General features: G+C 44.4%; 1 protein-coding gene and 1 pseudogene across 1 annotated transcript; both read left to right on the forward strand.

Annotated features, from left to right (window-relative positions):
- Positions 1-9688: 9688 nt before the first annotated feature.
- Positions 9689-24853, forward strand: LOC119660538 (probable cytochrome P450 28d1). Its single transcript, XM_038069166.1, has 3 exons — positions 9689-9731; positions 9788-10057; positions 24794-24853. The coding sequence occupies exons 2-3, from the start codon at positions 9853-9855 to the stop codon at positions 24808-24810; spliced, it is 222 nt and encodes a 73-aa protein (XP_037925094.1). The 5' UTR covers positions 9689-9731; positions 9788-9852; the 3' UTR covers positions 24811-24853.
- Positions 24854-37259: 12406 nt separating this feature from the next.
- Positions 37260-51758, forward strand: LOC119659067 (annotated as a pseudogene).
- The last annotated feature ends 20331 nt before the right edge of the window (positions 51759-72089 follow it).

Consider the following 72089-nt stretch of genomic DNA (forward strand, 5'->3'; position numbering starts at 1 on the left):
TCTATTCATCGACTTTAAAGCTACCTATGATAGCATAGCCAGGGTAAAACTGTACACGGCCATGAGAGAATTCGGTGTCCCGACGAAATTAATAAGACTGACTAGATTGACCCTGACCAATGTGCGAGGCCAGATAAAAGCAGCAAGATCACTGTCAAGACCATTCCACGTCAACAACGGTCTACGACAAGGGGATACCCTATCATGCGCCCTGTTTAACCTGGCCCTCAAGAAATTGATCCGTGATGCTGAGGTAAATGCAAGAGGTACGATCCTCTTTAAGTCCACCCACCTACTGGCCTACGCTGACGATATCGACATCATGGGAAAAACCACCCGAGACGTACAAACTGCCTTCATCCATATCGAGCAGGCGGCGCGAGAACTTGGGCTGCATATCAATGAAGGCAAGACAAAATATATGGTGGCAACGTCAACACCGGAAACCAACCAACCAACAACATCAAACCGCACTGGTCAAACAGGAAGAATAAGGATAGGGGAATACAACTTTGAGATCGTTGATAATTAGGAGAAATCTAGTGTCGAAGATCACAACCGATAACAGCTACAATGAGGAAATCCGCGCACGGTTGTTGTCAGCCAACAGAGCCAGCTTACAAAGACTGTTCCGCTCGAAACGTCTCACCATAGGGTTAAAGCTCTTACTGTACAAGACTATGATCTTGCCAGTCCTCATGTATTCTTCGGAGACTTGGGTTCTTAGCAAGAAGAATTGCGAACTCTTGGCCGCGTTCGATGGAAGAATCCTCCGAAGAATTTTTGGCCCCCTACATGAAGATGGACGATTCCGTAGCCTACATAACGACGAAATCTATGAGCGATACCATGACCGTCCGATTGTGGATAAAATCTGCCTCAATAGGTTACGGTGGGCGGGTCACTTAATCCGTATGGATGAAGATGATCCCACCCGGAAAATCGATAAGGGCAATATCTATGGTAGAAAAAGAAGACGAGGCAGACCCTGCCTAAGACGGAGCGATGGCATAGGCCAGGACGCCAGACAACTTTTAGGGATATCGAATTGGTGGACTTCGGCGCAAACCGGGATGTCTGGAGTTCCTTATTAAGGCATGCCTTAATACCGGTTGTTGCGCCGTTGATGATGATGATGAATAGGGTTTCCTGAATATATTTACTGGTCACTTCTAGTGGTTAGTGCACGGGTTCACATTTGATCGAAATTACTGAGCCGCCTCTGGCTTCAACAAGGAAATGCATTAGCTAATATGCAGCATTTTTCTTGTGCAGGTTTTGGCTCCCCTTTGCTTCCAAATTTGAGTGCTTGAGTGCTGTATTGTCCCAAATGTACAATTCTGTCGCAACTTGCTACCTTCATCAGTGGGTTACAAAAAGAAAAAGCCAATACGTTGTTGTATTCATACCTGTTCCTAATATATAATATTAAAAGTTACGTAATTATATTATCCAACCAAGTTTATCTTGGGATTGGTTTGAAAAGTGGGAAATGGGCGTTGCCTAGGTCAGTGTTTAAGCGGGTTTTATGCTTTTCTCTTCCCACGAAGAAGCTTTCATACGGGTCTCTTATTATTTCGACCTCGTTCATTACATGTCCTTCTTCAATTATGTGTTTCGCCAAGGATGACTTTATATGCTGCTTATTCTGTCTTTTAGCCAATTCTGCCTCCTCGACCATGAACCAGCCGTTTTGTCTGGCCAGTATATGTTTTGGGCCAGTTATGGCACTTCTCGTTCTTTTCTGTAGTTAACCGGCTTTTGAGTGTGTATTCCCTGCTGGAGTCCACTAGCTCGATGTCATATTTACTCAGATTCGTCCACATCTCATTAAAAAATTCTTTGGAATAGGTGATAGCTACCCTATATGATTTGCTTTTCCTTTTTAGGGTTTTGTTTGCAAAACAAAACATTATTAAAATCGGTCTGTCTGTCTGTCTGTCACACGCACTTTTCTCAGAAACGGCTATACCGATTGACACAAAATTTGGTGAGAAGGTGGGAACTGTAGATGCCCAGACATGCAGTGAGTGATATCCTTCTATGTTGAGATTTAGGGGGGGTCCCCATACATGTAAAAGGGGGGTGTGCAATTTTTTTTCACCAAATATAGCCATGTGGGTTAGCAAATGAAAGGTCTCAATTAGTACTTTTCGAAGCCGGTTTTAGTTTTGCGATTTGTCAAATAGGCCGGGAGTGGGCGGGGTGGAAAGTGATGATTTCTTCAATGGACCCATTCTCAGAAACTACCCAACCGAAAAATCTGAAAAAATTCATGAAGCTGCCTCTATAAGATGCCCAGGCCTCAAAATACTCTCCATATCGATATCCGGTCAAATTAAGTTAAGAATAGTATATTACCATATTTTTGGGGAAATTGGACAGAACCCCCTTAAGTTTATCCCAGATTTATAAAAGTTGGTAGTAATATAAAATATAATATGAAGCACATTACCTCCAAGTTTGATCAAAATCATATTATTACTAACAGAGTTACAGTAGCTGAAAGTACCTTACCCCGTAAATTTACTGCAACTAAATATCAATATCGCAATAAAGTGGGTAGTCAGACATGCTAAATGCATATACATAACGGGCTACGTATAAATGGGATAGTTCTACACTTAAATATACTCACAGAAGAAGCAAACAAAACCTTTCATACCTGAAGCGCCCGGTCTGGTTTCCCGACTTGTTTCTTTTTCATTTGGTCTGTCATCCAAGGGTTGGATTCGTTTTTTGTTGCCCTATCTCCGATGAATATTTTTTCTTTGTTCAATCTTTCCTCGGTTAGAGGTACTCTTAGGAGGCGATGTATCAATCAGTGCGGTCGCCATCTGTTGGTATGAGTGGTTCGATGTGCTTATGATGGTCCTTTGTGTGGAGCTACCTTTCTTAAAGATACCGAATTTCATTTTATTGTTGTTATAAATTACCTTGGGGTCGAGAAATGAGATTTCGCCTCCTTCGCCTGTCGTCATCGTGAATTTAATATTGGGGTGTAGCTGGTTTATGTTCTGTAGGACTATCACCACAAGTATATCGTCCACATACCGTATTCATACCCTAGGAATTAGGTTATTGGTTGCCATTTGCTTCTGAAGGTTGACCATAAATATCTCACCAGTGAATTACCCATGGCTGTACCCTTGGTTATTTTGTACAAGCTGAGGTAATTTTTTGTCATGGATATAGCTGTTAGATTCTTCAGTAACTTGCTCTGTTTTAGCACTTCGTGTGTTGTGTCCAGGAAGACTAACGAATCTTCTAGGTTCGTAATAGCTTCCTTTATCAGGATACTAGCGAATAGTGTCATTATGTCATACGAAACTATTACTTAGTCGTTCTGTAATTCTACATTCTTAAAATTATTTTCATTTTCTATTTCATTATTTTATTTACAAACTTGGATTCAAAGCCTGCGCCGCAAAATTATCAGAACATTGGGCAGCTGAGCCAGGGTGAACCAGCAGGTTAGCTGTGAGGAATTTAGGTACACTACCTGCAGCTGTGTGCGGATAGTTGAGTGGTTAGAGCACAAGGCTGTCGTACGGGAGTTCGCGGTTCAAATTTCACTGGTGGTAGTGGGATTTGTATCGTGATTTGACGTCGAATTCCAGTCGACTTAGCAATGAATGAGTACCTGAGAGAAGGATGAAGGCGAGTCTCCCGCGCCTAAAAACGGGACAAATTGTACCAACTGGTCCTCCAGGTTGGGGGTTGGGTAGGGCTGACAACCCTACACGGAAAACAGCTTGTTACGATTCCACAACAGGAGCCTCGGACAGGACGGTCTTTAAAACGACGGACCCGGCAACGACAACGGATCAACGATTTGCGCATTTTCTCATGGAACGTGCGTTCCCTGTACAGAGATGAAGCTGATGAGCAGCTAGCCGATACCCTGTCCCAATATAGGGCTGATATAACAGCGTTGCAAGAGATGCGATGGACAGGGACCGGTTTCCTGGAGAAGAGCCACTACACCACATACTATAGCGGTCATCCAGTAAACCATGTGCTCGGAGTAGGTTTCCTAGTCAGCCAAAAAATGAAACCTGCTGTTAGCGGCTTTGAAAACATAAGCGAACGGCTATGCACCCGGCACTTGCAAGGCAAGTTTAGAAATATAAGCCTCATAAACGTTCACACCCCTACAGAGGAGACTGCAGAGTCGGAGAAGGATACCTTCTACGAGGCAGTAGAACGAACCCTCGAAGCCTGTCCCAGATAGAATATCAAAATCATACCTGGGGATTTTAACAGCCAAGTAGGGAGCCCGTATTCAGGCGATACATTGGCTCCCATAGCTTACACGAAAAAACAAATGACAACGGACTGCGGATTATTCAATTAGCAGGGACACACGAAATGGTTGTTGGAAGTACCTGGTTTGCGCGAAAAGCGGTCCACAAATATACGTGGACCTCTCCAGACGGGGCCACTTTCAACCAAATTGATCACGTGTTGATCGAACGCCGCCATCTCTCAGCCTTGATGAATGTCAGAACATATAGGGGGGCCAATATAGACTCGGATCACTATCTCGTTGGCATGGTGCTCCGAGCTCGAATAACAATACCACCTAGAATCCCCTCTGACAGTCAGGTGAGAGTGAACACTGAAGTCATCCACAACACAACCCTCCGCGACACCTATAAGAGGGAAATGGATGCCGCAATAATCGCAGTCAACAGAGGACCTGGAGATGATGCATCAACAAATGATCTTCACAATCACCTGAAGAACGTTATCATGGATACGGCCACAAACATACTTGGCTCCAGCCGCAAAAGGAGTCCGAACGGCTGGTTTGACGATGAATGTAAGTTAGCAACGGAACGGAAGAATGCCGCATACCGAATAATGTTGCATTCTCAAAGAACGCGGGCACGCGCAGAGACTTATCACGAACTCCGTCGAGTGGAAAAGCGACTTCACAGACGGAAAAAGGAAGCCTGGGAGAACCAACAAGTCTATGAACTAGAAAAGTACAGGGAGCAACCGCACCAGCCGCGGAAGTCTTACCAACAAGTCAGCAGGATAAAGCCTTATACACCTCGATGCCCATCCTGCCGAGACAAAGAAGGAAATCTGATTTCCGACAGAATGGGCATATTAGAGCGATGGGTTGAGTACTTTGATGAGCTACTAAACAACCAGAACGTCGGCGAGTTGGAGGTCCCGCGAACTGAAGACGACGGACAAATACTGCCACCACCAAGTTTAGGAGAAACAGTCTATGCAATTCATCGGCTAAAAAATCATAAGCCGCCAGGAGCCGATGGAATTACAGCCGAATTAGTTAAATATGGAGGCGACCACTTACACCAAGTGGTTCATCAACTTGTGCTCAAGATATGGGACAGCGAATCAATGCCTGACGATTGTCAACGAGGCATTATCTGTCTCATACATAAAAAGGGAGATATCACACAGTGCAGCAATTATAGAGGTATCATGTTGCTGAGTACTATCTATAAGATATTGTCCGCTATCTTCCTAGGCCGGATAGTCCCATACGCTCAGAACATCATTGGCCCATACCAAGGAGGCTTCACTCCAGGCAAATCAGCAACAGATCAGATTTTCGCTCTGCGGCAAGCGATGGAAAAACTCTTGGAATATGGACAACAGTTGCAGCATCTATTCATCGACTTTAAAGCCGCCTATGGTGGCATAGCCAGGGTAAAACTATACACGGCCATGAGAGAATTCGGTGTCCCGACGAAATTATAATAATAAGACTGAGTAGGCTGACCCTGACCAATGTGCGAGGCCACATAAAAGCAGCAGGATCACTCTCAAGACCATTCAACATCAACAACGGTCTACGACAAGGGGATGCCCTACCATGCGCCCTCTTTAACCTGGCCCTCGAGAAAGTGATCCGTGATGCTGAGGTAAATGCAAGAGGTACGATCCTCTTTAAGTCCACCCAATTACTTGCCTATGCTGACGATATCGACATCATGGGAAGAACCAGCCGAGACGTACAAAGAATCCTCAGAAGAATTTTTGGCCCCCTACATGAGGATGGACGATTCCGTAGCCTACACAATGACGAAATCTATGAGCGACACCATGACCGTCCAGTTGTGGATAAAATCCGGCTCAATAGGTTACGGTGGGCGGGTCACTTAACCCGTATGGATGAGGATGATCCCACCCGGAAAGTCTATAAGGGCAATATCTATGGTAGAAAAAGAAGGCGAGGAAGACCTTGCCTAAGATGGAGCGATGGCGTAGGTCAGGATGCCAGACAGCTTTTAGGGATATCGAATTGGTGGACCTGGGCGCAAAACCGGGATGTTTGGAGTTCCTTATTAAGGCAGGCCTAGACCGGATACCGGTTGTTGCGCCGTTGATGATGATGGCTAGTCTAATCCATATTTTATTGCGAATGTATGCCCTCCAGCATCGTTCAATAGCCATGAATCCCCTCGTCATACAAAATCTATATGCGGATGTAGTGTTGGTAATTTCGTAATTTCGCATGAATGCACCGATAAGATAGTATGCCAAATTTCCGTAACTATCGCCAAAAACCTTCATTAGTTTGGCCCGCAGTGAGTAAATGAATCAAAATGATACAAGTCGGAAACCGGAAGCTCAGCGGTTCAGGTATGAAAAGTTTTGTTGATCTAGGCACACGATGGTACCATTTATGATAAACATAGCTTATAGTGTTTATCCGTTGAAGGTACTCTATATTCAATTCGGTGTGGAACTCTTTACCTGTTAGAAAGTAGTAGTTTGACAAGAAAGAGGCGACTTTGTTAGTAATGGTAGGATTTCCACCAAACTAACAATATTATCAGGAATCTAGAATAAACTGAAGAATGGTTCGCAGTAAATTTTCAAAATATAATAATATACTATCATTAACTTTATTTGAGCTGAGTATTTGGAGGGTATTTTGAGGCTTAGATACCATGTGGACGGATGACCATAATTTTTTTTTTAATTTTTCAGTTGAGCAAGAGGGTCCTTAGAGTAATTGAGTCTTCCAGGCCCTTCACCCCTCCCATTGGTATCTATAACCAATATTTACTTCGAAAAGTACTAATCGAGACCTTTCATTTGATTTTTTGATGGTTATATTCGGTGCAAAAAATTGCGCACGCAACTTAAACTAGTATGAGGACCTCCCTCCCATGGAACAGTATAACTCACCATATGTGGGGCGTTCACAATTTCAACTTTCCACAAAATTTCATGACAGTAGGCGTTCACGTTTCTGAGAAAAGTGTGTTTGACTGACAGACAGTTTTGTTTTAACAAAACCTTAAAAAATGTATGCATCTAAAAGTGTACCTACCGCAGGCTAATGCAAATGACATCAATAATCGTCAGTTGCCACTTCCTCAATTTTTAAGACGAATTCTCACAAATTAAATATATTGAAAGTGGATCTGCCGAAAACTTGTGATTGAAGTGAACTGTCAAATATGTCGTATCGTTAAAGCTCGATTTTCCTAACTTTCCTGCGTGGCGCTTTACGAATCGGACTCATTGTAGATTGCAGATAGGATGTAATGAACATCGTTCGAAAGAATCGGGTGTATAAATTGTTTGAAAACATCTTCCCAAGCTCCCTCTGTACGAAACAGATTTTGACCCTGGAAATGAGAATTTCGCTGCCCGATTTTGCAATATAAATTTCTGTACTCAACAATCAAAATATCGTCGAGTTGGAGGTCACGCCAACTGAAGACCACGGACAAATGCTGCCACCACCAAGCATGGAAGAAACAGTCCATGCAATCCATTGGCTTAAAAACCATAAATTGCTAGGAGCCGATGGAATTAAAGCCGAATTGGAGGCGACCAACTACACCACTATATGAGGATGGACGATTTCGTTGCCTACATAATCCGGATCAACAGGCAACAGGTCACCTAATCCGAATGAGTGATACCGCCCAGAAAGTTTTTGATGGCGGTTCAATGCTCATCGATATTCTCAAGCGGGTTACTCTGTATATATGCCGTCCGATCGACAAGACAGTTCTTACACTTTAGAACGATAGCTGAATCATACAAGCGGCCGATATTAAACTTAGGGAGTCGTAGCTCCCCAATTCTGCAATAAGTCACGGCCGCTGCACGCAAGGGAACGTAAGCGACATCAAATAGTCATCCCTTTCTAGGCCAGTGTCAGTGCCTCTCTTATTACGCACAACCAGAAGAAAAGTCCTAAATCTACTGCTGATCACAAGTGCTGAGAGGAGTTGCCAGATCCCAGCTTGGCATTGAGATTACCCGATCACGATCACAATGTCACCTTTAGAAGCCTCCCCTGAACGGCGTGTAATTGCTTGAAGAAAGCAGCCTTCTGCATTACATCGGGAGTCTCCGTTGGTATGTAATATTGTATAATTGCGGTGCTCCTTAACCTGGACCGGATTCTCGCAGTTAGAAATCTGCCAGAAACCGGCCCCCAGGTCAAGAGAGCATGCCCTGCGGCAGCCGTTAGAAGCAACCGGAAACCGGATTCGCGTCTGCTAATAGTTGATTTTTCAGAGTACAAAAGCATATTGTCATTATTGTGGCAAGAGGGGGCGGAGAACCCCTTAGAGTCCCACCATCTTACTTCGCTTATTCCCGCTCAAGTTGAAAAAAGCGTGCATTCTGGGGACCATCGCTAACATTGTCGAGGAGCGTACGGACATTGTAGGAACCAATCATAATCCGCTTTCGATAAGCAAGGATTCTTCATGGAGTTGTTGATGTTTCGGTAGCAATAAAGTTTCAAAATTTGCAGGTTGTTAGCCCACAAATTTTTATTCCTACTAGTCGTTTATTATGACAAACAGGGAAGACCTTCTTAAGCTCCACCTCAAAGCGCACAGAGGTCCAAGGTTGCATGCTGCCACCGATATTATTCCTTCTTAATATCGGTGATGTTCTTCATGATGCCTTGCCCGGAGGATCTTGAGGATGAGAATGCATGGAAATGCAGTTATCTCAACACCAAGATCAAGTTGGGACCGTTTTTTAGCTAGTGTTCCTTCTATGCTACTATATGGGAGTAGCACATGGGAAGTGGCCTTTACTGTTACTTAAAAGCTTTCTCTATCTCTAACGAAGAATTTGATCGGCGCACAGGCCCGGCCATTTATACGCACTGTTATCGGAAGGCGGAAATGGCGGTGGACAGGTCACATATTAAGTAGGGGCGACAATTGCATTGTGGGCTACACTATGCTGCGGAAGATGGCCGACCAGTGGCGAGGGGAAGAGCGCCGACTCGGGAAGTCCTGAGGGAGCTGAAGGGCACTTCATTTATATGATTAATTGATAACGTTTATTTTTTAAATAAGGATTGACTTTTATATTTCGTTCTTCTTCCCTGTTAAAAGAAATTGATTAATTCTGTAACAACTTCTTTTAAACTTACCTCTCGGGGACTAAAAGCAATAATTGTATAGTTATATGAAGTGCGGTTATTTGTAACTCTGAGGTCGGGCCAAATGCACAGTCCGGTCAAATGCAAAAGATTTTCAAACCGCAATTGATTTGATTTAAGAAGGCTTCATTGTTTCCTTTGTGAATATTATCTTTTAACATAATTGGATAACTGCTACTCAAATATTTTTTCAGCTTGCTCAGAATGAAAGTGCCCAACAGAAGCTTCGAAACGAGATAAATAAGACAATAGAGGAAAACGGTGAAATACCATTTGAACAGCACATTAGAGTTACCCTATCTAGATCAATGCATTAACGGTAATGAAACATATTGATATCAGCTTCTTTCTTCAACCAGTTTCTTTTTATTGTAGAATGTTTGCGATTGCGTTCACCAGGGATTTCGATCAACAAAAGGTGTTCAAACACTTGTGAATTAATGTCTAGTAAAGAAAAACCCATCAAGGTCGAAAAAGGAATTGTAGTTGTCCTACCCTACTATGCATTGCATCATGATCCAGAGTATTACCTAAATCCGGAAGAATTCATCCCGGAACGCTTCAGCCCTGAAAATGGAGGAACCAAAAAATATAAAGAAATGGGTGTGTTTCCTCCGTTTGGTGATGGACCAAGAATGTGCTTAGGTAATTTCTTTCCACAGAACCTACATATGTATCTATATACATCCTATATATCCGAAATCTTTTTAAGGTTTTGTGTAAAACAAAAATCGGTTTACTGTCTGCTTGTGTGTCTGTCGGTCACGCGCATTTTTCTCGGAGACTGTAGCGGCGATTGACACCAAATTTGGTGGAAGGGTGAGAACTGTGAACACTCGCGCATACAGTGAGTTGCATTCTTTTACGTTCAATTTAAGGGGAGGTCGCCATACATGCAAAAGGTGGGTGTACATTTTTTGCCATCAAATATAGTCATGTGAATATCAAATGAAAGGTCTCGATTAGTACTTTCCGAAGCACGGGAGTCCGAAAGGGGTCAATTACTTCAGGGATCCGTTCTCAGAAACTATTCAACCGAAAAATCTGAAAAAAAATATGGTAGTCCGCGCACTAGGCTTTAAAATACTCTCCGTTACGGTATATGCCCGAATAAAGTTAATAATAGTATATTATTTTATTTTGGAAATTTCATCCTAGATCCAAAAAGGTAATAGAAAGCATCATACTTGAAAGATTGGTTTAAATCCTAATGTTATTAATAAAGTTATAGTACTCGTAGGTAGAAATCGCCACTTTGGCGGCAAATTATTACTCCCTAACAGATAAAATCTCACCATCACATCATATGGAATATTGGGTGTATATATAAACAGAACCATCGAACTCCGTCATGCTATTAACATAGTATGCTGGCCTCAAGCCCAGGTAAAGGAGGAGGGTTTGAGGCAACGTACTCTGTATTGTCCTCAGTAAAATAAAAATAAAATGCTGAGATCAGGGCAAGAGATAAATAGAGTATAGTTGGAGTTATTCCACTATGCTCCTGCTACCTGATCTCTCTTGGTGGCAGGTCCCGCGAGAGGCTGAACAAGCAAATGTATACAATGTTTTAGTTTCGGTCACGGCAGAGGTGAGGCAGCGTCTGATGAGTTGCCCCTGCCCTGGACGAAACCTTCAGTTAGCTTTTTCGTTCTTTTTTGTATACAATGTCGTTAGAAATAAGATGCCCGGAACGAGTAATAAGCCTCGGAAAAATGCTAGGGAGTCCACTTCAGCTCACGCGGCGGGACGAGATCCGGTTCTGTCGAGAAATGAGTAAGGGTTTTTGACGCATGGGCGGCGTCAGGACGTAAGTAAATTAGTCCGAACAAATCAAATATATGGCGGCACGCTAAATGTTGGCACTCTAACTGGAAAGGCCGAGGAACTCGCAAGAGTCTTTCGGAAAAGGCGCCCTGATATTTGCGCTCTGCTAGAAATCCGATGGTCTGGTGCCAAAAGCTGCGACGCGGTAAAAATGGCTATAAACTTCATTATTTTGGTAACCCACACACTCAATATGGTGTTGGCATTGCCATCTCAGAGAGTCTTCGTGATATCATTAAAGAAGTCGAACGACCTGATGATCGGCTGATGATGCCTACCATTATATCAGCTGATTGCACTATTCACTCCTTTACCGCGTACACACCACAGACAGGTTGACCTGATGCCGAGAAAGATGCCTTCTGACAACTTCTCGATGAAAAGACTTGTCACGTGCCTGCTGACGACTGGCGATATTATACCTTAATGGTCATGTGGGTGAAAAGGCAGACGGTAACAGGTGCCATGGGCGAAAGGAGTTTGGAGCGCGTAATGAGGGTGGCGAGCGTATAATCGATTTTGCGGACACCCACCACCTTGTACTTATGAATACATGGTTCATCCAACGATTGTCGCATCGTCCTACATTTTATAGTGGGAACAGTAAAACGCAAATCGATTATATTCTCATCAGACGCCGACATTTTACCACCGTCACTGACTGCAAAGTCATTCCCTATGAGACCATCGGGCCTCAACATCGTCCATTCATTGCCGTCCTGCGAATTAAGTCACCGATAAAGCAGCCTGAGGAACGCACTGGCCCGCTGCGCATTAAATGGTGGCGATTTGGTGAGAAGAAAGAAGAAACGATCTCACTCACACGATTACGAATGTGGGAGAATCATGGAACCAAATGAAAGACACGATCCACAAAGCGGCCTCTGCAACCCTCGGGGTCATCAAGCCGGGGAAGCGGTACATCAACCGAAATACTTGGCTTTGGAATGATGATGTTGAAGTGAAGGTCCGTGAAAAGAAACGCCTCTATCACAAATTTCTCGACGATAAAACACCTGCTAATTGGCAAATTTATAAAAATGCCAGCCAGGAAGCAAAGAAAGCAGTCGCTGTCTCCTAGCGAACCATTACAAAAATTTTTATGATAAACTGGACACTCGGGATGGCAAGAGAGATCTATATCGACTTACTAAAAATCCTAACGAACGCACACAGGATATCGAACACTTCTGTTGCGTTAATGACAAGAACGGTATTTTGCTTACCAACCATCGAGCCGCAACGGATAGATGGCGAGAATACTTCGAACAGATTTCAACTGAAGAATTTGCTCATTCTCGAGTTCCACAATCATTGCCGACGTTTGGACCAGTTCCACCTGTCAACGCAACTGGTGTTTAGGGGTGGCGGTGAAGAAGACGGGGCAGCAACCCTGTCGGCCAAACCAAAACCAAGTGGCCGAGGAGAACCTCCATAGTGGTGGCACCGGGAAACTCTGTACTTATTTTGGTTTGCCAGCCGTGATGCAGTAGATGAATGCTCCAAAGACCTAATTAGGGCGATCAGACCCGAGTCTGCACGGGGACTCATCTGAAGTGGGAAATTGGTCACGAAACCTTACCAGGGGTATACTGGCCTCGCATACTTTGGGTAAACTCCCGTTGTATGTGAGTACAGCTCGGTTGTTTCCGATTGGCCCCCCTAGTGGGAGTTTCATGGTGGTTGTGGTTGTGCTCAAGCGAGAAGAGACCTTCGGGCCTCGGCGTGGTGTTGCGTTTCTACCCGGGTGCCGTACTCCTTAGTTCGGTAGAGATTTAGGTAATTTTTGCATCCACCAGTATGAATGCTAAGCCATGCACTTGGTATAGACTGGTACCGTTGTTGTTTGTCTCAGCGGGGCTCTGATTGTGGTCACAAAATCAATCCGTGTCTGAAGAGGACCGTGGGATTAACTCTCCACGACAGGTACCTAAGTTAAACACCATGGGCTTAACTGTCAGCGCAACTGGTGCTCAGAAGTGGCGGGGAGGAAGGCGGGACGGCAAACCTGTCGGCTGAACCAAAACCAAGTGGCCAAGGAGAACCTCCACGTGGTGGCACCGGGAAACGCTGTATCGCATTAGCTTGCCGGCTGTGATGCAGTAGGCGAATGCTCCAAGGCTTAATTAGGGCGATCAGACCCAAGTCTGCACGGGGATTCATCTAACGTGGCTTAGGCCACGAAACCTTACCAGGGTATGCTGGTACCATAGGAACCCAGGTAGCCCCTGGACTCTTATACTTCGTGAGAATTCCTGTCGTATATGAGTACAGCTCGGTTGTTTGCGGTTGGCTCCCTAGTGGGAGTTTCATGGGCGCTGTGGTTGATGCCCAAGCGAGAAGATACGTTCGGGCCTCGGCGTGGTGTTGCGTTTCAACACGGATGCCGTACTTCGTAGTTCGGTAGAGTTTTAGGCAGGTCTTGCATCTACCAGTATGAATGCTAAGCAATGCACTTGGTATGTACTGGTACCGTTGTTGCTTGTCACAGCGGGGCCCTGATTGTGGTCCCAAAATCAATCCGTGTCTTAAGAAGACCATAGGATTAAGTCTCCACGACAGGTACCTACGCAAAACACTCAAGGACTTAACTGTCAGCGCAACTGAAGTCGAGGAGGCAATAAAACGAATAAAATCGGGGAAAGCCACAGGACCTGATGACATTGCATCAGTAAATTCTTTAATCGGGTTATCCAGGAAGGAAGAATACCATCTGACTGGCAAGAAAGTACCACTGTCCCAATATGGAAAAAGAAAGGTAGTCCAGCAGAATGTTCAAATTACCGTCCAATCCGGCTACTTTCCGAAACCATGAAAATTTTTAGATGCATTCTTCACAACCGTTTTCGCCAATTCGTTGAAATAAACGTGAATCAAGCCGGATTTCTCAAAAACTCCGGAGCTATTCACGCAATACACGCTGCGCAGTTACTCATGGAGAAATACCATGAGAAGGAATTACATTGCATTTCTGGATCTAGAGAAAGCGTTTGACCGTGTGCCACACCAACTCATTTGGTATGCTTTACGAAAACACTTAGTGCCAGAAGAAGTCGTGCGCTAGGTTCTCGGGTCAACGCTATCAGCCAATGGAGAACTGCGTTATGAAATTGCTTCACGCGTTAACGCAACCTGGATGAAGTGGCTTTCCACAACTGGTGTTCCTTGTAATCGTCGTATCAACAAACGTCTCAAATCTAAAATTGACCGCAATGTCGTCCGTCCTGTCGCTCTCTATGGTTTTGTTGGCCGACTATAAAATACAATGAACGGCGCCTTGCGGTAATGGAGACGAAGATGTTGCTTTGGACTAGTGGCGTGGCACGTTTTGATCACATCCGAAATGAGGATATCCGCGATCGTTATGAGGTTGCACCGATCGTGGAAAGATTGCGAGAGAGGCGTCTTCGATGGTATGGTCACGCAATTCGTGTTAACGAGAATTCACTTCCCAAGATTGATCTGAACATCGAAGTCGATGGCAAACGACCAACAGGCCGTCCGAAAAAACGGTGGCTGGATACAGTGGACGGGGATTTAAAAGCCTCAAGATTGCACCCAGATCAGGCATTCTATAGAACCAAATAGCGAAACCGGTCACGACGAGCCGACCCCACTTGTGAACGGGACAAAGGCTGAAGAAAAAGAAGATATAAAAATTGATCGTACAAATATTTTCGATTTAATTCGTGCACAAAAGCGTAAATATGTACATATAAAGTACGTATATTGAATACCGCAATTCTTAGGTACTAGCACTGAAGAAGGAGGCACGTGGTCTCCGAAACGATTGTATGCGGGGAAAAAATAAAAATATTTACAGGATAAGGAAAAAAACCTAGTTCTCATTTTTCAACGTACATATGTCTTTCTCGAGTAATTAATATTGATATATAAACGATTAAAAAACTAAAACGAAATATTTCCCTGCGACCCCCATTCACATGAGCTCACTTTGTTGTGGAATTGACGAGTTGATATGTTATGATGATCTTGTACACGTTTTAGAATGAACGAAATTCATATAAAATGTAAAAGTTTCACCTTTTGTAACTTTGTGAATGATGTTGGATTTCCTTCAAATTTCCAAGAGTTATGTCTTATGTTATCCCTTGTACCACTGCATTTTGTAGTTCTAGCATGAATTTAAGGAACGTTTCCAGCTAAATATGCTAATATGCAATTACTTGTGCAGGTATCGGAACGGGATGTATCTTCAGGCCTAGATTTCGATTTTGCAATTGGATAGGTTCTGAGAACGAGACCTGTTACACTTTTTGAGGGTCATATTTTGAGGACCAGTTTCGAAAAGTACTAATTGAGCCCTTTCATTTGATATCCCACTTGGCCATATTCTCTGAAAAAAATGTTGCGCCCTCCTTTCGAATGTAAGCGGTTTCGCCATTTGGCTCTATAGAATGCCTCGAGGCTTTTAATTCCCCATCAATCAGGAATATCAACTCCTAACAAAATACTAGATTTGTTGTTGAAATGCATGACAACCTCCTATAATTTCGATAATAATACCAAAATTTCAATCAAACTTTCCAGTATTATCTCTTATGTTATCACCAATACCCGTGCCACTGTATTCCTAGGATGAACTCTAGGAGGGTTTCCTTATAAATTTCTCAACTACGGCATTGTGAAAAAATTAACTTTATTTGAATAGATATTGCAATAAGATATATTTTGAGACCTAGATGCAACAGATGCATCAATTTCTTTCAAATTTTTAGTTGGATTCGATCTAAGAATCAAACTCCTTCACTTTCTGAGACGCACATTTTGAATAGTAATTCTCTTATGTTCCAAACGATGTTGAAGGTTATACCAATTTAAAAGGTATTAATTTAGCCATCTGATACTACAGATAGCCATATTATGAGGAAGGCAATTTTGCATCCCTCTTTGAATTTATGGTGAGCAGCTCTTTAACTCAACGGCCAATGACGCCACCCGCTATATCTAGAACATTTCATAGACATATTCTATTAAATTTCATTATATGTATTAGCTTAGTGGTTTTCGAGTAGATTGGATGATAGAGACACAAACGTTCATTCAATCAGTTTGAAAAATGTGCATTTGTGTGCCTTAGCATCCATTACGGTTTATGTCAAAATTTTGTTTTCCTAGAATAACGACAACCTACGTTATTAACTTTGAGTTTTTACCAGAAACGGATATATTTTAGGGGATAGATTGGATGCAGCAAGGATCATAGTGATTTTTTCCACGAGTTTGACATTCTGAGAATAAGATCTCTTGCACTTTACAACTGATATCAAAAGTCAATCTAGTTGGAGAATGCAGTAATGGAGCATAAATTAAACCCCCACATCCGTCAAAACAATTTCGTGACTTAAATAAAAACTACAAAACAATGTATTCATGCTCATTTCACAACTTTTAATTTAAAAAATTAAAATTATCTCATATATTCACTTGTAAATTACTAGTCGCTCTGAATTAAGAATATCATTCATTCAGAATATGCCAGTCATTCTGGGTTGCGGAAAGTGAGATTTGGAAATCATTATATTGATAAGACACAGTAGCAGACACAGTATTTGTATATTTGCTTCTATTTTGTCTGGAAGAACAACATAATTATAATTTCATTGAACTTTGATGAATACATTGAATGAAAAACAAAGGGTCATGGCTCCAACGACGATTTCAAATGATACTTCCTACGTCAACGAAGTAAGTACATCGTAGAATCGATCAAAGGGCGAACCCTTCTAAGGTATGGTTTATCTAAAAAGCAAGTTTGTCTACAAAAAATTACTTCTTACGATGACTTTACTGAATAGACATCGGTTGCGTCAGAGGTTCCACTTCCTTAAATTATAATCCTGTTAATAGCCAGAATATCTTGCAAAGGTAATTGGCAAATTTAACAAGACTCTCTTTATTTTGTAATGTCCATGTCGATTGGCATGGCAACAGTTATTAGCCTTCTCACTCTCCCGCAATGTTATTCACAATTTAGACCCATATTTTTGAGCTCCACAGGTTGTGAAATCACATTGTCAAGTAAAAACGGGGAAAACCTTACAGAACAGGCAACTTCATTTCGAAAGCAATTCTATAAGGACATTGTTTAAGGTTCCTGAATGGATCCAGTGCAGAGGACAAGAAACGGATGCAAGTAACTGCTTTGGTGGCTTCGTTACTCAACATCCAGGGATGTGGAAATGAGGAGCTAGCTCAGGAACAGGGACTTATCATTTGATACTCTACATGCCCATATTTGGAGAAAAACACTTTGTACCCACTTTTGCGCGTATGGAGAATCTCCTTCCTTAAAATCAACGTAAAACGATGTCATTCATTCCGTGCGTCAAACTTGACAGCATTTTGTGTCAGTAGGTTTAACCGTTTTTAAGAAAAGGGTAAGTAGTAGGTAGATATTATACATACCAATGGAGAAATGCCTGCAAAGTTGGCGGGATTCAAAGATCATTCATTTCCCCAAATTACATTGAGAAGGCGTCTTTAGAAGTTTTAGGCGCGGTAGTAATACCGGCAGAAACGACGAAAGAAGTGCTGGAGATTTGCAGTAGGCGGGGAAATAACAAAACACCGAGCCTACACGGTATACCAAAGAAAGCCCTTAAACTGGCTGCTAAGTCGAGGGTGGACTTTTGAGATAAGAGGACACCAGAGGTTGTTGTTGTTATCCAAAATTGGTAAATCTCTTGGTGAACTATCACCACATTGACTCAAACACCTATTAGACACTACGGGGCAAACGCTGTAGCGAGTAATATACAAAGGATTGATTCTTGTTGTTGAAAGTCTGAAAGACATATCAGACCAACAATTCGACTTCCTTAAAGCCATCGACGCGATCAAACTGGTTACTGGCTAAGCGGAGAATACAATATACGACAACGGTAGTACTGGAAAGTATGTCTGCGTGTTTAACCTATCTGAATCTAAAGTGGATGCCGCTGGTTACCGTTGGTGTCTAATAGAAAAAAGGCTTTGGTACGACATAGACGATGAAACCAATGTGCATACTGTCTCCGCGCCCATTGCATTTGATTCCGCCGTCTGACGGAATATCCCGGATTCGTTTATATATCGCAGGATTTCTGTTACTGGATGTGATGGTACCCGTTACAGCAGGTGCAAATCAGCACCAACAATCTGGTGTTTGATGTGCCCACAAGCGAGGTACTCACATAGAAAATGTTCCGTGCTTTCCGCTTCCTCATTACAGGATATCATCTTGGAGAATCCCTATTCTGAACATATGACCAATTAGTGAATTATGGCTAGTCTGAATGCAGGTTTCCCTGCTTTTCGAGAAGATAAAGTTCGCAGTTCTGACCGGAAGAGTGCGGTGTGTCTGGCAGTATTAGGGCTCTACCACCTGCTATTATGGAAAACTTCAGGTTTTGATAGCAGAATAAGCCAATAGTGCTGATGCTCCAATTGCTGGTTAAAGTCGCGGTAAGGAGAAAATGAACCGTCTTTTGTTAAGGCATCCCTCTACACCGCAATGATTAGACACCCAGAGTAGTTCCACCATATTGAATCTAGAAACAGACTACAATCTACATTCCAGAATGATTTTTGAAGTGATCAAAGGGCTGTTCAATGAAGCTTGACGATCACTACAGATTGTGATCCGACTGCGCTCCAATCGCTCATCAATCGCTCAGGTTGTTGCTCTTAGAATCGCACACACTTCAGACTGAAAAACCGTTGCATACTGTCCCAGAGAAAAAGCCCACCTCTCACTTTTATTCAAAAGGTAGACTTCTGTTTTTGAGCCTCGATATAGAAGACTTCCACATATCCTCCCACGCATTCCTCTGAAACTTCTCAGTTTTCTTTATGTTTCAGGATAACTTCATATCTTCTACCAAAGAGACGTCTAGGGGCCTGAGGATCAGAAGGCGTTCTAAGAAGTGGATTCAGTTCTCCCTATAACTCTTCCAATGTTCTGTGACCCTCATTTCCGTTGTATCCCCATAGATCTAATCGAATCGATCTAAGCGAGCATCGGCCCAATGATGGCAACATACGAATATATCCGCATTAGTACCTGACGCCTAAGTCCCTATGTCGAGGTAAAGGTCCGCCTACACAGCTCATAAGCTATAAGAGTTCGTTTCAACTTTACCTCTGCATGTCTGCTTCAGAGAAGCTTCTTGTCTTGTCTGTTCCCAAATATTTCACTTCTTCAGAGAGTTGAAGGGTCGAACCCCTCAAGACTCGCAAAGACCATCCAAGACCAGTTTTCTCTTTTTGTAAATAATACCATTTTGGATTTATTTGGGTTTACTGAAAGTCCATTCCTGAAGCACCAACTGCCAATCAAATAAACGGTGTCTTCCTGGTTCCTCCCACTGGTGTCGTCTTTTCTCCCGGATGGTGCACTTCCAAGAGGGTCTGTATTGATTCCAATCTGGAGTTCGTGAAAGTTCCACTGTAGTCTTCGCAGTCTTCTTAAAGAGTCCAACTTAGCTTATTCATCCCTTTTAAGGACTCTGCACAGTCTTGAAGTTTCTTTTTGGCCTTCCAGTTCCTCGTAATATACTCTAAACGAGTCTCGCTTCGAACTCCACTTTCTCTTGGTCCCACGAACGTGTACCCTTCGCGATTTTCAGACCAGTTGAATTGATAAAATCAAACAGTTTCTCTTCTCCCGGATTGCATTTGCTATTTCCCCGGCAACGGACATAATCGTAGGCTAAGTAAGCAGAGGCAATCATGACGTTCCTTAATATTTCACTCCGAATGGGCGCTCTGATATGTGTGATTTTAAGATAATGAAAAATTCATCCGGGTCCCTATGTACTTTACTCAATAGCCCTTGGTGGCCACATCTTATCAAACGCTTGGGCGACATCGAGAAAAATGGCTGAGCCCACCAGCCTTTTTTCTATCGGATTCTTGATCCTATGCGCTTGTTGTATTGTGGAATGCTTTTCGCGGAGAGCAAATTGGTTAGGTGGTATTCGGTTTCAATCCACAATCTCTCAACATCTCTTAAGTCTTGCAAATACCTTGGCTATAGTAATGAGTAGTATTATTGGTCGAGACGATTCGACTCTACTTGGCTCCTTCCATGATTTGGGGACCATTATAACTTCCATTGTTTCCATTGTCGAGCGACGTAGTTTAATCGGAAAGCCGCATTAATTATTTGTAATAATTTGACTAGACCCTTTTCTAGCAATGCTTCTAGTATTCTCTATTCTCTTTAGTATTCTCTTTAGCCAGGAGTTTTGTTAGGAGACACTTTAGTTTTAATTTCTGTCCTCAGCTCATTTAGTTTTGCACGGCGTATTGGTTAATGGTCCACTTTTCTAGAGGCAGCAATTTACTTTCTAGATGCCTCGCGAAGAGATCTACCTCATCCTGTACAGAATGAGCTCATTTCCAGTTTTCCTGTTTGATAGATGGGAATTGTTTTCTAGGTCTTTCCAGATCTTTCGCGGCCTTCTACAGTGAATAGTCTGTGTCTTTTTGTGCTGTCAGATTTCAGACATATCTGTTGAGGGACTCGTTTTTAAGGTTTTGTGTAAAAGAAAGTCTTAATAAAATCAGTTTACTGTCCGTCTGCGTGTCACACGGATTTTTCTCGGAAACGAGCCAATCGCTATTGTTACCAAATTCGGTGGAAAGATGGGAACTGTGAACGCTCACGCATACAGTGAGTTACATCATTCTACGTCGAATTTGAGGGGGAATCCCCATACATGCAAAAGGGGAGTATACATTTTTTTCACCAAATATAGTCATGTATGGTATCAAATGAAAGGTCTCGGTCACTACGAACCTGGTCTTAGTTTTGACATTTGTTGGAAAAATTAGGAGTGCGGGGAGTCAAAAGTGATAATTTCCCATCCATTCTCAGAAACTAGCCAACCCAAAAATCGGAAAAAAAAACCGAGAGGCTGACAATGTATGGTGTCTAGGCTCCGAAATAACTTCCATATCTGTTCAAATAAAGTAAATAATAGCATATTACTATAATTTGTGGTAATTGACTGCGAAACCCCCTTGAGTTCATCCTAAAATCTCGTAGGCTATAACATAAAGCATGATTCTATCAAGTTTGGTGCGAATTGCACTATTACTAGCAAAGTTATAACAGGTCAAAGTTGTCACTTCTGTGTGAATTCAAGCCTTTGAATGTCGGTATCATACGAAAGGGGATATTCTCACCTAATATATGCGTATATTACTTGCTACGTACTAAGAAATACACAAAGCCTTTCATACCCAAAGCGTCCAACTTACGGTTTTCCGACTTGTTATATTTGCTAATTAAGGCCTTTAGCTTGTTTGCAAGAAAGTTTAGGGTTTTTATCCTTTCCGTTGTGCGGTTTATTTGCTTTAGTTTTAATTCGGTCCATGATAAGCTTCTTGCATCTTCATCGTCAGCAGATCCATCTATCCGTCGAATTGATAAGAAGTATTGATTTGATCGTTTATGTAAACGTCTTCTTGGATGTACTTTTTGAATACTGCCCACTTCGTTTACCTATTAGTTAGTATGGGAGGATAGTCCTTTCTCCTCATGTTTTCGCTACCCAGCGCCATAACAGGCGAGCGATCGAACATTATATTTTCATTGCTAATAATATGTCTGAAATCCTATTAGTTATGAAGATATCAATGACATCGGGTGTATTTGTTACGACAGTGGGTCAGTATGTAGGGGATGTATGAAACCAACACTTTTGTAGTAAGGCGACTTCTTGTTCCTGAACTAGCCTAGAGTAAATTGGGTGTATAATACGCTGCATTCCCCAGGTACAGCTCGACAGTAGATACCTGAGGGGGCAGCCATCGATGCACTTAACGTGTTCGTACTCTTATGTTATAACGGCCTTTTGAGGCGTGGTCTCCAATTTGATAATTTGATTGATGGCAAGGTGAAAAAAGTCGTTTCCAAACTAACGACACCTCTAAATCGTGGCTGGCGGTGAGGAAGGCGGAGCAGCAGCCCTGTCGGCCAAACCAACTGGCCGAGGAGAACCTCCATAGCAGAGGCTGATATTTGTTGAATATTTACGGGTGCTACGCGTTGTCTACTTTACTCCTAATTAATGGCTGTTTTATTTTCTTTGCATAAACTTTCGAAAACCTACCCGGGCACCGCTGAACGTGTTCCTTTTTGAATGATTGTTCATTTTCTATATATTTAAATAATATGTGCACTAGCTGCCCCTTTTTGCACCTTTAATTTATTCACGCCTGCAACGAATAGGTATCACAGCCCAAATCGGACCTTTACTTAAATTTGCCCTTTTCTTGTGTGTTTTGTATTAAACAAAACCTTATTAAAATCGATTTACTCAGTCTGCCACGCCTTTTTTCTCAGAAACGATTACAACTATCGATACGGAATTTGGTAGAAAGGTGGGACCCGTGAATCCTATTGCATGCAGTAAGTAACATGCGTGTGTGTTTGAAGTGGAGGAAAGGCAAAGCCTCTGAGCACTCAAACAATAGTGGTCAATTGTATCCGATTCCCCTGTCTCACGAAATATCCCCGATTTGTTTATATATCGCAGGATTTTCGTTAATGGATGTGATAGTACTCGCTGCAGTTGTAGCACATCAGCACCAAAAATCTGATGTCTGATGCGTCCATAGTCGGGCATTCACATAGAAAGTGTTTCGTATCATCTTGGAGAATTCCCACTCTGAACATATGCCCAGCTAGTGATTTATGGGCAGTCAGAATGCATACAATATTTTTGCAATGCTAAACTTCTATCATCGTTTCCTACCCAAGGCCGCCCAACACCAGTCCGTTTTGAACGCGCACTTGTCTGGTCCCAAAACCAAGGACACACGAGAGATTGTGTGGCCTGAAGAGGCTGTCCGCGCGTTCGATAAATCCCGACAGCAACTGGCTGATGCTACACTCTTGGCATTTCCTCTGCAAGATGCACCCCTAGCCGTTTTTGTTGATGCCTCTGACATCGCAGTAGGTGCTGCCCTTCACCAAAAGGTGGATCACGTCTGGCAAACAGTTAAACCCCGCTCGACGGAACTACAGCACTTACAATCGAGAGCTGCTCGCCGCGTACTTGAGCATTAAGTATTTTCGCTTTTCGCTTGAAGGCAGGCCGTTCACAGTGTTCACGGACCATAAGCCTCTCACATATGCTTTGAAACAGAAGCCCGACAAAGCGTCCTCTCGTCAGCTTTGACATCTGAGTTTTATAAGCCAGTTTACGTCAGACATCCAGCACATGTCCGGTAAGGACAACATAGTTGCTGACGCTTTGTCACGTGTCTCCGAGGTTAACATCACCGCCGCACTCGACTTCTCGGCTATTGCCAAGGCGCAGGAGGATGACGCAGTACTTCAGAGCCTCAAATCCAACCCCAGATACGAATTTCGGGAGGAAAGAAGTGGGCTCATTCCCCCGCAATACCAAGCGGTTCCACACCGTACACCTCAACATAGTAGGACCTTTGCGAAACTCGCACGGTTACAAGTATTACCTCACAATCATCGACAGGTTTACGCGGTGGCCTGATGTAATACCTCTGAAGGACATTACGGCGCAATCTTGCGCCGAAGCCCTCTGTCGAGAGTGGATCCCTTGCCTTGGCGTCCCTGCAATAGTCATCACTGACCAGGGAATGCAATTTGAGCCCACCATTTTCTCTGAGTTAGGCAAACTCCTGGGTATCAAATGCCAGCGAACTACAGCATACCACCCGGAACCCAATGGCATGCTAGAACGTTAGCACCGGACGCTGAAAGCCGCCATTATGGCCCACGACGATCCGTCCTGAACTCAAGTCTTGCCTCCCGTCTTACTCGGCCTGCGAACAACCCGCCGAGAGGAATTTGCTGGCGGCCCCGCGAACCTGGTATACGGGGAGAACCCAAGACTCCCAAGTGATCCGGTCTTCGACAAGAGATCGGGTTTAACAGATTCGGGATTGCTGCACCTGCTGAAAGACAACGACACATGAAAGCCACACCTCCCACACGACACTCGTCCGCACCTGCCTGCGCGTCCAGGGAGCTGGACACGTGCACGCACGTCCTGGTCAGGATGAATCCCGTCCGGAAGCCGCTACAGCCTCCATACGAAGGCCCGTACAGTGTTCTCGAGCGTGTTCTCGATTGACAGTGGCCACCATCGGTGTTCTCCGTGGCGGAGCAGGCTATGATTAATTAATTTTTGAATTGAAAAATATGAATATTGATAAGTTGAAAAATGTGCGTTTAAGAAAATAAAAACAAGATTATGTCCCGTCTCCATGTAATGAGTGTATTTTTGCCTTCAGTTAACATGTCTGAAGTTAGTGAAAAGGAAGTGTTTTCACCAGACGAAAAATTTTCTGGTATTTTAACATCACCACTCACTGAAGCACAATGTCTAGTTCTGTCCGGTATTCCGAATAAAGACGCTCAAAGTGATGTGTGGCTTTACCAAATAAGGTAGAACTACAGTATTTTTAGTTATATAGTTCACTTTTTGCATGTATGTACATTTTAAGGTACTTCCTTATTGTGCTACCTTTTAATTAGTATTTATTGTTTATTTTTAGTGTCAACAGACTATTAACTATGACCCTACCGCCAAAGGAGCTGAACCACCGTGCAAAGGCCAATAGGGCGATCAGACCCGACTCTGCTCAGGGATTCATTTGAAGTGGCAGTACCTCATGAATCCTTACCAGGGGTACAGCGGTACCATAGGAACCGGAACAGCCTCAGAATTCACATTTGTCAGGAAACGCGGTAAAAATGGCCATGAATTTCTCTATTTAGGTAACCCACGATCGTAAGCGGTACATCAACCGAGATGCTTGGTTTTGGAATGGCGTTGTTGAAATGGAGGTCCGTGAAAAGAACCACCTCTTCCACAAGTTTCTCGACGATAAAGTGCAAGCCAATTGGCGAATTTATAAGAATGCCAACCGGGAAGCAAAGGAAACGATCGCTATCACCCGAGCAGTTAATTACAAAAATCTTTACGATAACCTGAACACTCGGGATATCGAGAAAGATCTGTATCGACTTGCTAAAAGCCGGGACGAACGCACACACAATATCGAATACTTCTGTTGCGTTAATGACAAGAACAGTACTTTGGTTACTAACCGACGAGCCGCGACGGATAGATGGCGAGAATACTTCGAGCAGATTTCAACCGGTGAATTTGCTCATCCGCCATTTCCACAATCATTGCCGGCATTTGTCCTGTCAGCGCAACTGAAGTCGAGGAGGTAATAAAACGAATGCAATCGGGGAAAGCAACAGGACCTGACGACATCACATCTGAGCTCTGGAAAGCGAAGAGCTGGGACCCAACACTGTTGCTCAGTGAATTCTTTAATCGGGTTATTCATTTGACTGGCAAGAAAGTTTCCCTGTTAATGTTCAAATGACCGTGCGATCCGGTTACTTTCCCATACCATTAAGATTTTTGAACACATTCGCGAAATCGTTGAAATAACCGTGAATCAAGCCGGATTTGTCAAGAACCGCTGAAATACTGACGCAATACACGCTGCACGGTTACTCATGGAGAAACACCGTGAGAAGCATCGCCCTCTTTATATTGCACTTCTGGATTTGGACAAAGCATTTGACCGTGTGCCACATGAACTCATCTGGTATGCTCTACGACAACACTTAGTGCCAGAAGAACTCGTGCACTGGGTTCAGTTTCTTTACCACGATCCGGAAATTAAAGTTCGAAGTGTGGTGGGTGTATCAAAATCCCTTCGTATCTATGTTGGTGTTCACCAAGGAAGCGTCTTCTCACTACTTCCCTTTGTTCTTGTTATTGACACTGATCCGATGATGTTTTTCCAGCATCTAATAGCAAAAATTATCTCAAGCAACTTGTCCAAAAATGGAACGATCGCCTGATCAAACACGGGCTCAAATTGAATCTGATTAAAACTGAGTTTTCCACGACTGATCTCTATGAAACAGGCACAGTCGCTGTCAACCGCAGTGACCTGGCCAGAACTGAGCGATTTGAATATCTCGGGTCAATGCTATCAACCAATGGAGAACTGCGTTATGAAATTGCTTCACGCATTAGTGCAACCTGGTTGAAGTGGCGTTCCTCAATTGGTGTTCTTATTATTATTATTCTGTTAAGGGAAAGTCGCACCGCGTCCTTGAAGAACTATTGTGCCTCTTTTACTGGTTATAGTGTACTTATTGATCATAGTATTTCAAGCAGGCCTAAAACCGTTAGCAACTTTAGTATGTTCCCTACTTCCAGATGTTTCAGCTTTGCATCTGGTATTAAGTGTTCTCCCAGATGTCTCGACCTACTTTGCACAAGTGCCAGACACTGTCCCAGGACGTGTATAGAGGTTTATTCCTCCTCCTCACAAAACCTGCAGGTAGTGTCCGTAGATATCCCTAGCTTCCCTAGGTGATAGTTCCGCCGACAAAGACCAGTGAGAATTCCCACTATGATTCGGAGGTTCTTTTTCATCATCATCAACGGCGCAACAACCGGTATCCGGTCTAGGCCTGCCTTACTAAGGAACCCCAGACATTCCGGTTTTGCGCCGAGGTCCACCAATTCGATATCCCTAAAAGCTGTCTGGCGCCCTGACCTACGCCATCGCTCCATCTTAGGCAGGGTCTGCCTCGTCTTCTTTTTCTACCATAGATATTGCCCTTATAGATTTTCCGGGTGGGATTATCCTCATCCATACGGATTTAGTGACCCGCCCACCGTAACCTATTGAGTCCGATTTTATCCACAACCGGACGGTCATGGTATCGCTCATAGATTTCGTCATTGTGTAGGTTACGGAATGGTCCATCCTCATGTAGGGGGCCAAAAATTCTTCGGAGGATTCTTCTCTCGAACGCGGCTAAGAGTTCGCAATTTTTCTTGCTAAGAACCCAAGTTTCCGAGGAATACATGAGGACTGGCAAGATCATACTCAGTCACTCAATCGTCAGGCATTGATTCGCTGTCCCATACCTTGAGCACAAGTTAATGAACCACTTGGTGTAACTGGTCGCCTCCATATTTAACCAATTCGACTGTAATTCCATCGGCTCCTGGCGACTTATGATTTTGTAGCCGATGAATTGCACGGACTGTTTCTCCTAAACTTGGTGGTGGTAGTATTTGTCCGTCGTCTTCAGTTGGCGGGACCTCCAACTCGTCGATGTTCTGGTTGTTCAGTAGCTCATCAAAGTACTCAACCCATCGCTCTAATATGCCCATTCTGTCGGAAATCAGATTTCCCTCTTTGTCTCGGCAGGATGAGCATCGAGGTGTATAAGGCTTCATCCTGCTGACTTGTTGCTCCCTGTACTTTTCTAGTTCACAGACTTGTTGGTTCTCCCAGGCTTCCTTTTTCCGTCTGTGAAGTCGCTTCTCCGCTCGACGGAGTTCGTGATAAGTCTCTGCGCGTGCCCGCGTTCTTTGAGAACGAGGTCCTCTGTTGACTGCAGTTGATTGTCAGAAGGGATTCTAGGTGGTATTGTTATTCAAGCTCGGAGCACCATGCCAACGGAATGGTGATTCGAGTCTATATTGGTCCCCCAATATGTTCTGACATTCATCAAGGCTGAGAGGTGGCGGCGTTCGATCAACACGTGCTCAATTTGGTTGAAAGTGGCCCCGTCTGGAGAGGTCCATGTATGTTTGTGGACACTGCTAATTGAATAATCCGCAGTCCATTATCATTTGTTGCTGCGTGTAAGCCATGGGAGTCAACGTATCGCCTGAATACGGGCTCCTTCCCTACTTGGCTGTTAAAATCCCCAAGTATGATTTTGATATCATATCTGGGACAGGCTTCGAGGGTTCGTTCTACTGCCTCGTAGAAGGTATCCTTCTCCGACTCTGCAGTCTCCTCTGTAGGGGCGTGAACGTTAATGAGGCTTATATTTCTAAACATGCCTCGCGAGCGCCGAGTGCATAGCCGTTCGCTTATGTTTTCAAAGCCGATAACAGCAGGTTTCATTTTTTGGCTGACTAAGAAACCTACTCCGAGCACGTGGTTTACTGGATGACCGCTATAATATATGGTGTAGCGGCTCTTCTCCAGGAAACCGGTCTCTGTCCATCGCATCTCTTGTAACGCTGTTATATCAGCCCTATATTGGGACAGGGTATCGGCTAACTGCTCATCAGCTTCATCTCTGTACAGGGTGCGCACGTTCCATGAGCAAATGCGCAAATCGTTGATCCGTTATCGTTGCCGGGATCGTCGTTTTAAAGTCCATTCTGTCCGAGGCTCCGTAACTTCGTTTTTCCATGTAGGGTTGTCAGCTTTACCCAACCCCCAACCTGGAGGACCAGTTGGTACAGTTTATCCCGTTTTTAGGCGTGGGAGACTCGCCTTCATCCTTCTCCGTCTGCAGCTTTTCGGTACGAAAGAGCTCCCAGCGGTCACCACGTGGAGGTGGAGATAGGGTTTGGTAGTAGAGCTGTTGGTGTTGGTTTAGCAGGCATTTCCCAGGTTTTATGCTCCATCGTGGGTACCAATCCACGTTTCGTCCTTTGACCCTTTGACCTATACTTCACTTTGAGGTTCTTTTTGGTGAGGTTAAAGTAATGCTTTGTGCGTATGGGTTCGTATTCCCCAATAAGCACCCTGGACTGCTCCATCCCTGGTAGGCCCGCCCAGGGCCTCTTCATTTCTTAGATTCGTAGCCATGAAACCGTTTCCGATTCCACTAAAGGGTTCTGGGCCGTCCAAAGGCGTCCCTGCTCCCTTCTTCGCTAGTTCGTCCGCTGCCTCGTTGCCTTCCAACCCAGCATGGCCTGGAACCCAAAGTATCCAGACTTTTTTAGACGAGCCGAGTGTATTCAGTCTCTCAAGGCATTCCCATACCAGTTTAGAGTTCACCTGGTTGGACCTAAGTGCCTTGATCGCTGCTTGGCTATCGATGAGAATAGCTATTTTCTGCCACTATAGTTCCTTTGCAGATTAAAGGAGGCACATTTGTCTATAGCGTATATTTTCGGAATATGCTGGTGTATCTGCCTATTGGCTCAAAGTACATTTTCCTTAGACCAATGACATCGGCACCCGCTCCCTCTGATGTGAGGGATCCGTCAGTGTATCAAGTAATCAGTTGCTGGTTCAAGCCGTATGTCGCAGCCACGCTCACCCAGTTTACCTTGTTACTCCAATTTGTTTCAAACTTCTTATCGAAGTGAAACATCGTTGTCCTGTTATCCTTTCTTATCAGTGATTCACTCATACTACTGGCCATGCTGAATGTTGCCCTCCTTGCCTGCATCCAGAAGGACCTCCAGGGATACCGTTGGACATGTCCTCATTGCCCCACTGATTCGGATTCGCAGTCGCACCTTCCTGCACCAGGCACTAGTGACCCTTAGTTCAGTTTGGATTCTATCACATTGAGTATCTTCATATTTGCCCCTACAGATTAAATCAACATCGTCCGCGTAATCCTGGCGGCGATAGTACTCCACCCTGTAGCCTTGAGTGGTGTTCATGATAATGGAATTTGTACCTGTCGGTACCTGCCCGCTTTCTAGCATCTTGCCCATCCAGAATGACAGGGTGTTTCCCACTCCTTTGCGGCTCAGGGCATCTTGTATCTCTGTGTGCGATGTGTTGTCGAATGCTCCTTCGATATCCAAAAACGCACACAATGCGATTTGATTTGTTTCTATGGTATCCCGTAGTACCTCTGTCAGCTGATTCATAGCAGTTTCAGTTGACCGTCCCGCCCGGCAAGTGTGCTGATAGTGATGTAGGCGATTACGCTTTAGAACGTTAGTTCCAATATAAACTCCGCCATGCTATTAACATAGTATGCTGGTCCCAAGCCCAGGTAAACGAGGAGGGTTTGAGGCAACGTACTCTGTACTATCCTCAGTAAAACAAAAATAAAATGCTGAGATCAGGGAAAGAGATAAATAGAGTATAGTTGGAATTATTGTACTATGCTAAATCCTACCTGATCTCTCTTGGTGACAGGCCCCGCGACAGGTCGACCAAGAAAATGCATACAATGTCGTTACAAACATGATGATCGGATTGAGTCACAAGCCTCGGAGAAATGCTAGGGCGTCCACCTCAGTCGACGCGGCAGGACGGGCCCCGGTCGCATGGACGGCGTCAGGACGTAAGCAAGTTAGTCCGCACACAACGAACAAAACAAATACGTGTCTGCACGCTAAATGTTGGTACCCTAACTGGAAAGACGGAGGAACTCGCAAGAGCCCTTCGGAAAAGGTGCATTGACATCTACGCTCTGCAAGAAACCCGATGGTCTGGTGCCAAAAGCTGCGACATTGAACGCGAACGCGGTAAAAATGGCTACAAACTTCTCTATTTTGGTAACCCACACACTCAATATGGTGTTGGCATTGCCATCTCAGAGGGTTTCCATGATGCCATTAAAGAAGTCGAACGATTTGATGATCGGCTGATGAAGCTCACCATTATATCAGCTGATCGCACTATTCACTTCTTCACCGCGTATGCACCACAAACAGGTCGACCTGATGCCGAGAAAGATGCCTTCTGGCAACTTCCCGATGAAAAGACTTGTCACGTGCCTGCTGACGATTACATAATCATTGCCGGCGACCTTAATGGTCATGTGGGTGAAAAGGCAGACGGTAACAGGTGCCATGGGGGAAAGGGGTTCGGAGCGCGCAATGAAGGTGGCGAGCGTATAATCGATTTTGCGGACACCCATGACCTTGTACTTATGAATACATGGTTCATCAAACGATTGTCTCACCTTCCCACATTTTATAGTGGGAACAATAAAACGCAAATCGACTATATTCTCATAAAACGCCAACATTTTACCACTGTCACTGATTGCAAAGTCGTTCCCTATGAGACCATCGCACCTCAACATCGGCCGTTGATTGCCGTCCTGCGAATTAAGCCACCAATAAAACAGCGTGAGGAACGCACTGGCCCGCCGCGCATTAAATGGTGGCGATTTGGTGAGGAGAAAGAAGAAACAGTCTCACTCATACGATTGCCGACCATTACGAATGTGGAAGAATCATGGAACCAAATGAAAGACACGATCCACAAAGCGGCCTCTGCAACCCTCGGGGTCACTAAGCCCGGTAAGCGGTACATCAACCGAGATACTTGGCTTTGGAATGATGATGTTGAAATGAAGGTCCGTGAAAAGAAACGCCTCTACCACAAATTTCTCGACGATAAAACCCCTGCTAATTGGCAAATTTATAAGAATGCCAACCGGGAAGCAAAGAAAGCGGTCGCTGTCACCCGAGCGAACCATTTCAAAAATCTTTACGATAAACTGGACACTCGGGATGGCGAGAGAGATCTGTATCGACTTGCTAAAGGCCGTGATGAACGCACACAGGATATCGAACACTTCTGTTGTGTTAATGACAAGAACGGTACTTTGCTTACCAACCGTCGAGCCGCAACGGATAGATGGCGAAAATACTTCGAGCAGATTTCAACTGAAGAATTTGCTCATCCTCCACTTCGACAATCATTGCCGACATTCGGAGCAGTTCCACCAGTCAGCGCAACTGAAGTCGAGGAAGCAATAAAACAAATGAAATCGGGAAAAGCAACAGGACCTGACGACATCGCATCTGAGCTCTGGAAAGCGAAGAGCTGGGACCCAACACTGTGGCTCAGTGAATTCTTTAACCGGGTTATTCAGGAAGGAAGAACACCATCTGACTGGCAAGAAAGTACCACTGTTCCAATATGGAAAAAGAAAGGTAGCCCAGCAGAATGTTCAAATTACCGTCCGATCCGGTTACTTTCCCATACCATGAAGATTTTTGAACGCATTCTTGACAACCGTATTCGCGAAATCGTTGAAATAACCGTGAATCAAGCCGGATTTGTCAAGACTGCGGAACTACTGACGCAATACACGCTGCGCGGTTACTCATGGAGAAACACCGTGAGAAGCATCGCCCTCTTTACATTGCATTTCTGGATCTAGAGAAAGCGTTTGACCGTGTACCACACGAACTCATCTGGTATGCTTTACGACAACACTTCGTGCCAGAAGAACTCGTGCGCTGGGTTCAATTGCTCTACCACGATCCGAAAAGTAAAGTTCGAAGTATGGCGGGTGTATCAAAACCGCTTCGTGTCTCTGCTGGTGTTTACAAAGGAAACGCCCTCTCACCACTTCTCTTTGCTCTTGTTATGGACACCGTCACACGAGATATCCAACGTTCAGCGCCCTACACACTGCTTTATGCAGATGATGTTATCCTAGCATCTGATAGCAAAAATGATCTCGAGCAACTTGTTCAAAAATGGAATGATCGCCTCATACAACACGGTCTCAGATTGAATTTAAACAAAACTGAATTTTTGACGACCGATCCCCATGAAACAGGCACAATCACTGTCAGCGACAGTGACCAGCCCAGAACTGAGCGATTTAAATATCTCAAGTCAATGCTATCAGCTAATGGAGAGCTGCGTTATGAAATTGCTTCACGCATTAACGCAACCTGGATGAAGTGGCGTTCCACAACTGGTGTCCTTTGTGATCGACGTATCAACGAACGTTTCAAATCTAAAATTTACCGCAATGTCGTCCGTCCAGTCGCTCTCTATGGTTCTGAGTGTTGGCCGACCATAAAAGACAATAAACGACGTCTTGCGGTAATGGAGATGAAGATGCTACGTTGGACTAGTAGCGTCACACGTTTAGATCACATCCGAAATGAGGATATCCGCGATCGTTATGGGGTTGCACCGATCGTGGAAAAGTTGCGAGAGAGGCGTCTTCGATGGTATGGTCACGCAATTCGTGCAAACGAGAATTCACTTGCCAAGATTGGTCTGAACATGGAAGTCGATGGTAAACGACCAAAAGGCAGACCTAGGCAACGGTGGCTTGATACGCTGGATGGGGATTTGAAAGCCTCGAGATTGCGCCCAGATCAGGCATTCGATAGAGCCAAATGGCGAAGCCGATCACGACGAGGCCAACCCCGCTTGTGAACGGGACAAAGGCTGAAGAAAAAGAAGAACGTTAGTTCCAATATAGTTGTCTATGACCTTCTCGACCGTTTTGAGTACGAACGATGTTAGGCAAATTGGTCTGAATGATTTAGGGTAAATATGATCCTTTTTACCCGCTTTTGGAGTAAAGACCACTTTTGCCTGTCTGCATGCCCTTGGTATGAAATCCCTGAAGCTGTTCCGTTTCGCTTCCCTTATCGCGTTGCTGTACGAAGTCAGTGCATTTTTATACCTCTGCCAGTCCCCGGTTTGTTTTGCCCGGTTGAAGAGTTTTCGTGCCTCTGTTCTCATTCTGGCCAGGTTCTTTGATCAACCATGGTACATCCCTTGATGACTTCACTATCTTTGCCGGATAGCTGGCCTCATATGCGTCAATGACGATTGTGTTGAGGTTTTCCACCACCGTTTCTAATTCCAGTTGGCTCCTGATGTCACCGCTCCCTTGGTGGGCAATGTTGTTGCCCAAGTGCGTTGCGTAGGATTCCCAATCGGTTTTCCTGGGATTCCTTATTATTCTTTCTATTTCGGAGTTACCCTCAATATTGAATCTGATTATCCTGTGATCAGACAAAGAGGGTTCATCAGGCACCCTCCAATTCCTGACCATGCCCTTCATTAGGGTATTTCCTAGAGTTACATCTAGTACTCCTGCCTGGTGCTGGTCACAAATGTTGGAGTGTTCCCTACGTTGTATATTTCTAACTTATTGCTAAAAATAAATTTAAGAAGGTACTCACCTCTACGATTGGTGTCGCTGCTTCCCCAGACTTCGTGGTGGGCGTTGGCATCGCAGCCGAGAAGAAGTGGTAACGCCCTCTCTTCGCAATACTTCGTCAGTTTTGCGACTTGTTCCGGTGGGGCCCGGCTTTCGTCTGCTGGGAAGTATTCCGATGCCACAACTGCCTCTCGAGTGCTCTTCCCGGCTTCCAATAAGACTTGGGTAGCCACAAGGTCCCCGGTTAAGAACTCTGGAAGACATATGTATTTTAAATTACGTTTAAGAATTATGCAAGCCCTTTTCACATGAGGAATCCCAAATTACCTGCATGCTTCCTCTTTGCAGACCGCGAATCAGCCCCCGGTACACTCAGGGCTCCTGAGCCAGCACTATTCCAATGTTCTCCTTGGAACTTGCCCTTGCCATCACTGCAGATGCAGCTCTCGTATGGAGGAGGTTTATCTAGGTTATCTTAGTGCTGGCCATTGGCTCCGTTATTGTTTGGAGCTCTTTTCCACTGTCGGAGTGTCACCCTCCTCCTCCGACATGGCGCTTTCCTGCGCATTGCTGTCCACCCTAAGCCCTAGGAGTCCTAGGTCTAGGTCGTCCAGCTTCTGCTCTTCACTGGGCAGCAGGTCTATTTCACTGGTTGATCCAGTCCTTTCCGCCTCTATGGCTTTCGAAACTTCTTCAGGAACCTCGGTATGTTTTCCACCCGGTGTCTCCTCCGAGGTATCTTTCCTCGGCTTTTCCCTGTGCACATGCATGGGTATGTTGCCAAATCGGTAGTTGATATGGCAACTCCGACGTTTAATCGCCTCCAGGGATCGGTCATCTACCCCGATCGTGAGGAGTTTACCCTTGCCCTCCATCTTGCTTCTGAAGACTCTCTATAGTCGGGTATGGAGATCTTCATTCTGAGCGGTTAGGAGGCTCATAAGGCCTTCTCTTTGTATTGCCGCGGCTTGAGGCAGAAAAACTGTCACCATGTGGGCTCCTGGTATATCATCCATAGCACATGTTGACAGTTCCACCCCTTCCCAGCCTGGCAATCTAGGAACTACGATTCTAACCCATTCTGCCTTGTCTTCCGTCGCGCAGTCCACCAGTATAAGGCCTGGTCGAAAGCGTATCCCGGTGAACATCAGTTTCAAAGTCCAACCCTTGATCATCTGCCTGACGACAAGGTCCTCAATGATATCCTGCTCTTCACGAATGAGTACTTGCTCGGGAAACCTTTTTAGCAGTATGGCCAGTCGAATGCCCTTGACCGCATTAGCATAGCAAATGCCGGGCTTCCTGGGTCCTGCCTTCACTCCTGACCTGCCCGGGATTTCTCCCCCTTTGGGTTCAAGTTTGGATTTTTTGGGAGCACTTTTTTCATGCGGGCCCATCTCTGCTGCTGTCCGCTTTCTTTGCTCCGGTAGAGATGGCTTAGGTTTGTCCTGAGCCTTCTTAAGGGCCTCTTCTGGCTTCAGGCCTTCCTTCAGATAGCGCAGGTACCATTTAACACTGGCACCACTGAGACCTGTCTCTTTCCTGACGTCTGTTATATTTATCTTAGACGTGCTTTTGCTGGTCCCTGCTCTTTGAGCAATGGTGTTCGTTGGCTGTCGTCCACACAGTATATCAATGTTAACCTTGGATCCACTGCTTGACGTCCCAACTTCTCCCTTCTTGGGTGTAATCACCTGACTCTCAGTAATTCGGAGATGTCCCTCCGCCTGATTAACCAGTTTTGGTGCGGTACGGGGCTCCGCTTGTTTGGTTTTCGTTTTCTTTTCTTTTTTTGTACTAATTTGATTCCCACGAGTATGGGGGTTAAGAGGCCCGCCGTGCCATAGCCCCTCGTAGCACGGAAGGGTCTAACTTACTCACTGAGGCGACCGGGTATCAGTGAGGCTCCGTCCGAATACAGTCAGTTACCCCCGACTGCAAACTATCCAATGGGCACGGTTCACATAACACCCTGGATTGGGGGAGGTGTTTTTCGACTCCTCAGTCTAGATCCGTAGCGTTTTGTTAATAGTAGGGTCACCTTGTATAGGGTGTGGCTATCACCACTCACTCACGGTCTTGGTAGACGAGAGGCTTGGCCCTTGAAAAGCTACGCACCATCCCAGAGGAGAGACAGCTCATCCTCAGAGAGAGATGGGTTGGCCTCAGGGAGCTATGTTCCGCGTCAATCTATCCTGCAGTGCACTGCTTGACTCCATTGGTGTTCTTTGTGCTCAACGTACTAACGAACGTTTCAAATCGAAAATTTACCGGAATGTTGTCCGTCCTGTCTATGTCTATGGTTCTGAGTGTTGGTCAATTATAAAAGACAATGAACGGCGTCTAGCGGTAATGGAGACGAAGATGTTACGTTGGACTAGTGGCGTAACACGTTTTGATCACATCCGAAATGAGGATATCCGCGATCGTTATGGGGTTGCACCGATCGTGAAAAAATTGCGAGAGAGGCGTCGTCGACGGTATGGTCACGTATTTGGTGCTGACGAGAATTCACTTGCCAAGATTGGTCTGAACATCGAAGTCGATGGTAAACGACCAAAAGGCAGACCTAAGCAACGGTGGCCTGATACACTAGATGGAGATTTAAAAGCCACGCGATTGCTGTCCAAATCGTGATCAAGAGGATGCAAGGGGCATGCTATGTTCGGCCCGAGAAAATTTAAGAACCGTAAGGAAAAGTTCGAAATGAACTTGCTAAAAGTGGATTAAGATGGACTATCAAGAAAGAAGCAAACAAAACAAGTTTGAAGTGCGTTCACATATAATTTGGTTATCATGAATATGTAGTTAGTGTTTTTCAATCAGATCCAAACGGCCAAGTGCGTCTGTCCCTAAGTTAGCTCAATCGGATTTCAGCTCAAGGGACCAGTATTACATAAAAACTTCAAATTCCATCAACAATATGCCTACATACAAATGTATGTGCTATAAAATCGTAATGGGTTAACAAGTAAGGCTAGTGAAAACCATATTTTCCATTCTAAATGTGGGGATAATCAATAGAACGGGGATGGAAATTTTTTGCTCACGCTCGTGTAGGCCATCAATTTACTTGATCTACATCCCACAATTGATTTTATTAGCGGTAACTTGCTGCCGGTCGCCCCCATAGTACAATTCGAGGGCAATGTCAAGTGTATGTACAGATAGTAAAGCCCCTTCCGATCGTACATATACCAAAATATATTTATATATTTAATAATAGTAATTTATACAAAGAGGGCTATTTTCGTTTATTTATGTTCCCTTTTGATTTTTTCCACTGAGTTGTATTTAAGTGCTTTACACCCGCTCAGTATATTAACGAGGCGCTGCTCCAAATCAACTGCATTCAATTATGTTGATCCCAACAGTTGACGTTGAGTTGTTGCGTTATAATCAAAGAAATTGCGCAAAGAAGTTGTTTCAAGTGATTTCCTTAATCAGTTCATCGCTAGCATTTGATACATCCAGTCGCGGCCGTCCCATGGCTTTCCTGCTACTAACATTGTCTTTATTTGGAGTAACTGGAGCACTCCTTTGTCTTTTCTTAGTAGGTAATTTCAACTACTGGAAAAAGCGTGGAGTGTTAGGTCCGAAGCCGCGACCATTGCTTGGTAATATACCCAATGTGGTATTACGGAAACGAAGCTTCCAATATGATATTATCGACATCTACCGGTGAGAATGATTTGGCATATCCATTAGTGAAATGGTGAACATTTGCGTTTTTCAGTGAATATAAAGGAAAAGACAGATTCGTTGGGATTTTCAATGTTCGGAACCCGCAGCTACTCATTATTGATCCTAAGGTGGTGCAGGATGTGCTTATAACAAACTTCAGACATTTTAGTGAAAATGAGTTTTCCCAGTGGGTAAGTAAAACAAATTAGAATAGGTCGAAAACCGGAAGCTCGGGACTTCAAGTTCTTTTCTTTTGAAGGTTTTGTCTAAAACAAAACCTTGTTAAAATCGATTTAGTGACAGTCACACGCACTTTTCTCCAAAACAGCTACATCGATTCAAACGAAATTTGGTGGACATATGGGAACTATGAAATACCAGGCATACAGTGAGTGACATAAATTTATTTAGCACTATTTAATGCTTACCATTCACGCAAACGGATGATGTAAACATTTTGTTTTTGTTTCTTCCACCTTTCTGTGCTTTGGGCACCCTTAGTCTAATAGTGAACTATTACAGGCAACCCCATCACGACATGACGGTGTCCGAGGCAAAAATAAATAAACTATGTAATGTCAAGTTAGCTGGGAGTGTCAGAAAAATCGCGCATTGCAAAGCCTTTGCCCTCATGATACTTGTTGCCGTTTGCAGTTTTGCTGATATGCTCATTAGAATCACCAACAATGTCGATATAGTCATTGGCAAACTCGTTACAGGTGTTGAGTAATTGTCAGAAGGCGTGTTTCTCAGCATCATTCAGTTAAGATATTAGCTTCATCAACAGGTCACTCTCAAACGTGACACCGCCGACACTATACTGAGTATTTGAATCACAGATAGATACTAGACAGCTACTACACTCCCCCTTGCCCCTCAAGAAGGGAAATCAGTGCGAACACGCACGATTTCAAATTGCCCTGCCCTTTAGCATGAGCGAGATATAACGAAAACCGGATCAGCTATGTTCGACATGCCGCTCGGACTAGCCAATGCGTAGGTGAGATTGGCACCGTTTTGTCTATGTCAAAGTGAATACGTGAAACTACTTTTGGCTAGATGGGTGAGCACGCATTAGTGTCATGGCTGACATATTCTTTTCATCTCTCTCTTACCAATACGATTTGACGAAGGTTATGGTTTGCCCTTCTTTAGTGCCGATCATGTGTACGGATAAGTTTCCGCAACACATTTGCAAGTCGAGCATTTTAGTATGGGTACTGCCTATCAGTACAATATATCTACTATGATTTGAACCACCAAAGTAGAAAAGTCTAAAGCCATTTTTACAATATCGTAGCTCTTGGCACCATTGAGTTTTTTGCAGAACGTAAATGTCGATGCATTTTCTGCAAAGGATTCCTGCAAGGTCCTCCATCTTGCCAGTGAGGGAAGCAATGTTTAACAGGCAGACACAGATTTATGTGGGCCGGACTAATATGGTTTCATCCTGACATCGTCCATCCATCAAGAACTCTTGCTTCTCGACAAGATCGCGGCTCGTCCTGCCGCAACCACTGAAGTGGACGGCTTATCACTATTCCGAGGCTTATTAAATGCCATGAATATTTTGGTAGTTATATTGAATAATTTGTCTTTGTCCGCCTGTTGCAGGACCTGCCAGCAAAAGAGTGCAGATAAGGCATGGCGTAGTGGAATAAGCACGATAAGCAGACACCATTCGCAAAGCTATTAGCCCGCTCAAGGCCAAGTCTCCAGCTGCAGCCCCGCCCACTATAGCTTTGATTTGCTCCAAGATGCTCACCTTCGAGATAAGCATTAAACCAAGGTATTTAACAGCTAGCTTTGATTCTGTGGTCAACTCGCCGATCGATATGGGGCGCAGAGTCAGGATTCTCTTTCTGCTTAAGATGACTACTTCGGTTTTTTTCCAGCACAAAGCTGAAACCGCGAGCAGTCATCCATTCGCTTACTCGTCTCATCAATATGCTAAGTCTGCTTTGCGCCTATACAACAATGCGTCCAGCAACAAGTACCGCGACGTCATCTGCATAACCTACCAGGCGCGATCCTTCTGATATATCGCGTCATTGGAGACTATCGTAGGAAGCATTCCAGAGGTCCGGTCCTAGGTATCTGATAGAGCAGGGAGCGGTCTTGCAGCTAATCCCTTAGTATCCGCAAGAGGTACCTTGGCACGTGGAATGAGGTTTCTAATATACCTAACATATTTGTCCATCTTAAGGAATTTGAAATTATTTCTGACACCTAACGTTTGGTGAGGAGCAGCTGTGTGCCTCGGCTCGATGAACCGCATCCACGGCCTCCATAGCAGCATTCACCGTTGATCCCCCTGTTCTGAACCCAAACTGCCTTGGGGATAAGTCCTCAGAAGCGCGGATTGTTTCAGCGAGTTTACCTTCGAACCACACGCAGAGGTCGGTATGTAAATGGCAGCTCCCGGTTTCCTTTGCTGATTAGCGCGATTCTTGACGCCTTCTAAAGACAAGGAAAATTATTTTCATCTTGAGAAATGCTTCTTTAAGCTCTTCTATTGCGAAAAGGGGGCAGTCCTCGTATCTTTTTTCGCTGTTCACATCAACTTGTACGGGATGTCTGGGGAATAATGCCCGCACAGTGCGGTCAATCTGGTCAGTACCTAGTACGCAAGGTTTCGACAGAGCCATAATATTCTGGGTGATAGCTTTATAATCAAGTGCTCACGGGTCGTTTTTAAGGTTTTGTTTGCAAAACTGTCTGTCTGTCTGTCCGTCCGTCTTTTTTTTTTTTGAGGAGGTGCAAATCTTCAAAAGACTCTGGCCCGGGCACGCCAGAGTGTGGGATTTTTACCCACTAAAACCATCCCCGACTCCCCCCCCCCCTTACCACGTGGAACCACTTTAGGTATTACATCACGGGGCGGAGTTAGCTTACTTTAGCTAGGTCTCCTTTCGTCTACCCGCGGGGTTCGTAACCGCGTCTTCCTCACTTCTTCTGCTTTTCGCAGTTTTTCCTGGATTACAGCGATCATGGAACCTTTGACAATTTCTCCTATCTAGGGTCGAAAGTCACAACCGATAACAACTACGATGATGAAATCCGCGCACGGTTGTTGTCAGCCAACAGAGCCTATTTCAGCTTACAAAGACTGTTCCGCTCGAAACGTCTCACCATAGGGTCAAAGCTCTTACTGTACAAGACTATGATCTTGCCAGTCCTCATGTATTCCTCGGAAACTTGGGTTCTTAGCAAGAAAAATTGCGAATTCTTGGCCGCGTTCGAGAGAAGAATCCTCCGAAGAATTTTTGGCCCCCTACATGAGGATGGACGATTCCGTAGCCTACATAATGACGAAATCTATGAGCGATACCATGCCCGTCCGGTTGTGGATAAAATCCGGCTCAATAGGTTACGGTGGGCGGGTCACTTAATCCGTATGGATAAAGATGATCCCACCCAGAAAGTCTATAAGGGCAATATCTATGGTAGGAAAAGAAGACGAGGCAGACCCTGCCTAAGATGGAGCGATGGCGTGGGCCAGGACGCCAGACAGCTTTTAGGGATATCGAATTGGTGGACCTCGGCGCAAAACCGGGATGTCTGGAGTTCCTTATTAAGGCAGGCCTAGACCGGATACCGGTTGTTGCGCCGTTGATGATGATGATGGAATTGATCCCATACCAGTCTTCCTGACAGGCTACTATTCTCCGGACAAAATTTTCCGGTGATAGCACTTCACCTAGAGTTTCCTCTAGGTTCCTCCTTTCTTCCACGAACCTAGGACACTGGAAGAAAACGTGCGCTGGGTCCTCTGGGACCCCGCAGTTTGGACAATTAGGCGAGGTGTCCAATTTAAACCTGTACAGGTATTGACGGTACCCTCCATGGCCGGTGAAAAACTGGGTGAGATTATAATTGATCTCCCCATGCTTTCTCTCCAGCCACTCCCCGATGGAAGGGATCAACCTGTAAGTCCAACGACCCTTTTCTGACTGGTCCCATCACTGTTGCCATCTGTTTATAGATCTCTCCCTTTCGGCTTTTTTCACCTGCAATAAGGGAGAGATGGACCTGGTGTTATAAATGTTCATCATTTCGGTTGCCACGATGTCAATCGGCATCATTCCCGAGATGACGAACGCTGTATCGTCTGAGACGGTCCTGAAGGCAGAACACACCCTTAGGGATTTTCTTTTGTAAACCGTACTCAATTTATGTGTATTGCCTAAAACCTGCAGTGCTTTTCCCCAAACTCGGACTGCATACAGCATGATAGAGCTCACCACCCTGGCTATGAGCAGCCTGCAAGTGTGCCGCGGGCCTCCTACATTCGGCATCATCCTTGCCAGAGAAATACTCGTGGTGGATGCTCTTTTACAAGTATGCTCTATGTGCTGCTTAAAATTAAGTCCCCTGTCTATCATCACCCCCAAGTATTTGATGGCCGGCTTGGAAGTGATGATCCGATTCCCGATTCTGAGGCAGGCACAATTTCTTTTGCGGCGCTTAGTGATGAGGACCGTTTCCGTCTTTTCCTCCGCGAGTGCCAGTCCAGCACTCCCTAACCAAGCCTTAACAACACTGATTGCTTCGCTTTGGTACAACTCAGCATCCTCGAGATGCTTTGCGACCACAACCAGTGCTATATCATCGGCGTAACTCACCACCCGTCTGTCTGTCTGTCTGTCACAAGCACTTTTCTCAGAAATGGCTACACCGATTAACACCAAATTTGGTGAGATGGTGGGAACTGTGAACGCCCAGACATGCAGTGAGTGATATCTTTCTACGTTAAGATTTATGTGGGGGGGGGGGGGTCCTCATACATGTAAAAGGGGGGTGTACACATTTATTTCACCGAATATAACCCACATATCAAATGAAAGGTCTCGATTAGTACTTTTTGAAGGCGCTCTTAGTTTTGAAATTTGTTAGAAAGGCGGGGAGTGAGAGGGGTGGAAAGTGATGATTTCTTGAACGAACCCACCCAACCGAAAAATCGGAAAAAATCATGAAGCTGCCTCTATAAGGTGCCCACGCCTCAAAATACTCTACTGCAACCTCCTCGCGGGCCTGTAAACTTTCTGCCACACGGCAGAATTTATGACACTTCTTCCGTAGGTCGGCAATTCCTCCTGTCCACTACCACATAGAAGGCTTGTTACGGCTTGGCCCTTTCCGGGGCATAAAAGCTTCACACGCTGTCGTTATCAGATACCTCGCTGAATTTACGACAGTGTTGCAACCCATGAAGCGCCCTGCCGCGAATCTGCTTCTTCTAAGTACTTTGAAGAATTTCCCGGCGTTCACCCTCGCGACGTTCCACACGCATGGGGAGCGCCGTGCTGGGGCACACCGACAAGTAACGTCAACCACTTTGAATGGTGGTCACCTGTCGAGAAGTTTTCTAGGGCTCGACACCCGTCCACCGACATGCCAGAGATACCGAAGCAACAGTTAGGACGACGATGTTTCCTTCGCAGCATGGGCGCCGAAACCTTGGCGTGGATCCGGTGGTCTTAACTACGAGGATGATTTTCGTCGCTATTTCCAAAATCCGTTTTCCTCTGGAGTCTGGCTGGAACATGTCCCATTCAAAAGTCCTAGTAGTAAAGTCATCTTATACCAGGATTCGCCCCTCCGTGCCTGAAACAGCGTTCTCCAGAGCATCAAGCCGGCGAAAGTCCGGCATCGTCTCATTCGAGGTCTCGAATCTAGATGGCAGCGGTACCTAACAAGTGGGCATTCCATCAAGCCGGATCCATATTCCGGTATTGCTCGTTGATTAGCACTATAATAATAATAATAATAAAGCCGGTCCCAAGCCCGGTTGTAAAAGGAGGAGGGGTGGATAGCTTCAGTCTGAATGGCTGTACGCCACCGCAGCGTCTCAGGGGGTAGGTGAGGAAAGTGCAGGAACTTTGCAGTCTTGCAGATTACTCACTAAGGAAGCTATTTACACACCTGGCAGCTAGGGATAAAATGCACCACCAAAAATGAGAAGAAGGAGAAATTTAAGGTCCGGTACGGATAACCGGCGGGAGTCGTCTGACTTGGTGACTGGGTCGGGCTCTCGTAATGGACAGCACGGCGTCGAAACCGCTAGTCGTGGGGCGGTTCGACGTCTAGGCGCCACGACGACCAGGAGCACAGCTCCGCCTGCTGCAGCTGTTTCGCCACAACCTGAGGCGACCACTTCAGCAGGTTCGCGTAGGAAGCGGATGAAATGGACTGAAGAAATGAACCTCTTCATCATCCGCTCCTACTACGAAATAACGGCGGGGGCGGGTACAACATCTTACCGCCCCTTGTTGCACCAGAGATTCGTCGAGCGTTTCCCGCAATTCGCGCACGTGACTGTGCAGCGAGTCGCAGACCAGTACCGCTTTATTACTCGCAGCGACACAATCCCGGCCACCATCAGGGAACGTGTTCGACTTGAAGTCATCGGGGAAACTGGTGACCGAGAGTCGATGGGGGCAGAGGCGGCGGCATCAACAACACCACGCCGCACTGCTGGCAACAGGTTCAGTACTCGCCGAAGCACTCTTCTCCACCGTCCAGCTGAGGTTTCCGCTGAGGTTCGGGACGAATTCCAAAGAGCGTGTATAGAATTCTCGGATATGGATCCTTTGCATAGACCAGGCATTCCCAGGCTCTATGCATCTCCAGCAACTCCGGGAATTCTATCTCAAATCAATGATGAGATTGCATCTCGACTGTGTGCTGATATGTCGCTGCTGCAACTACAATCACTCGTGTATTGTGGTGCAGTTGCGGCTATCAGATAGCACGGTCAGAAGATTCGCTTTCGTGTTATTGGTTTGAGCGACCGAAGAGATCCAACATGGAAAATTCGTCTGGAACGTCTGCGTGACTCACTTAGGCAGGACTGATTCAGATCAGCACTGGCAATGCCAGCCGACGGGTGAGAAACAAAGTGCAGAGGGTTTACCGGAACTATGCCATCCCCTGTGAGACACCCGTTGTTGAAATTCTCGACACACTAAAACAGAAACTTTCTGTCATATGCAGTCGGTTACGACGGTATGGCGAAAGTTATTCCAGACGTGTCCAGAATGCAACATACGCGAGGAACCAGCGGAGCTTTTTCAGATCTCTCAACGAATCCCAACAGAGCGCCCAGACAATACAGTTCTCGGTGACGGAAGCGAAAGAGCATTGGGGTGGACTTTGGGGGTTACCTGCCCAGCATGCTGAGCATGCTGAGTGGATCACCGCCGAAGGCACCCGCCATGTCAATACACCTGGCATGAATTTCGCGGATGTTACCGAAGAGGAAGTTCGACGAGCCATAAACATCTCGAAGAACTGGAGGGGCCCAGGTCTGGATCGGATGCAGAATTTCTGGTATAAGAAATTTACCAGCGTACACAGTCGGTTGGCACGCAGTATAAATGAGGTCATGAGTCGCCCGGAGGAATTTCCACCTTTCCTCACTGCGGGGATTACCTACCTTATCCCTAAGAAGGACACGGTGCAGGACCCCGCAGACACAAGACCGATCACTTGCTTACCAACCCTCTACAAATTCATCACGTCCATTATTAGTGGAAGGATCAATGCGCACCTCGAGACCAACAACATTCTGTCCGAGGAGCAGAAAGGCTGCCGAGTTGGGTCAAGGGGTTGCAAAGAGCAACTCATTATCGACTCGGTAGTTGTAGGACAAGCAACTAGAGGCCAAAGAAACCTCTTCAGTTGCTATATCAATTATGCCAAGGTTTTTGATAGCGTTCCGCATACCTGGCTAATCGACATCCTACATCTGTATCGCATTGATCCGAAACTAATAAAGTTTCTGGCGACAGTCATGGAAGGGTGGCATACCACCTTATCAGTCCGTACATCTGAGGGTGCTAATACTTCAGAGGCCATCCGTATTCGGAGGGGCATCTTCCAGGGGGATTCATTGAGTCCTCTTTGGTTTTGTATGGCACTGAACCCCCTTTCATGGCTACTGAATGATGCTAGAGGGCATGGTTTTGCAATAAAATATTGCCTACGTGCTAAGTGCGAACTGACACACTTGATGTACCTAGACGACATCAAGCTGTATGCTGGTACTGACAACCATCTTAGAAGTCTGTTGCGAATAATAGACATGTTCAGCCGTGATATTCGGATGGAGTTTGGATTAGACAAATGTCGAATCCAAGCCATTCGCAAAGGTCATCACGAGCCGCATGCCGGACATAGTATTGGTGACCTCCACATCGAAGCTATGACCGAGACAGACTTCTACAAGTACCTAGGAATTCTGCAAGAAACCCATGCTCGAGTTGGTGATCTGAAGGAAGGTCTGCTGTCCGAATTCCTGCGACGTGTAAAGCTGGTGCTGAAATCGTATCGTATCGAAGAATAAAATAAGCGCGTTGAATGTATTCGCTATCCTTTCACTGGCTTATGCATTCGGAATATTTCCGTGGACGAAGACCGATCTGGAAAACGTCCAGCGGCGGATACGGACAACTATGTCCAAATTCCGAATGCATCACCCAAAGTCTGCCGTGGAGCGGATGAACCTGCCTCGTGACATCGGAGGTAGGGGCGTGGTTGACGTGGCGGCGCAACATCATCGCCAAGTCGACTCGCTGCGCGCTTATTTTTACAGTAAAGAGCAAGCGAGTCCCTTGCATGCGGCTGTCTGTAAGGCAGACTGTGGACTGACTCCACTTAACTTGAAGGATCGATCTTTCAATCCTCTGAGTGGGGTGAAGTCGGACCAGGAGCGGATCGAGGAATGGAAGTCGAAGGCAATGCACGGTAAACACGAGAATTGTCTTTGGCAGCCATTTGTCGATTTGTATCTGTCGAACAGGTGGCTGTGTGCTGGGGAGCTCTTTGCTGAGACGGAGGGGTTCATGTGTGCCATTCAGGATGGCGTGGTCGCCACCCGAGCTTATAAAAAGCTCATCATGAAAGAACGGGTGGAGAACGACCAGTGCAGAATGTGTGGTTCGGCGTTAGAGACGTTTGACCATCTCATTTCTGGCTGTACTGTTATGGCACCGGTGCAGTACATCACCAGGCATAATGCTGTATGTAAGGTTATCCATCAAAACCTTGCATATAAGCATGGGCTGATCACGGGGACATGTCCGGTTTACCGATATGAGCCGCAAGCAGTACTTGACAGTTCTGCTTACAGCATGTATTGGGACCGGCAAGTTCTGACTGATCGCCATACCGCACACAACAAGCCTGACGTACTGCTAGTTGACAAGACAGGTCGCTCCGCGTATATTATTGATGTTGCTATCCCCCATAATAGCAACATTGAACGGAAATACATGGAGAAGAAGGTGAACTATGAGCCATTGGCTCGTGAAATCAAAGAAATTTGGCGTCTCGAGCGGGTGGTTGTAGTTCCCATAATATTGTCAGCTACAGGTATTGTACCTAAATCCCTGACGGCTTCCCTTGATGTCCTGGGACTTTCGCACAGTCTGGTTCAAACCATGCAGAAGTACACCATTCTGCATACGTGCTCGATGTTGCGGGGAGTACTCGACGGATTCTCCCACTGACCTACCACCGGCCACCACCACCAGTGCCTCTTTAGTTTTTAAGTAGGTAGGGTCGTCCGAGCCTAAATGCTTGGCACTTAGTGCTAGTATTAGGTAAAATCCGGCATCTGCCGAGATTGTGATAACTCGGAAATAATAATAATAATCGTTGGCGCAACATTCCATATTGGATCAGGGCCTTGAAGTGTGTTAGGGCACTTCATTCAAGACCGTAACGGTACTCTAAGGTACACTGTAGAAGGCAATGTGGTCAGCATTGCGCTCGCCCGAGATTATTACCCTGATTTGACTCAGTTCACAGCTGAGTCGACTGGTATCCGACGCCAAGTCACGATACAAATCCCACTGCCACCAGTGAGATTTGAACCGCGGCCTTCCGTATGACAACCCAGTGCTCTAACCATTGAGCTATTCGAACACGCATTAGTACTAGATCAACCTTTACCTCCGCAGCAAACTGCACTAGTAACTTGTGACCGGTTGCACTCCGGTGCATGTTAATTTGTAGAATGTGGATCATGTTATTTGCGTCCTAGCGGTTTTTAGTTTCATTCTAAAGATATGGAGAATGCCTCAAAACCGTAGTCTGTGCGCCGCTTCCACCAGCCGCGCCGGGATCCGCAATTGTCGCTTTCATTGCAGGTCTTCGCTTTTGACTCACTTCACTGCATCTGCGGCACACTGTACTCCTATCGGGTCCCTTGCAAGTTGCTGACGTGTCTCCATAGTCCAAACACCTGTAGCACTTGGCGGGGATTATCCCCATTCGTGCCCTGCATTTTACCCCTTTAATTTTGAGTTTCGAGGACTTCCACCGTGGCGAGTTTTCAAGCTCGAGCATTCACAAAAGTGATATTTATGGGGTGTGTGTAAAACCAAATCTGTCTATCTGTCGCTCACATGCACTTTTCTCTAAAACGGCTACACCGATCCTAACAAAATTTGGTGAATAGATGGGAACTATGACATCCCGCGCATATAATGAGTGACATAAATTTAGGTGGAGTTTAAAGAGAGGCTCCCCATACATGCAAAGGGCAGATTTAAAATTTTTTTTCACCGGATACAAGCATGTTGGGTATCAAACGAAAGGTTAGTACTTTCTGAAACTGATATTAGTTTCGGCGTAAATTGCAAAGTGCGTGAGTAAACAGTTAAAATGTACGCACTTAAAGTGAGACAGGACTCATTTTCGGGAATTACCCAACCCAAAAAACCCAACAAAATCAAGGTGATGCGTTTAAATGAAATCTAGGCCTCAAAATATGTCCCATTCCAATGTCTACTTACAGAAACTTACTAAGAGGATATTACCAACTTCTAGAAATTGACTAAAGAAAACCCCCCTCAAATTCATCCTAGGACTTTCAAATTTCGCACCATAGTAGCATAGAAGAGCACGTTTTGCATACACGTGCCAAATTTCATGGTAATCTGGCCATTAACGCCAAAGTTATAGTAATTCAAAGTTAGCAATTTCGCGCGAATTTACTGCTTGAAAAGCCATGCAAATAAGATGCTGACGCCATAATTAGCGAGTATAATTGACATTCGCGTGAAATAGTAAAGTCGCATTTATGAAGAATCTCTGATCAAAACGTGTCACGCGACTAGTCCAACGCAACATCTTCGTCTCCATTACAGCAAGAGACCGTTCATTGTTCATTGGGCAAACGGACGACATTGTGGTAAATTTTAGATTTGAGGCGTTCGCTGATACGTGGATCCGAACACCAGTTGTGGAATGCCTTTCACCCAGGTTGCATTAATGCGTGAAACAATTGGCTGATAGCATTGACCCGGGGTAGCTATAATAAATAGATCAATTCTGGGCAGGTTGCTGCCATTGACAGAACTGAGCGATTTAAATAGCTCGAGTCAACACCATCAGCCAATGGAGAACTGCGTTATACTCCTCAAATAGAGAAACACAAAACCTTTTATACCTGAAGCCCCAAGCGTCCGGTTCCCGATTTGTTTTGTGTTGGTTTTAAGGGGACTCCCCATATATGTGAAAAGGGATGGTCAGTCATCTTGGGTGTCAAATGAAAGGACTTGATTACCACTTTCCCAAAATGATTTTGTTTCTGATATTAGTTGAACTGTAGAGGAATGAGGACTCAAAATAAGTGACTCGAAAAGTGGAACAAGTCTCGTCCTCAGAAACTAGTCAGCCAAACAATTTGAAAAAATCACAGTGATGGATCTATACAAAATCTAGGTCTCAAAATACAGTAGCAGTAGGAACTCAAATTAGTGCGCCATCTAATGGTGGGCTCAGTTACATTAGCTGAGACCAGTCTAAGTACAAATCTGGCGTCTTCGATATGTATATTTCTGAAAATGAATTTGTAAAAGAAAACCGCGCATAGGAAGTTCCTCACATAAGATGAACACAAAGCCTTTATACCCGGAACGCCAGCTTCCGGTATTCCGACTTGTTTGACTTATTACAGGAAAATTATAAGAAAGATTAACCAGACAGGAACAGATTTGCTTCTTGATCACGAAAAAATAACATAATTCTCTAACATTGCTCCAGTTAAACAAAAAACAATGTCATTTTTAATTCATAGCGGTATGTTTTCACCTTTTTACAGGCAGATAAAGAAATGGATCCTTTATTAGGACGAAATCCCTTTTTTTTTGACAGGAAATGAATGGAAAGGAAATAGAGCCGAAGTGACGCCTGCCCTGACGAATAATAGGGTAAAAAATGAATTTAGCTATGAAAATATTAATAATTACTTGCCTTAATTAATAAATATAGATAAAAGCTAGCTATCCGATAATGTTATCTGTTTGTGGAAAAATGACCAAATATCTCGAAAGGGAAACCACGAAATATCTTCCAGATGGAATTGAAACCCAAGAGGTGAACGCTTCGTCGTTTCTAAATGACTTTTAAACCATTGCGAATTACTTATATGCATAATTACAGTTAGCAGCTAGGTACACGACCGAAGTCGTTAGTAACTGCGTCTATGGAATTGAAGCTGGAGCATTCGAAGAGGGGCCTTGCGAAATTCGCGAAAAGGGAGCTGCTGTTTTGGACCAATCCTTCTCAGCGATAGTACTCGTATATTTGACGTTGATGCCTGCGCTGCCGAATTGTCTTAAAGGCCTCTTCAAGCGACCACTTATTTCATAAAGCTGATGAAGGAAGCCATCAAAATTCGACAGAGCACGAAATGCGATCGCGTTGATTTCTTGAATTATCTACTGGAGCTAAGGGAGAAGAAGAATTTGTCTGAAATAGAGGTGGCTGCGCACACGATAACTTTTTTCGTCGACGGTTTCGAAACATCGAGTATACTGATTTCCAACTGTATAAGATGCGTAAGTTAAATATACCTGTTTCGAATAAAAGAAAGGTTTCATGTCTAAACGCCGCATACTTATCTAAAATGTACTCAATACTCCAAATACCAATGTTTGTTCGCACATTTATACGTGTACAATTCACATACTATATATAGTCACTTATTAGTTACTAATATGTATAACTAAATAACTAATGTGTGCTTCCCTCAGCTTGCCCAACATGAAAGCGCCCAACAGAAACTCCGTGACGAGATAAATAAGACAATTGAAGAAAATGGGGAAGTGTCATTTGAAACCCTACAGGAGCTACCCTACCTAGACCAATGCATCAATGGTAAACAGACATATCATTATTAGATTCATATTGTGCATAGCAGCGAACTTCTTTTAGAATGCTTGCGATTATATCCACCGGTGATTGCGGCCAATAAAATATGTTCAAATACATGTGAATTGATGTCTAGTAAAGAGAAACCCATTAAAATTGAGAAAGGAACTCCAATTCTTCTACCCTTTTACGCACTGCATCACGATCCGGAATATTATCCAAACCCGGAAGCATTTATACCAGAACGCTTTAGCCCTGAAAATGGTGGCTCCAAAAAGTACAAAGAAATGGGCGTGTTTCTTCCATTTAGCGATGGACCAAGAATTTGCTTAGGTATTTTCTTTCAGCTTTCTGAAGATTTTCCGTAGTAATCGTTTTATTTTACAAATTCTATTTCAGGTATGAGATTCGCGTTATGCCAATCTAAGGCAGCCGTTGTGGAAATAATTCGAAATTGGAGAGTTAAGTTGAACCCAAGGACAAACCCAAATTTCATCATTGATAGCCATCACTTTCTTTGTGTTCCTGAAGGGGGGAGCTGGGTAGACTTTGAGCAAATTATTAACTGATATACTTCCCATGCTGTCTTAACGAAATGAATTTGAATGTCCATCACTTTGAAAAATTAACTGCTTCTGACCTGAGTTGCTGGAAAAATTTTTGTTTGATAAATTTTGTTTCTTAGGGCCTAATCTACTTTTTAGTTTAAATTTTTTCCGAATAGGTGTCGTTTTTGAAAACTGGCATGTGCATAATTATGTACAAAACTGCTCAAGCATTGTAAAAGTCAAAAGAACAAAAAAATGTCCAATAACATAGATTTGACAAAATTAAGCTTTATTCATTGTTTAAAATTATTTTGAATATTAAAATAACAGAAAAATATAGGTTCTATTTTGTTTATTATTATTTTCTTTTTGAGTAAAGAAGTACAAAACAATTTCTATCTTTCTTTATGCATAAATGCACATTCCATTTATTGCAATAAAAGTGAGTCTTTCTATGGCAGCTCTTGCATTGTTTCACTACTTTGTTTCCATCTAGACATGGGAGGTGGCCTAATGCATTATAAAGTATTTCAAGTATTGGTCCCCTTTCCTCTTCATCAGTTGCATTGCTGGGACGCCCTTTTTAAGGTTTTGTGTTAAACAAAACCTCATTAAGATCAGTTTACTGTCTGTCTGTCCGCTGCACGCATTTTTTCGGAGACTGTAGCAGCGATTGACACCAAATTTGGTGGAAAGGTGGGTTACATCCTTTTACGTTGAATTTAAGGTGAAGTCCCCATACATGCAGAAGGGGTGTACATTTTTTTTCACCAAATATAGTCATGTGGGGTATCAAATGATGATCAATCAGTGCTTTCCGAAACCGGTCTTAGTTTTGATATTTGTTAGAAAGGCGGGGAGTGGGGGGGGGGTTGAAAGTGATTATCTTTTATTCTTAGAAACTACTCAACCGAAAAATGTGAAAAAGTCAAGATTACGATTCACGATCGCAGTGATGTAGGCTATAACATAGAGCATGATCCTACAGGTTTGGTGAAAATCGCACTATTACTAACAAAGTTATAATAGGTCAAAGTTGTCGCTTCTTTGAAAATTCAAGACTATGAATGTCAATGTCACCCGAAAGTGGATACTCTCACATAATATATGCATATATTACGTGTTAAGTACTAATGGGACAAATGCACACCCAAATCTCTTTATACAAGAAATACACAAAAACTTTCATACCTAAAACGTCCTGCTTCCGGTTTCCCGACTTGTTTCCTGCTGCTTTTCAACTTTACAAAGCCAGCCTGTTATATATTGATGGAAGTCCAAAAAATCTAACTGGTTATTTTTCAGGATTGACAGTTTATCGCCATCTCGTCACTATTCCAACCAAGAATTGACCAATGCGAGATCTACTGCACGGAAAATCATAGGTAATGTCCATTTACTAGAGAAGAAGATCGACATCACCAATAGAATATTTAAACAAACGGTTACTTTCCGCACGCTTGGTAGTGACACAGTTTCCTTCTTTTTTGTCCCACCTGGAAACTTCATCTTCATCACCGCAACCAACAAAGTGTAATGGCAAAGATACTGATCTTTTGTTCAGCCACTTCACAAAATGATATCTCCTTTTTCACTAACCAACTCATCACTTGTTCCTCGGTCCATTTTTTTCATGTCCTTGTCGGAAATTAATGGAGGGTATTTTCACTGCCCACGGTTACAAAACAATACTTTGCTTACTTGTTTTCAAAATGAAACTTATATTTTTCTTGTTATAATATACTTGTAACATTTTTATTCGTTTCACTGCCCCCTCAGGGGTCGTTAGCGACTTTTAACGGGTCGCTTACGATACGGGGTGTGACGTCCCCGAGGTGTCCGAGTAAGTAGTTCTGCCCCCTAGCTGGCAGCATACCTGCGTCCTAGGTAGTAGCCTCGAGAAAGCATCTCGGTGAAGAGCGAACCGCGAATGACCGGTACACGTCGGGACACACTGGGAGTCTCCGGAGCCGTCGACAACTCTCTGTCGGCGTCGACGGGGTGATGTGAGCGTAGCTCTGCCAAGGTGGTAGTTGCGACGTATATCAGGAGCCAGCCCCTTCGGGACCCTGGTCGGGAAGTGTGCATTGAACCGGTGTTAGTAGACCGCGTCACCCCGAGCGAGCGCTGATCCGTCCGTGAATTCCGGGATCAGCTAAGCGTAGGTCAGACCTCAGGGAATTGGGGTAGGGGCTGTGTCCCCGAGGGTATACCCGTTCTTGACTATTGCGGCCCGCTCCCTTGCACACGATGCGCTGGTACCTTTTTCATGGAGAATATTCAGAAAATTATAAAAAGAAAACGACGAAACAACAGACAAGGAAGAAGAGCTGGGTGCGTTTGGGCGGAGCACAAAAATGCGTCGTTCACCGCAGCGATCAGTGCAAGAGGCAACGAGGGCTGATATACCCGATGTGACACCGGGGCGCCCAAATAAAGAGGAAGCCTCATCAAGTGGCGCGACTGATCGTGCGGAGATTACCTTACAGTGCCCCTGTTCTGGAAGTAAGCTCAGTGAGAAACGCTAGTCTTGAGCAAATGGATTTGGACACAAATCAAGTGGAAGTCCATTCGACCGTCCTCGCTAGAGCCGAAGAGGAAAGGCTCATCAGAAAGTGCGCAGCAGTGGTGAAACGTATGCGGACGGCAACGTTCCTTCAGAGGAACGTCAGCAAAGGCGTCAAAAACGGGTTGATGGAACTGGAGGAACTACTGGACCGCATTTCCTTTTATAGACGAACGTGGAGAGCAGCGGAAGACGATTGTAGAGCAGAAACAGTCGTACTCCCCGCTGAGAATGCTGCTTGCGTCAAACGGACCGCAGATAGCAAAGTGAACTGGGGAAAAAGTGGAAAGAGGACGACGTGCCTGAAGGAGACTTCATCGAAGTAGTCTCCAGGGCCCAAAAAAAGAAGGCGAAAAAGGAGAAAAAGAAACAACGGACTCCGTCGCCAGAGACACGTCTGTCCAAAAACAAGGAGGCTGCCAACCAAAAGCCAGTAGCGGAAAGAACGAGGAAACGAAGAAGGACTAGACCGTCGGCTCTGCTCATTAAGCCGACGGAAGGCAAGACTTTTGCGAAAGTCCTTAGTGAAATCCGCTACAGGATGAAACCCGAGGAGAACGGAGCAGAGGTGTCTTCGATACGGAAAACGACCAACAAGAGCACGTTCTGCGGCTCTTGTTTCCAGCCTAGAACCCATGTGCTCTCTAGAAAAACGGGATCTTGACTGCCTCACACAAAAGGTCGAAGTAGAGGAGGCGCTAACGCGTGAATGTCCAGAGGTAACCAATGTCCGGGTAGGTATTACCTCTATAAATGCTCGAGGCCAAAAACTCGTCGTGGTGGAAGTCCCCGAGCAATATGCGAGGAAACTCCTTAACAGCGGGAGAATCAAAATCGGATAGGTAGTATGCAGGGTACGAATGCGGATAGTTCCCACCAAGTGCTACAGCTGTCTCGACTATGGACACACGTCAGCAGCTTGCAACGGTCCGGACAGGAGGACAGCATGCCGGAGATGCGGCCAAGTGGGTCATCAAGCGAAGACTTGCAAGGAAAGCGAGAGTTGTGTTCTCTGCAGGGATCGTGGCGCGTCTGGTGAAAGCGTCGCACACACTGCGGGGTCGGGAAGGTGTCCGATCTTCAGGGCGGAATTGGAGAGGGCTAGGGTGCGAACGCCATGATCCCCATTTTGCAAATTAACATGCACCGGAGTGCAACCGCTCACCAGTTGCTAGCACAGTTCGCTGCGGAAGTAAATGCTGATCTAGTGCTGATTAGCGAGCAATACCGAAACAAGGACCCGTCCTCATGGTATCTCGACTTATCGGGCACCGCTGCCATCTGGTTTCGGGACAACGTTCGACTTCGTGTTCTTGCCGAAGGCCGGGGGGACGGGTTTGTCTGGATCCGGTGTTTAGGGATAACGTTTTTTAGCGTTTACCTGACGCCGAATGAGACGATGCCGGACTTTCGGCGCCGGCTTGGTGCTCTGGAGGACGCAGTTTCGAGCACGGAGGGACGAATCCTGGTTGGCGGTGACTTTAACGTCAGGACTCCTGAATGGGGCAAGCCTCAGTCAGACTCCAGAGGGAAACAGATTCTGGAAATGGCGGCGAGAACCGGGCTCGTAGTTTTAAACATTGGATCCACGCCAACGTTTCGGCGCCCAGGTTGTGAAAGAAGCATTCCCGACATCACTTTTGCGTCGGAATCTCTGGCATCATCGGTGGACGGGTGGCGAGTCCTAGAAGACTTCTAGGCAAGTGATCATCAGTACATTGCGTTCGAAATGTTTGACACTACTTGCCGGCGAGCACCAACACGACGTTCCCCCTGCGTGTGGAATGTCGCGAGGGTGAACATCGGAAAGTTCGTCGAAGCTCTTGTAGCAGGTAGGGTCGCAGCTGACACCGCCGAAAATTCAGTGATGAATCTGATAACGACAGCGTGTGAGGCTTCCATGCCACGGAGAGGCCCCAGGCGCGACAAGCCTTCTATGTACTGGTTGACGGCAGAAATTGCCGACCTACGGAAGGAGTGTCATAAGCTCCGCCGGTTGGCACAACGTTTGTACGCCAACGAGGAGGCATGTGCCATAAAGGCACAATATAGATCAGCAAAAAGGAGACTCCGCAGCGTTATAAATAAAAGCAAAGCTCGCGGCTGGCAAAATCTTGTTAATGAGGTGAATGATGACCCGTGCGGACATGGCTATAAGCTTGTCACTCGGAAAATCGGGGCTCTGCGGAAGCACTGCATACTGAGCACCGACCAGATGGACCGCATTTTGCGGGCATTGTTCCCCAGACACCTTGTACGGGTTGATATAAATAGCGCGGAAAGCGTCGTGGATTGCCCCCTTTTCACAATGAGAGAGCTCGAAGAAGCGGTTCTCACTATGAAAAAGAGGAAGGCGCCAAGTCCTGATGGCATCCCGGCGGAAGTTTACAAACCGATGTTCCGCCAACGGCCAGAATTGCTGCTTGAAGTGCTCAACGCGTGCTTGAAGGAGGGCATTTTTCCCTGTCGCTGGAAAGTGGCCAGACTCGCGTTGATCAGTAAGGGTAAAGGAGACCCGGAGCTCTCGTTTGCATACCGACCGCTGTGTGTGCTTGACACGGAAAAGTGCTCGAGAAGCTCATCAGGGGTAGACTCGCTGAAGCGATCCGTGCTGCCGGGGACTTATCCGCAAGGCAGTTCGGGTTTAGAACAGGGAAATCTACAGTGGATGCTGTTATGGAGGTCGTAAATGCGTTTAATCGAGCCGGGGCACACAGCCACCGATCTCGACGGATAGTGCTCCTCATAACGCTTGATGTCAGAAATGCCTTCAATTCCGTAAGATGGACAGATATGCTAGGCACACTAGAGAACTTCTTTCACGTGCCAAGCTTGCGGATATTGAGGGATTATCTGAAAGACCGCTCCCTGCTCTATGAGACGCTAGAGGGCCAAAGGATAATGGAAATTACGTCGGGAGTAGCACAGGGATCCATCCTAGGGCCGGACCTCTGGAGCGTTTCCTACGATAGCCTGCAGAGACTCAATATGCCCGAGAAGTTGCGCCTGGTCGGTTATGCAGACGACGTTGCCGGCACTTGTTGCCGGACGCACTGTTGAACAGGCGCAAAGCAGACTTGGCATATTGATGCGACGGGTAAGCGGATGGATGACTGCTCACGGTTTCAACCTTGCGCTGGAAAAAACAGAAGTAGTCATCCTGACCAGAAGGAGAATCCCGACCTTGCGTCCCATATCGATCGGTGAGTTGACTATAGAGTCAAAACCAGCGATTAAATACCTTGGTTTAATGCTCGACTCGAAGATGAGCTTTTTCGAGCAAATCAAAGCAGCAGCGGACAGGGCTGCAGCTGAGTGATCCCCGTTGCCCTCCTTGCCAAGGAGCGCAAAGCTATTTATCGCCGTAAGGGTGAAAACTTAAGAGAAGTGGTTGCCCGTGAAGAACGTCAACGCACCTTTAACGAGTGGCAAGTTTCTTGGCAAAATGAGCCAAGGGGCAAGTGGACTGCGCGGCTCATCGACAAATTAGACCCATGTTTGAACAGAAAGCACGGTGAGATTGATTACTTCTTTACTCAACTTCTAAGTGGGCATGGAGGTTTTCAGTCTTACCTGCACAGGATTGGGAAGGCACGATCTTCTGATTGTGTGTTCTGCAATAGAGTGGCGGATGACGCTGAACACACCTTTTTCTCTTGCGAGAGGTGGGACGGCCTCCGCCAGCAGCTTTATGCAGACACAGGGGAGCTTTCTCCAGACAACATTGTGCGAGAGGTGCTGAAGAGCGCTGGTAGCTGGAATCGTATTGCGCATTATGTTCGGGCTGTTCTTACTACGAAGAAGATTGAACTCGACCGGCAGAGGGATCGGATGGTAAGGGGTTCCCTGAACTAACAACAACTCCCTTCCTCCCCTCCCCTCTCGTTGGTGAAAGGAATTCCCTGATTTGAAGGCTCCCAAATCCGGGAGAGCGGGAGGGCTAGCCCGAAGTAATGTGTCAAACGGTTCTAGGCTAGTTCTCTGATGACAGGGAGGTGTTTAGTTGGTAGTCCGCCAGCGTGCTGTTGCGGGAGTCCAACACTCTGTGCGTAAACGCATTCACCTACCCTACTCCAAAAAAAACTGCCCTTAAGTAATTGGCTCAGATCAATCAAAAATTTGCCAGAAAAGTCATGCATGAACACAGAAACAAAAGAACAACAAGTCGGGAAACCGGAAGCTGGACGCTTCAGGTACGAAAGGTTTTGTGTATTTCTTAGTACGTAGCACGCAATATATGCACATATTATGTGAGAGTACCCACTTTCGGGTGATATTGACATTCATAGTCTTCAATTTTCAAAGAAGCATCAACTTTCACGTATTATAACTTTGTTAGTAATAGTGCGATTTCCACCAAAAGTGGTAAGATCATGTTCTACATTATAGCCTACATCACTGTGGTGCTGGGCTGAATTTAAGGGGGGTTTCCAGCCAATTACAAAAAATTATAGTAATATACTATTATTACCTTTATTTGAACAGATATCGGTATGGAAGGTATTTCGGAGTCTAGGCACCATATAGTGGCAGTCTTCTGATTTTTTCCAGATTTTTCGGTTGAGTTGTTTCTGAGAATCATCATCATCATCATCAACGGCGCAACAACCGGTATCCGATCTAGGCCTGCATTAATAAGTCCAGACATCCCGGTTTCGCGCCGAGGTCCACCAATTCGTTTCTGAGAATAACCCCCTTAAAGAAATGATCACTTTCAACCCGCCGCACTCCCCACTTTTTCAACAAATGTCAAAATTAAGACCGGCTTCGAAAGGTACTAGTCGAGACCTTTAATTTGATACCCCACGTGACTATATTCGATGAACAAAAATTTTACACCCTTTTGCATATATGGGGACCCCCCCTTAAATTCAACGTAAAAGGATGTAACTCACTGTCTGTGTGAGTGTTCACAGTTTCCACCTTTTACCAAATTTGGTGTTTACACAAAACCTTAAAAATGTAGATGTGCGTATACTTCCACCAAGCTTCCTATAGAGGCATTTTGAAGCATCATTCGTGAAACGTGTTGTGTCACATACGGGCAAGCAAGTTGTTAAGTAAGTTGTTGATTGCAGGGAGATTGAAGATTGAATTGAAGGTTTGGAATTTGCACCAAATGGTTGGACGCTTCGGGTATAAAGGTTTTGTGTTCATCTTGTGTAAGAACTTCTAGGATGAACTTGTAGGGGATCTTCGGGAAAATTTTTAAAATACGGTAATGTGTTTACTAATATAAACTTTATTTGAGCGGACATCGGGGCTAGATTTATTAAGGATCCACCATTCTGAATTTTTGCAGATTTTTCGGGGCACACATTTTGAGCCCACATTCCCCTCTGTTTCAGGCAGTATCAAAAATAGATCAGTTCCAAAAAGTACTAATCGATACCCCACATGATCATATTCTGCGACAAAAATTTTACCATCCCCCTTTCGCAATATATAGAAAGGCCGCCCTTAAACTCAGTACAAAAAGGAGCCACCCATTGTACGTAAAGGGATTCATGGACCACACGTTGTCACCGAATTTCGTGACAATCGATTAAGCCATTTCCAAGTAAATTGGGTGTGACAGACAGGCAGACAGACACACAGCCAGACGGACAAACAGACAATGAATCGATTCTAATAAGGTTTTGTGTGAAACAAACAAACTATCTATTAACATTGCATCAACGAACAGGCCAATTATTAATCCTTTCTTCCTAAATAGACGTATCCTTAGATGCTTTAGACCCCCAATAGCTATGTGTAACCCAAATAACGCTTTGATTTCCGATACACTGGTCGGCTCGAAGCCAGCATCTCTCAAAATAACTAAGTGGACTATGGAATTTCAAACGTTTGGATTCGTCTGCATATTGAATATCATCCCAACTCCCACTGAATCCTTCTTCGCTACTTGTTCTCGATCGTGTTCAGCAAAGGTAAGTCGATCTCCGTATCGGAATCACTATCTACATTTGGTTTAATTATTTCCTGATCCAGTCGTCTAACCTTATCAGCACCAACTCGTACTTTTCCTGCTAGCTCAACCATATCTTCTTTATAATCAATGTGTGTTCGCGGTGTTTATAGCAAACAGTGACTATTTATTCGACATATATCGATATTCCAACTTGTTCCTTTCTTCAGTGCCGGGTGTATACATCCGATATATCAGGAACAAGGGGGGTGTATACACCCGGCACTGAAGAAGTGACAAGTTGAACCCGAGGTATCGATATATGTCTAATAAACAATCACTACCAGCGACGGAGACGGTGTTGAATTTTAATTCTCATACCTCCTTCCTCGTCACCACTGAGTTCAGTGTCCGAATTCACCACTAAATTCAGTGCTTCTGCCAAATATCGAGTTGATGTCAGATTATACTGCTTTTCTGCTTGTAATAAAAGGATTCCAAATACTCCAACAACAATTTAGGAAACCGGAAGCTAAACGCTTCAGTAAGTAAGTATGTAAGTATATTTGAGTGCAGAACTATCTCATTTGTCCATAGCCCGCAAGGTATATGTATACCACTTTAATGTGGGATTAGTATCTAGTAGTTTCGGTTCAGGTCAAATTAAACGAAAGGACAACATTTGAGGTACTGTAACCTTAGTAGTAATAGAACGGTTTTGATCAAACTATTATACTTCATACTATAGTCTATATTATTGAAAATTATTGTAGCTCTAGGATAAACTAAAGGGGGTTTAGAGTCAATATCCCCAAAATATAGTAATATACTATCATTCACTGCATCAAGTAGATATCAATAAGGAGAGTATTTTCAGGTCTGGACACGGCGTATAGGCAGCTTCACGATTTTTCTGTTGGGTAGTTTCTGAGAATCATCATCATCATCATCAACGACGCAACAACCTTAAAAGCTGTCTGGCGTCTTGACCTATGCCATCGTTCCATCTCAGGCAGGGTTTGCCTTGTCTTCTTTTTCTACCATAGATATTGCCCTTATAGACTTTCCGGGTGGGATCATTCTCATCCATACGGATTAAGTGACCCGCCCACCGTAACCTATTGAGTCGGATTTTATCCACAACTAGACGGTCACCATGACCGTCGCTCATAGATTTCGTCGTTATGTGGGCTACGGAATCGTCCATCCTCATGTAGGGGGCCAAAAATTCTTCGGAGGATTCTTCTCTCAAACGCGGCCAAGAGTTCGCAATTCTTCTTGTTAAGAACCCAAGTCTCCGAGGAATAGAGCTTTGACCCTATGGTAAAGACGTTTCGAGCGGAACAGTTTTTGTAAGCTGAAATAGGCCCTGTTGGCTGCCAACAACCGTGCGCGGATTTCATCATCGTAGCGGTTATCGGATTGATTTTCGACCCTAGGTAGGAGAAATTATCAACGGTCTCAAAGTTATAGTCTACTATCTTTATTCTTCCCGTTTGACCAGTGCGGTTTGATGTTGTTGACTGGTTGGTTTTTGGTGCTCATTTTGCCACCATATATTTTGTCTTGCCTTCATTGATGTGCACCCCAAGATCTCGCGCAGCCTGTTTGATCTGGATGAAAGCAGTTTCGGGTCATTCTTCCCATGATGCCGATATTATCAGCATAGGCCAGTAGTTTGGTGGACTTATAGAGGATGGTGCCTCACGCATTCACATCCGCATTGCGAGTCACTTTTTCCAGGGCCAGGTTAAATAGGATGCATGATAGGGCATCCCCTCGTCGTAGACCGTTGTTGATGTCGAATGGTCTTGATAGTGATCCTGCTGCTTTTATCTAGGCACGCACATTGGTCAGAATTAGCCTAATCAGTCTTATCAATTTCGTCGGGATACCGAATTCTCTCATGGCCGTGTACCATTTTATCCTGGCTATGCTATCACCTTGAAGTAGACAAAGAAATGATGCAACTGATGGCCATATTCCAACTGTTTTTCCATCGCTTGACGTTGATTTGCCTGGAGTGAAGCCTCTTTGGTATGGACCAAAGATGTTCTGGGCGTATGGGGCTTCCGGTCTAGCAAGAAGCGAAGAATATCTTCTAATTTTCTAATATCTTCTTCTAATATCTTCTTTTTATGTATGAGACAGAAAATGCATCGTTGCCAATCGTCAGGCATCAATTCGCTGTCCCACAGCTTGAGCATTAGTTGATCACTTGGTATAGTTAGTCACCTCCATATTTAAACAATTCGACTGTAATTTCATCGGCTCCTGGCGACTTATGATTTTTAAGCCGTTGGATTGCACGGGCTGTTTCTTCTGTATTTGGTGGTGGCAGCATTTGTCCGTCGTCTTCAGTTGGCGGGATCGTCCAACTCGCCGATGCTCTGGTTGTTGAGCAATTATCAAAATGGCTCAAATATTTCCATTCTGTCGGAAATTAGATTTCCCTCATTGTCACGGTAGGATGAGCATCGAGGTGTATAGGGCTTCATCTTGCTGACTTGCTGGTAAAACGTCCGCGCTTGGTGCGGTTGCTCCTTGTACTTTCACTTGACTTGTTGGTTCTCCAGGGCTTCCTTTTTCTATCGATGAAATCACTTCTCCGCTCGACAGGATTCGTGATAAGTCTCTGTGCGTGCACAACAACATTACTCGGTATACGGCATTCTTCCGTTCCGTCGTCGAACCAGCCGTTCTGACTTTTCTTGCGATTGGGGCCGACCATGTTTGTGGCCATATCAATGATAACGTTCACGAGGTGGTTGTGAAGATCATTTGTTTATGTTTCATTTCCAGGACATCTGTTGACTGCGGTTATTATGGTATCCATTTCCCCCTTGTAAGTGTACGGAGGGCTTTATTGTGAATGGCTTCAGTATTCACTATCGCCTGATTGTCAGAGGGTATTGTAGGCGGTGTTGTAACTCGAGCCCGGAGCACTATGCTAACGAGATAGTGATCCGAGTCTATATTGGCCTTCCTATATGTTCTGTCATTCATCAAGGCTGAGAGGTGGTACGTTCATGTGGTGAGGCCAACGTACTTCCAACAACCATTTGGTACGACGCTGCTAATTGAATAATCCGCAGTCCGTTATCATTGGCATCCTTAAATAAGCTACGGGAGCGAATGTATCGGCTCCGTCCCCATTTCGCTATTAAAATCTCCAAATATCACTCTTGGGACAGGCTTCGAAGATCCATTCAACTGCCTCGTAGAAGGTATGCTTCTCCGACTCTGCAGTCTCCTCTGTAGTGGCATGAACGGGCATAGCTTTTCGCTTACGTTTTCAAAGCCGATAACAGAATGCTTCATTTTTTAACTGGCTAGGTAACCTAATTCTAGATGTTGTACTGGACGGCCACAATAATATGTGAGGTAGTGGCTCTTCTTCAGGAGACCGGTCTCTGTCTAGCGAATCTCTTATAACACTGATACATCCAGGTATTAGCTAGCTGCTGGGCAGCATTGGATCTGTGCAGGGAGCACACGTTCCGTGAGAAAATGGTAAATCGTTAGTTTGTTTTCGTTGTCGAGGCTCCTTCCAAACTTCGGTTTTCCGTGTAAGGTTGTCAGGCTTACTATAAAATATGGTGGGCAATATTAGGCAGTTCCGGGTACTGGCTAATACTAAGAACATTTAATGAACTTAAACCTTCATGCACTTATGTTTCTACATAAAATAAACTTTGTATACTGGAAGGCCCGAGCTTCTAGTTTCTAACTGACAAAATTACTTGCATTTTTTTCTTTATTTGTTAATGTAATTTTCTCCAGTCCTTAATAACAAGGTTGTATGACACTCTATTTTTCCAGGAATTACCAGCGTATGGCACTCCCACTGACCAATCTAAGGGGGTGATCTCTTGTTAAATTGTTTATATAATAGGTCCAAGAATACCTGTTTGATATTTCAGATTGGTATCTACTTTTGTTTTCATTAATTTAGAAGATAAAGCGGTCTTATTTTCTCTTTCCGGTATTACAAATTTTAAACGAATGAAACACACTTTTTCGGTACGCGTCGTAAGAATTCGGAAACGATGGCAACTATTTCCAGACGTTTTAAATGTCATTGCGTAAGTAGGCCATTTTTTTGGCGAGGTAATCTGAAATACTAATCTGAAATCCAACTAGAAATTAATTCATCCAGGAAATCGTCGTTCACAATAGTGGTATCAAGTTTGCGATGCAGTGGGGTGGTATGCAAATACATGGCTGCCTGTTACACACGAAACCAAGTTGCAGTTTTTTTCCTTTCTTCCATTATTAACACTGCCTAGCTTTTGCAATTACCCCTCTGAATTTCATAATTCCAGTCCCGACATTTCTTTAGATCCAACATTTAAAATAATTAATTTTACTTATTTAAAAAAAAAATTAACAATTAATCGCTTTCCTTTAAATTTAAGAATCTATTTTCATTTGAACAAATTTCAATTTATATGTTATTTATAACAATTCTTTATTGCAAGCGACCATTGACCGGGTAAAATGTACCTAAACTTGCCCAGGTTACATAATATTAAATGTACATAGGCACAACGGTTGACCTGCGGTAGAGCGAGGGTGTATGCATTTAGCAATGCAAAAATTTGATTTAATTTTTGCTTCCGCTGCGCCGAATTTTAATTTGAAGTTCAAGGTCAGGGTCGGCGGAATCAGGAATTAGTATGACAGGGACCGGCTAATGGAGATTCGCAGCTGATCAACTAGACCCAGCAGGGACAAATTTGTGAACACATCTGCTCTATAATGGGCATATCTTAAGAAAAAGAGCAAGTTATATCAGTTGCATGCATGTGTAGATCCGCCTCATCCCTGAAGAGAAATTTCCATTCGTTGATAACTATAATAGTTTATTGTTTATTTTATGAATTCCTCCAGGCGCCGATTAGACGCATTGCAAAATAATTTTCCAACAGTTTATCAGTTTATTTTTAAATTTCCCAATTGAATAGTCTTGGTTATTCTTGAGTTGATCTAGATAACAATTACTGTTAACAATTAGGAGAATTTGTGGATCCTAGAACGAATTTACAAATTTATACAATTGTGGAAAACATGCACAAATTGTTTGAATTGTTTTCTAATCGGTGAAAATTATATTTATTTATTTAAGAATCGGGCCTTCGGAGCTCAGAAAGAAAGTTGCGGGGTTTATTTGATTCATATTTTCGTATTCTCCTTATTATTATCTGTAGAATAGTATTTTCTTTTAAATTCTTCTCATCCAACTTACTCTTATTCTTAAGTGCATCAACATTATTATTTTTTAATTATCCCTTTTTTTGATTCTCTTTTCTGTTATCTTTGTTTGTGGCATTTGGATTATTTACATTTTATTATCACGCGATTATTTTAATTTAATTTATTTCCTATTTATGTCAACTTTGTGAAAAGAACTAGTTTTTATTTCTATTCTATTATGTCGTTATACGCCGCTGCATGATGTGTGGATCTTCCCTTTCGATCGCGGCACCCGGTCGAGCCGTTATTTTTAAGATCATGTTTGTAAAGCAAAGCCTTATTAAAACCGGATCAATGTCTGCCTGTCTGTCACATGCACTTTTCTCAGAAACGGCTATTTCGATCGACATGGAATTTGGTGGGAAGGTGGGAACTGTGAACCCCCAAACAGGCAGACAATCCATTTCAATAAGGTTTTGTTTTACACAAAAGGACTGGGAAGAAGTCGATTTTTTATAAATGGTACTTTAACATTTCACCCAAATGTCAATTATTCTCGTTGATTATGAAGTCAGCCTTCTATTTGCATCACTGACTTTGACACTAATAGCGGCATTCCCATGAAACTTGACATGCGCATGCGCGATGCCGTTCTCTCTATACTGGTGCAAAATTTAGTACTTTCATGACGAATTTAAGAGGGGGGAGGGTTTAGCCACTTTCCAAAAGTTGATAATAGTAGTAACTTTATTTGAGCAGGTATCGAAATGGGACATATTTTGAGGCCTAGCTTTCATATAAACGCGCTACCCTGATTTTTCTCAGATTTTTGGGTTCTGGGAGATGGAGAGAGGACATTTAATATGAAAGTTAGAGCATTTTTTATCAATTTCGCGCGAATTTGCTGCATCTCAAACCATACATATAAGATGCTGACGTCAAAATTAGCGAGAATAATAGACATTCGAGTGAAATAATGAAATTCCATTTAGGAAAAAACTACTTCTCCATAGCCCTTTTGTATCCGTTGTAAATGAGCTTCTGACATTTGCTAGTGGTGTTGAACTCCTAGTGTGAAGTTGACTATTATCAATGTTGTGCTTTCCAGATCAAAGTATTTTTGTAAATGGCTCCTTAAAAAATGGAGGGCAATTAAATTTTTAATTATTTACAGACGGAAATGTCATTCACTAATCGTTATTCACATAGAAAACACAATACCTTTTATTCCTGAAGAGCCAAGCTTCAGGTTTCACGACTTGTTTCAGTTTCGGAGGGAAGAGGCAACTTTGACCTATTCTACGAATAACTTTATTAATAAATTTCCAGTACGGTGCTCTGCGCTATGTTTCATATTATCACAAAACTATTTGGTTTCACCATGAACTTTGTGGGTTTTCAATGAATCTGGAAAAAGTGGTAACATACTGTCAGTAAATTTATTTGAGGAAATATCAGTATAGAGGGTATCTTTTTTGGTCTGGACACACCAGCGTGTGGGATTTTTACCCACTAAAACCACCCCCGACTCCCTCCCTGCCCCGCGGAACCACCATAAGGTATTACATCACGGGGCGGAGTCAGCTCACTCAAGCTTAATCCCATTTCTTCTATACGCGGCGCACCTGACCGCGCTTTTCTCCTTTCCTCTGCCTTTGGCAATTTATCTTGAATAGATGCGATCATGGAGTTGACCGCATCCAAATTCTCTTGATGTGCTAGCATTTTCGGCACCAGATTTTCTGGTACCAGCACCTCTCCTAGAGTTTCCTCTAGGTTCCTCCTTTCTTCCACAAATCTTGGACAGTGGAAGAATACATGCTCTGGGTCCTTTGGGACTCCCTCACAATTTGGACAGTCGGGTGAAGTCTCCAATTTAAACTTGTGATGGTATTGGAGATATCCTCCATGTCCCGTGAGAAGCTGGGTGAGATTATAATTAATCTAAACGTGTCGTCTCTCCTTGATGGCAGGAATGAGCCTGTGAGTCCACCGACCCTTTCCCGAGCGTTCCCACCGCTCTTGCCATCTATTTATGGATCTCTCCCTCTCAGCTTTCTTCGTCTGCGATAAGGGAGAGATTGGCTTCGTATGGTATATATTCGCCATTTCATCTGCCAAGATGTCAATCGACATCATTCCAGAGATGACGAATGCTGCGTAATCTGAGACAGTCCTGAAGGCAGAGCATACCCTCAGAGCTGTTCTCCGGTAGACTGCATTCAGTTTACTACTTTTAACTGACATCCGCAATGCCTCCCTCCAAACTGGGGTCGCATTGAGCATGATTGAGGTCAACACCCTGGCTATAAGCAACCTAGAGGTATGCCGTGGCCCTCCCACGTTCGGCATCATCCTCGCCAGGGCCATACTGGCAGTGGATGATTTATCACAAACATACTGTACGTGTTGCTTATAGCTGAGCTTCCTGTCTATCACCACCCCCAAGTATTTGATGGTCGGCTTGGAAGTGATGATATGATTCCCGATTCTAACACAAGCGTAATTTCTTTTCCGGCGCTTCGTGATGAGGATCGCTTCTGTTTTTTCCTCCGCAAGCGTCAAACCAGAGCTCTCCAACCAGCATTTGACAGCACTGATTGCCTCGCTTGAGTATAACTCAGCATTTTCGAGATGCTTTGCAACAACAACCAGTGCTATGTCGTCAGCGTAACCCACCACTGTGGCTTCCTCCGCATATGTACTGGCAGGGACAATCCCCATAGACATCTTGGCGGATGAAGGTCGGCGTCTCTATGACAATACATATTGTCAATATATATTGTCGTAGAGACGCCGACCTTCGTCCGCCAAGATGTCTATGGGAATTGCCTCTGCCAGTACATATGCTGCTTCTCCTGATGTCATTCGATAAGCACTGCATACCCGGAGTGCACTTAGTCAAAACGCCATTCCTAGTTTTCTGCAGTTTAATTTGTTTTCCAGAACGGTTGCCCAAACTGGAGCTGCGTAGAGTAGCACGGAACTAACTACCCTTGAAATAAGACGACGTCGAATTTGTCTTGGTCCACCAATGTTCGGTAGTATCCTCGAGATCGTTACAGCGATGGAAGATGCTTTAGTTGTAGCGCACTCAATGTGTTTTTTAAAGTTGAGTCTTTTGTCAATCATTACTCCGAAATATTTAAGCGACTGTTGGGAGTAAATTGTTTTTTCACCAACTTTAATTTTCACGGTCGTGGCTTTCCTTCTTTTGCTGATTAGCACTAGTTCCGTTTTATGTTCAGCAAGTGATAGTGTGGCGCGGCGGGATCCGCAGCATTCGAAATTTATTTCGAATGTTGCGGATGCGGGCGGGTAGATGGCGCGGAACTCTCCACTCACTTTAGAACTCGCCACTCATTTTAGAACTCGCCACGAGAGTGGAGGATTAGCGGTGAGAAAGTGCTGTTGGTTGGGACAGAAAGGACCGCATGGAAATAAGCCGGTCTCTTCTGTCTCCAACCGTGGCATGTAAAACATCGCGAGGGCCCTGTGAACGCATTTGTCATTTTAATCAAAGGTTAAATTGATTGGATTATTAGGGAAAAGTGAAAATTGTGTTAAAAGCGTCTTAGTGTGTCCCATTCGCATTGCTGAAAATTGAATTAATAAATGAGAAAGAAATACTAGTTGGGTATATGAGTACTTGTCATAATTCAAAACATTCTAGATCTTGTATCGAAAGCAGAATATCGGTTAATGAACAAAGCAAAGACACGCAGAAGATCAGCAAAATAGACCGAACTTTTTCAACCAGGAATTGATCTCCCATATCGCTTTATTTGCATTGATTTCGATCTCGTCTAAGCGTTTTGCCACTATTGTTACCCCGATATCGTCCGCAAAGCCAATAGTTGTCACGCCGTTAGGAAGGCGTAGCGTCAGCACTCCATTGTACATAATTAACCACAGTAAGGGACCTAAGACAGACGCCACACGTTATTGGGAATAATTTCTCTCCATCGTCCGAGTCGCAATATAATCTTCTTCCAAGAAGAAATGCAACAACGATGCGTACAATGTACTTTGGAGCCTGTAGTTTGGTTAGAGTCTCTACGATTTTCGTCCACTTTGCAGTGTTGAATGCATTTTTTACATCGAGTGTCACCACTGCGCAGCATTTGTCATCTTGTATTGCAGCGCGTGCCAGGCCAGTCACCATGTTGATTGCATCGATGGTTGATCTCCCCTTACGAAACCCAAATTGCTTATCGGATAGGCCTCCTTCCTTTTCCGCAACAACGAGCAGCCTGTTGTATAATACTCGTCCAAATAGTTTACCAATGGTATTGACCAAACATATCGGTCTGTCTGTCACACCCTATTTATTCGGAAACGGCTGGACCGATTGTCACAAAAATTGGTAAGAGTATGTGATCATTTTGTCTTAAGTTTAAGGGGGGCTCCTCATACATGTAAAAGGAGGCTGCAAATTTTTTTTCACAGAATGGGGCCATATGGGGTATCAAACGAAAGGGCTCAATTAGTACTTTTCGAAACTGGTTCCATATTTGATATAGCGTGAAACATAGGGGAGTGAGGGCTCAAAATATGACCCCCAAAAAGTGTAACAGGTCTCGTTCTCAGAACCTGGTGCATCTCTACTAAATCTAGGCCTCAATACATCCGGTACCGATATCTGCACAAGTAAAGTTAATAATAGTATATTTTCACATTTTAGAAATTTACCCGGCAACCCCCCTTATGTTCATCCCCGAAGTATAGGTGTAACGAAGAATATAATGCACAAGTTGGTCAAGTTTGAAGAAAATCCAATTATTATTAACAAAGTTGTAGGGGGTGAAACTTTACCATTTTTTGTGAATTTCGTACATTCTAAAATCTGTATGACGTCATCATCACATTTCAATGCATCAATAGCATAACGAAATGAGTTCTTATGAATGGAGTCGCAAAGACTTATTTTGTTTTAGTTTTTTAATCATTTGTATATAAATATATGTTGGATGTGTAGCTATATAGGAATAGAAAAACGTGCGTTGAAGTTTCTTACATAAGATGAACACAAAACCTTTATACCCGAAACGCGACCTTCCGGTATTCCGACCTGTTTTTTTAAGTGATGAAGAAGAATCTGACACTTTCGTTTTCAAGGTTACTTTCACTGTCTGTCTGTCCGTTTGTTTTTTTTTTTCGTTGTATCTTTTTATAGATGTGAAAAGCATCGAAACCCACAGTGTGGGACTTTAACCCACTAAAACCACCTGTGGTCAGGGTCCTCGTATTCGCTTAAATATTCAGGATAGAAGGGAGAATTGTCATGCCCAAAACGAGGTAATGACCTGCAGTCAGAAACTGAGTCAACCTATAGTGGACATCTCCATGGGTGCGCATAATCCAACGTTGAACAATTGGAATCAGCCTGGAAATTATTCCAAAGTTCCTTCCACAATCTGATTGTGCGCGTTCTCTTTCCTGGCTCGCTTTCTAGTTGTATAATCTTCGCATCTCCTCAGCCAAAATATCAATGGACACCATTCCTACGACTACGAAAGCTGCTCTTTTTTTGGAATGCGCTAGAAACTCTTAAAGCGCTCAGACGATATACTGAAAGAAATTTTCTTCTCAACGCCTGAATATTAACAGTTTTTGTTCAAACTGGTGCTGCGTACAGCAAAATCGATAAACACACTCTGGCTAGCAACGGCCTTCTCCGTCGTTTGGGTCCTCCAATATTGAGCATCTTACCAGTTAACGCAGCTACAACTTTCCTTACTTTCTCGCCCGAGTTATAGATCTCAGGGGATCTATGCTCAAACAATAATAGACCGGATTTAAAATTTACAAATTCAACCTTTATTCGGCCAGAATTGTTAACTTTAGCATGTGCAAATGTTATATCGCGCAATGGAATGTGCAAGGTGTAAATACAATGAATTTCAATTGTGACATATTATATTGCAAAGTTCAATGAAATCCATATTCAAGGTAATATTCTAATTTATGTTGGTGACCAGGTTGAGGGCACGTGTGGTATAGGTGACGCCGTAACTTCAGATTAGTGGGCCCTGAATCGATCTTTGAGGCACTCCGCCGGTACCGAATATTCAACTGGGTCAAGGTCGGTGTCATAACGGAACTTTCTTCTTCACGAAATAATTCCGGATGATTAACTGAATATGTAATACTTGGGCACATTCAGCTGGCTTAAGGATCTTACTATATGCTGTCATTGCGCTGAGTTGAAAGCATTCCTCACATGGAGGGTGATGATAGCACAGTATTTTTTGATACTGCGATGCCAACTTATACCCGCACTTGCTTCGTCTGCAGGATTGACCACTGCATTGATTGCATCCACTGTTGATCAGCCAGCGCGAAACCCGAACTGTTGTGTGGAAATTCCTCCTGCTTCCTCTACAAGTGGGAGCAGCCTGTTACGTATAATGCACTCCAGCAACTTTCCCATACTGTCTCGCAAACAAGTGAGACTATGGCTCACCTGATGGTTTACCACTATTTGGTAGCAGCACCAGCATTTGCCTTTTCCACTGAGTCGGGAAAATTACCTCGTCTAAGCAGGTATTAAAAGTGGAAATTAACCACTCCGGCCTTGCTTTTGTCGGTGCCTTCAAAGCCATATTCGGTTTTCCGTCCAGCCCGGATGCTTTTTTAGCCCCTACCTTTTTTGCAGGAAATGATGAACCCATCCTCTGTTATATGTGGGGGATGCTCTCTTTCGACCGCAGTACTACATTTGCTGTGTTGTGGGAATAGAGCGGTCACTATTCTTTCCAATAAAACTGGGCACATGATCTGCGGGGCTCTGCTTCTTGTCAACTTAACCATTACCGTTTTCTAGGCTACTCCATACGGGTTGATGTCGGCTTCATTTGCAGAGTTCTTTAAAGAAGTTCCGTTTACATTCACGGATCGCCTTCCACAGCGCTTTCCGTTTTGTACTGTGGGAGCGCTGCAGTGTAGAGTCGCTTAGCGGAGATTCGTCTCCAGCTCCAACTGACCACGACTTGAAACTCCCCCACCTGAGTAACTCGTCTACCTGTTGGTAGCAAGTTAATAGCCGGCGGAGCAACCTGGCAGAAACAGTTAGCCGTCAACAGGAAAAA

The sequence above is a fragment of the Hermetia illucens genome, chromosome 6 (genome assembly GCF_905115235.1).
Source record: "Hermetia illucens chromosome 6, iHerIll2.2.curated.20191125, whole genome shotgun sequence".
Taxonomy (NCBI): domain Eukaryota; kingdom Metazoa; phylum Arthropoda; class Insecta; order Diptera; family Stratiomyidae; genus Hermetia; species Hermetia illucens.

What these genes read in the sequence shown, in the direction of transcription:
- LOC119660538 (XM_038069166.1), top strand. Translation starts at nt 9,853, where the DNA reads ATGTCTAGTAAAGAAAAACCCATCAAGGTCGAAAAAGGAATTGTAGTT.